The 72,089-nt window shown below is 42.3% G+C and overlaps 1 protein-coding gene and 1 pseudogene across 1 annotated transcript; both read right to left on the reverse strand.

Annotated features, from left to right (window-relative positions):
* Nucleotides 1-3,041: 3,041 nt before the first annotated feature.
* On the reverse strand, nt 3,042-29,814 carry ATIC (5-aminoimidazole-4-carboxamide ribonucleotide formyltransferase/IMP cyclohydrolase). The gene is made up of 16 exons (XM_075829639.1): nt 29,700-29,814; nt 26,069-26,195; nt 23,234-23,310; nt 19,641-19,707; nt 18,168-18,256; nt 15,943-16,094; nt 15,719-15,875; nt 9,904-10,029; nt 9,461-9,568; nt 9,135-9,220; nt 8,688-8,777; nt 5,792-5,920; nt 5,512-5,604; nt 4,751-4,933; nt 4,482-4,634; nt 3,042-3,237 (listed from the first exon to the last, which is right to left on the reverse strand). The coding sequence occupies exons 1-16, from the start codon at nt 29,710-29,712 to the stop codon at nt 3,118-3,120; spliced, it is 1,770 nt and encodes a 589-aa protein (XP_075685754.1). The 5' UTR covers nt 29,713-29,814; the 3' UTR covers nt 3,042-3,117.
* Nucleotides 29,815-53,128: 23,314 nt separating this feature from the next.
* LOC142656581 (uncharacterized) lies at nt 53,129-67,202 on the reverse strand (annotated as a pseudogene).
* Between the last annotated feature and the right edge of the window lie 4,887 nt (nt 67,203-72,089).

The following is a 72,089-nucleotide window of genomic DNA, read 5'->3' on the forward strand; positions in this document are numbered from 1 at the left end:
CTTGTAGATAGCACCACTGTAGCTCCCTGTAGGAGCGTAATCCCCAGCAACCAGACCCTGCTCTGGCTAGATTCCACACATGAAGCCCCCAGCGTCACTATCCATATATGGACAGTGGCTTCAAGGGGTTACTGCTGGAGCAGAATCCCCGGCCCACTCTGGCAGGAGATTCCGCTCTCCTGAATATCTACAGTGGACACCGTTACTACCTACATGGGCACTGTGGCGCTATATTTGGGGGGGGGGGGGGGACTGGCACTTTGTATGTGAGCACTGCTGCACTATCTGCAAGACTAAGTTCTTTGTCCTGGGATTGTCAGGTATTTGATCGTTTTGTGTCACTAAGAGCTGCCATTTGCACTTTCAAAGTACTACGGGAGAGACCCTTACCTATCCCTACTTGTATGAAATGCAGACAAAAGGGGCATCTTAAAAAGGTGTCGTTCACACGAGGCGGGTACGCTGTGTAAAAGCACCCAGCGTATCCGCCCTGTGTGCTGCAGGGAATTCCAGGTGAAAAAACGCACCAAACAGTGGTGCAGTTTTTTGCTCTTAATGTCCACTGCGGAAAACAGCTAGCAGGCCGGCCTCCTGGGGTGACGTCTCATCCCAGGAGACCGCTACAGCCTGTGATTGGCTACAGCGGCAGCCACACGGGTTGAAACGTCACCCAAAGAAGCCAGCCCTCTGACCATCATCCAGGCCAGCCTCGTGGGATAAGGTTTCATCCCATGTGACCACCGCTACAGCCTGCGATTGGCTGCAGCGGTCACATGGGATGAAACGTCATCCAAGGAGGCCATGCTGCAGGGAGGAACACAGACTCCTGGGTAAGTATGAGATATTTTTTTCCCCTTAGTTGCATTTTTTGCTGCGAACCCATTGCAAAAAAAACCACAACTGCTATTTGTTGCTGGATTTTCCTCTCCATTTCATTCAATGGAGAAAACCCACAACAAATCAGCATTTACGCAAATACAATGGACATGCCGCAGAGTGTCAGTGTACTCATGAATGCATTTATTCGTGCATGCGCATTAGATGCCAGCCCATCCACCTCCCGGATGCATGTATCAGCGGTCGGCTCCAGGTCCGGCATACTAGGTAGGTGTTCACACAGGGTGGGGAATGGTTGTGTAACTTATTGCGAGGGGGGCATTCGTGCCACTAAGGGGGGGGTGGGAGTGGCTTTCCACAAGTGTGGGGGGGGGGGGCTAAGTGTGTTACCATGCAGGGGCAACGTGAAATACAAAGTGGCACTATAAAATAGAGGGGGGGGGGTGGAGTCCTCTCACCCACATTTACCAAGCTTGGTTGAGACTATCGTCCTTCTAGATTATCTAGCAACGCCGGGAGCATGCACTAACAGAGCAGCTTGATTGACAGAGCTGCTCACACCCCCTTTTAGAAAAGAACCAGCACTAGCTGCGTTAGCTAGTTGGGAGAAGGAGAAGAAAAAAAAAAAAAAAAAAAAAAAAGGGTAGTTGGGGGACAGAAATTTTTACACCACTTGATTTAGAATTTTATTTTGGTTAAAATACATTTAACAAATAGAAAAAAAAAATAGGACTCAATTTGGGAATAAGCCCTTAAATTACTAGGTCTTAGGCCTCATGCACACGACCGTATTTTTTCCCACCCGTAAATACGGGTCCGGTGTCACACGTATTCCACCCGTATTTACGAGCACGTTTTTGGCGGCAAAATAGCACTGCACTAATCAGCAGCCCCTTCTCTCTATCAGTGCAGGATAGACAGAAGGGACAGCCTTTTCTGTAATAAAAGTTAAAGAAATTCATACTTACCCTGCCGTTGTCTTGGTGACGCGTCCCTCTCTTCACATCCAGCCCGACATCCCTGGATGACGCGGCAGTCCATGTGACCGCTGCAGCCTGTGATTGACCTGTGATTGGCTGCAGCAGTCACATGGCCTGAAACGTCATCCAGGACGTCGGGCCGGATGTCGAGAGAGACGCGTCACCAAGGCAACGGGCGGGAGACCGGACTGGAGGAAGCAGGAAGTTGTCGGTAAGTATGAACGTCTTTTATTTTTTACAGGTTTATACTGATCGGTAGTCACTGTCCAGGGTGCTGAAAGAGTTACTGCCGATCAGTTAACTCTTTCAGCTCCCTGGACAGTGACTATTTACTGACGTCGCTTAGCAACGCTGCCGTAATGACGGGTGCACACATGTAGCCACCCATCATTACGAGAGCTCCATAGACTTCTATGGACTGTCCGTGCCGTTATTACGGCCTGAAATAGGACATGTTCTATCTTTTTCAACGGCACGGGCACCTTCCCGTGAGAAAATGGGAAGGCACCTGTCGCCAATAGAAGTCTATGAGCCCGTTATTAGGGGTCGTAATTACGACCCGTAATAACGGGAGTTTTTACGGTCGTGTGCATGAGGCCTTAATCATTTAAAAAAAAAAAAAAAAAAAAGTATTTAGGAGCACAAGCCTGCTCCTTTTTGGACAATATAGTAGCACCATAATTAGGGTGACTTCCTCTTTCTAAACTTTTTGTAAAGCTTTGGCCTATGCATTCTCTTTTTTTTTTAATTAACTATGAAAACCCCTTTAAGCCTCACAAGCCACTGCTTGGAAAGGATCTTTGCTGAGGAAAGATGCGCTGCAGTTCCTAACTGCAGTCTACAACAGAAGGGAGAACAGCACTGCAGAATGACCATAGCTGCAACAGGTAAATCAAGATTCAGGAGCTCACAGCACCTCTGGGCTGCCTGCCATCGGACAGGGACTGAAGACACTGAAAATGGGGTGAAGTCTTGGGCTTTTGACTTCTCAGGTGTGCGGTCAGAGACTACTTGGGAATTTAGAATGGATCCTTGTCCTATCTTGTTAGAAACATACAGGGGCACAAATGCCCTGTATGTTGTGTAAAGGCAGCCGTATTAAAATGAGTCAAGTAAATTAAAGTATAGACCTTAAATATACCAGACGAGTTAGCTTGTCAAACTGGGAAGAAAATCCTAATACATATACAGACGGTCACCAAAACACAACAAATCACACACTACTGATGCAATACATTGTTTTATTGTAACACTACAAAGTTCCTCTAGGAAAGGCAAATCGGTCTTGGGCTTTGAAAGGTTAGTGGTGGAAGAGTCGCAGGTTGGTGTGTGCCAAGACAATGCCCAATTCATCACACGCTTCAATTATTAATTTGTCAGCTGCAGAACCAGAAGGAGCAGCGATGAACTGAACCCCGCTCTGTAAGGAAAACAGTCATGAGAATAGACATCATACAACCATTGTACAAGTGCACAGACATGTTATAAAAAGCCACAATGTACTACAGGAAATTTGTCATACAGACAACTTGCAGCCTGTTAGTCCAGCCTTCAACAATTTCAACTAGAACATTGTTCTAGCGATCCTTGTGGGTCTCTTTGCAGAATGGGCACTGTGCTCTGCAGGGCATTGCAGCTTCTTTCTTATTAGGGACCTCTGTTCCACCTGTTAGTCTCTCAAAAAAAAAAAAAAAAAAGCGCAAGAACTGTAAAGGCTTGTTTGCATCTCTCCTGACTCTTCAAACAACTAACTGCATGTTTTGGGCAGTATATTTATGAGTCCAGTAGAGACAATTGAATTGCTGCTGTAACAAACAGCATATAGAGTAACATTCTGGCAATGGAATGGGAGACTTTGTGGATTATTAAATATTCTGGAATATTGGCTGGTAAAAAAAATAAAATAATGTATACTTAGTGCCCAGTTTATTATGACCAGTTGGACATTTTAAGCAACGTGATTAATATCAAAGTCAACCATAGTCCACTCTAACCTCACATGATCTGCCTGAACCAGCCACAAGGTGGGAGCAGCACATACCCTAGTGATTAGAAGAGATAAATTATGCAAGCCCACAAACTTAATATGGGAAGATTGTGGGCAAAGCGCTGATGCAAACAGAATCTTCTTTTTTCTTAGAGATTGCAGAAAAAGCAGAACAAAAACAGGGACTGAACACAATTCCTGTGATAAACAGATATTAGATGCTAGAGTTGAGCAAATGTTGGTAGACCAATGACAAAAACAGACGACCAAGTCAGATCCCAGGCTCTCAACATATGTCTTGCATTGAACTGTAACATAAAAAGGACTGGCAAACGAAATATTAACCTACTAGAACTCTAAACGGCTCTTATGCCAGTTACACACGACCGCTGTGCCACTCAGGCAGTTTTTAACGGCATCAGAGTGGCACCCGATAGTCTTCACGGACCCATTCACTTTAGCGGGTGAATTGGGCCAGTGAAAACTGACCCAATTCTCCGATCTGTGGAAGGATAGGACACGTCCTATCTTTCCACGGATCACTGACGGGACTCGGTCGGTGCACACTGTGTGCATGAGGCATTACACATTATATTGCAGTTCAGTGTCGGATGATCACTGTATTAGTAGGTGAGAAAAAATATTTTATATCCAAGGTGGTTACCCCACAATCTCACCTTTCCTGCCCGCTCCACATTGTCTCGGAATGGGAAAAATGCATCAGAACTCAGGGAAACACCAGTTAAAGTAGAGATCCACTGCCTCTTGTCTTCTGGGGTTAGCAGCTCTGGGGGCTGCTCATACAGAGACTTCCACTGCTCTAGCTCCTCCTGAGGACAGGTGTACACAACATGTATACATCGATTATATTTTGGTGGTTAACACCACAAGATATGGAAATCTATTTCGCTCTTAAACAGGTTCCGATTCATTCTAGATTACTTGCCTTTTCTAGGGTCCCACTCACATATTGGTCAATGGCATTGGAAATATCAGCTCTCTTCACTCCAGCTTTAAACTTCATCCCCAAAACACGTGGGTGGTGTCGCAGCCACCAGTTATCAGCTTTGTCTCCGGCCAGCCGGGTACAATGTATGCGAGACTGCTGCCCAGCACCCATGCCCACCACCTGCCAGAAAAGCAAAGAATAATTCTTTAGCTCTATTAAAGTAAATCACATTTTAATAGAATTTTACTTGGGGTGAGATTAAAGCAATGCTGCCAGTTTTTGAACGTCATTTCATACCAGACGTGCTTTATTTAGGACAGCCACGATAGATCTTGTGTGCAGCAGTGCATATTCTGCAATAGGTTCAGTGTTGGACTGCAGTGCATGCCACATTACAGTTTCAGAATGGCAGTCTTAAGGCCCATTTACATGTACAATACCAAGAAATTTAATGTCACTTTGATAATGGTGTCCCTTTAAAGGTATGTGAAGTCCACATCTGTGCTACGTTTTTCCATTCAGTCATAGGAACAGATTGAAAAAAACAAAAACTAAAGTGCTGGAGTCGTTGCATCATGAAGACAAACAGAACCCATTGACTTTAATGGGTTCTGTCGTGATTCAAATCGGAAGAAAAAAAAAATGGCAGAACGTGAAGCTATTTCTACCAGCATTTTTTGTCGGATCTCTGACTAGCATCCCTTGCGGTGCCTCCAAAGCAGATGTGAACAGAGCCTTAGACTGGAGTTTTTTTTTACCTGTCCATCCTTGGCATAGCACACAGAATTAGACTGGGTATATTTCAGGGCAATAGTGGCTACAATCAAATCTCTGATGGCAGACTCCGGGAGCTGAAAGTAAAAGGTCTCGTTAAATACTTTAAAGAGCAATGCAATCATCTAGGTGCAAACACGGCCATAAGCTATAAATGATAAAACTAAACCCCATGAAGCGTTCAATAAACAACCCTTACCCAAAAACACATTCTCTGGTTAGTGGAATTAATCTGGTTTTGGGAAATAGACTGGAAATCTGTACCTCTTTCTGCGCTGTAACCACATTACTGAAAAGAGAACCGTCTACAACTGCATCATTTCTCTTCTGTTCCAGCTGCAGGCCAAAAATGCTTCGAATCTCAGTATTATCCGGTTCATAAGTCGGATCCACCTAAAAAGAGACAGATTAACCCATTTTCTGCTTTACCTTTAACAAGCCTGTGGCTAAAATGACCCTCTCCAAAATTGGGAACAAGCAGTTTTAATAGAAATGATAAAACCCACATAACAATTAAATTCAAGCTATGGTTATAAAAAGCTCCTTTATTTCAGCGCAATGTACAGGGTGGGCCATTTATATGGATACACCCAAATAAAATGGGAATGGTTGGTGATATTAACTTCCTGTTTGTGGCACATTAGTATATGGGAGGGGGGAAACTTTTCAAGCTGGGTGTTGACCATGGCGGCCATTTTGAAGTCGGCCATTTTGTATCCAACTTTATTTTTTTCAATGGGAAGAGGGTCATGTGACACAAACTTATCGAGAATTTCACAAGAAAAACAATGGTGTGCTTGGTTTTAACGTTACTTTATTCTTGAGTTATTTACAAGTTTCTGACCACTTATAAAATGTGTTCAAAGTGCTGCCCATTGTGTTGGATTGTCAATGCAACCCTCTTCTCCCACTCTTCACACACTGATAGCAACACCGCAGAAGAAATGCTAGCACAGGCTTCCAGTATCCGTAGTTTCAGTTGCTGCACATCTCGTATCTTCACAGCATAGGCAATTGCCTTCAGATGACCCCAAAGATAAAAGTCTAAGGGTGTCAGATCGGGAGGCATTTCTTCTGCGGTGTTGCCATCAGTGTGTGAAGAGTGGGAAAAGAGGGTTGCATTGACAATCCAACACAATGGGCAGCACTTTGAACACATTTTATAAGTGGTCAGAAACTTGTAAATAACTCAAGAATAAAGTAACGTTAAAACCAAGCACACCATTGTTTTTCTTGTGAAATTCTCGATAAGTTTGTGTCACATGACCCTCTTCCCATTGAAAAAACTAACTTTGGATACAAAATGGCCGACTTCAAAATGGCCGCCATGGTCAACACCCAGCTTGAAAAGTTTCCCCCCTCCCATATACTAATGTGCCACAAACAGGAAGTTAATATCACCAACCATTCCCATTTTATTTAGGTGTATCCATTTAAGTGGCCCACCCTATAGAATGAAGTTTGTAAAAGTTTTGTATTTTTTTTTTAATAGCTCTTCACAGATAGACATATCCCTTAACACAGATCTTGACACTGCAATACAAGAATCAGTTTTTATGCACGATTAGAGCCTTAGGCTTATGTATAGAAAATTTACATAATGCATTATGCTACAGGTCATGATTTTTTAAACCTCATCCACATGTATTGTACTGTAGATTGCTGAGTATTTTCAGTGCGGAATCAGCATCGAAAATCCACCCTTTTACAGGGCCAGCACAGCTTTCATAGCCATCTATTGGCTGCCTGTGACTAGCAGCTTATTGTCCCACTTCATACCGAATGTCTCTTTATAGCTACTGCTAATGACTAATGCTATTAGCGGTCAAGACTCATGGAAAACTCCTGTGCCTTGTGGTCTTAGGCAATATTCACAGACTAGGAGAGGTTTACGCTCCGAAATAGTGGTCCAAAACATGCCTGCAAAAAGCTTCCTATTAATATCAATGGGAAATACGCTATGTAGTTCATACAAGACTACTATTTTGCAAAGCTTTTTTAATTTCGCAGTCACTTCAAGCATTTTGCAGGCAGATTTTTCCCCATCTACGCTTCTAAAATATACCCCAAAGACGCTTGGATAGATCAAAAACTTTGAAAACTGAATATAAAAGCCGCCTGGATTTCAGAGGTTGTTTTCACTTGAATTCAGCGTGAACATACAGTATGCCGTGTGAACATCGGGCCAATGCAGTTGTCCAGGTAGAATACTGTTGGGAAGTGATTTCTTCTTCTTCACATATACTGTGGCACCAATACAACGCAGGTCGGTAAAAATAAAGCCAACTAAAGATCTACAAGCTGGTTTGACCATCTGTAGTCTTTAGGAACATCAGTATAGTCAGAATAATAAGGGTGATTCACAGCTGCACTTAACATTTTCTATGAAACATTCTGCTGTACAGAGCAAGGCCCGGCAGGTCCACACCATGCCAAGAATGGGAATACACAGGGAGATCTCTGGTAGTTGGTGCCGGAGCCACGTGCCCACTCCCAGACCTTACTAGCAGCACATGAGAAATATCTGGTGAACATTACGTTCAACATGTTCCTCCAACTACCTCAACTGCTTATCATCAAGTTCTAAACCATAGGACCAAGCCTCGTATGGCCAGCTAGCACTAGTGTCGATACTTTTACAAATAAATGCTCTTTCCTGCAATTGATAATCAAAACCAGATGAAATAAGAATTGGGGGAGAATTATTCATCCTATGCCAGTTTTCTGATGAAGAAAATTCACAAATGACTCAAGTCATAATTTGCGCAAATTAAAGAAAAATTTGCATTTAAAAATTCCTACGGGATTGAGGCAGATTTTAAAATGCAAGCATTTGCTTTTATTTAAGCAAATACCAAAGTTGCATCCAATACTGCTCCAAATGAACAGTGGTTTTTTTCCACCTCATATTTATTGGAGTTAGAGGCGGAAATAACTTAATAGGGTAGGATTGTTGTTTTTTTTATTTAAAAAAAAAAAAAAAAAGGCTCTACCTTCCGTTAAAGTGCCGATTCAGATGCAGTTTCCCATCAAAATTGGCACCGAGAAACCCAGTGTGAATTGGGCCTGAATGCAAGTACCTTTATATTTACAGGATTTTTAGAATTTCCTCTCCATTTCCAGAGGCAGCCGTGGGTAAAACATGAATACATTACTGTACCTGCAAGACACAGTAGTTTCCATTCTTCTTTTTTGAGAGGATTTTCAGAGCCTCTTCTCCGTACCCTGGAGCTATAATACCATCGGATACCTATCAGAGCACAAAGATTGAGAAAACAATTAGGATTTGTGACCACAGATTAAATACTTGAATCTCCAAAACACGTGATTAGGTGAAAGCGAGGTTTACTCTGTGGGCTTGATTTTACCGTTTGCCGCCACGATCTGCTATTCACGTGACCGCTGCAGCCAAATCTCCTCGTCAATTGGATTTGTACTCACTACTCCATACAGAGCAAAAATATGAAGAATATGAATGAGGCCTAAAATTATGGCCATGTACAGTACAGCTCGATGGAGGACTGCAGTCTTCATATTTTGACACCCACACACAAAACACCAGTGTAAACTCCCACTGTCACCTACTCCATGCCTGAAATCCTCATACCTCTCTTGAGATTATTTTTGCAGTGGGGACATCACACACATCAGAAATGGCAATGAAGTCCCCAAAAGAGGACATCCTGTCAGAACCTAAGAAATAAATATTTCCGTAAGCAAAAACAGCAGAAAACCATTCCAACATTTCCTGATGTATTCTAAAAACCACGATCAATACAAACTGCTAAACAAGGGGGTGCACACCCACACAACTACAAACAACGGGTAATGCAGAAAACTATTTACAGTTACTTTTTTTTTCACACAAGTTTACCTAGTAATGGTATGTGAAGTTTAGACCATCAAAAACATTGAACAAAATAAAAAGCGTACCTCTAGCTCTTGCATAGGCAGTTGCCAGGGGAGTGAGTGTGGCATAGAGGTCATGTACCATGCACAACTGGGCCTCTTCTTCTGTCAATGGAACTCCAACAGCAGCACCTAGTGGTAGAAGATCTTATTACAAGCCATACACTAAACTGCAGGAGATATGTTTGTAGGAATTGAGAAATTAGAAAGCAGTTAAATATACTGCAAACTTTGTCCTTTAAAACTATATGTAATACATATATACAGTATGTGTATTTTACAGCAAGGTGGTTGGAAATTGTAATCTAGTACCGGGTATTTGCCTTGATCAGGAAACGTTATAAATGCCTACAAGATCTTCGTGTAGATTTTTTTTTATTTTTTATTTTTTTTAAAGGGAGCAGGAAAGGATTTTTACTGGTAAAGCATGTGTTTTACATAAAGCATGAAATCCAATAAATAATTACCTGCAGGGCTCACATGTTTAAAGGAGGTGGCTGCAGGGAGGCCTAAAGCATTTTTCAGATCTCTCACCAGTTGCCAACCATTCAAAGCATCACATAGATTAATAAACCCTGGAGATCCATTCAGCACTGCAGAAAGGAGACAGAGCAATAAGAAATACAGCATTCTGTGAAATAAAACCATATTTAAAGAGATTTTAGTGTTGGCCCCTCCTACAGGCACAGAGTTAGTCAGGCTGTACAGAAGCAGAACACAGATAATAAAAAAATTAATTTTTTTTGTAGAACCATAGGAGAAATCCAACAACCATATGAACTTCATAACTAAACAAGGGGTAAGAGCTGTGTCCCCCAATAAACTGAACGGGTAAAGGATTTTATGGTGGCACACATCATGGGATGTGCCAAAAAGTCCACATGGGTGGGATGGGAGTCGTAACGATACTTATGTCTTTATCTACTCCACAGATGGCCGCAAAACCTTGCCACCAAGAAAAGCATATGGACAACCAGGTAGCCACCTTGCAGAGCTGAAAACCCAAAAGCCTGATGACGCACAGCCCAGGAAACACAAACAGTCTTAGTGGGACGGTCCGTAATCCGGAACAGGGGTTGCAATCGAACAATTGCAGCCTTAGAGTCCACCAGCCTGTAAGGAGTTGGAGGTAAAGAGGAGGAAGTGACCGATAGGTAGACCCACAAGGTGCAGACTGGCAGAAGAATGTCAACCCTATATTCTCATTAAAGGTGGAAGGAGGAGTCCACATTGGGCAAAAGAGGGCACCAAGGGGTGCACCACCATATCTTGATTGAGTCAAATACGGAGGATGACCAGAAACCCTCCAGATGGAGGTTTGTCACAAGGAACACCACTTTCAAGAGGAGCAGGAGAGACTAAAATCGCACAAAGGAGGTTAAAGGGAACCTGTCACCAGCATTTCACCTATTGAACTTTACTTCTCCCTCGCTGGCCGCTGCTACAAAAAGTTCATTGCCGTTATCCCCGCTCCTAAACTCCTCTTCCGACTGTAAGTATCGGTCTGCAAACGTTTTGCGCCTTTTATCGTAATTATGCGGTGTCCCTTTGTGCGCACACACCAGAAGAGGACATCAATGCACAAGCGCAGGATTTTGTGTGCTGGGGGAAGGCGAGGAGCTGTCAATCAAAAGTAAGGAGGCGGAGTAAACTTGGAAAGACTTGAGGAATGAAGATATGACTCTTTCCAAACGAAGATTTGACTCTTTTCAAATGAAGATCTGACTCTTTTCTGCTCATTAGCATATGATGTGGGAACACTAAAAAGCTAAATACTAAAGCTACAGAGCCGACTAAGAAGATAATTATAGGTTATATAGAAATGATTTTTCACCCACTACCACCAGGTATAGTCGGTTTAATAGGTGAAATGCTGGTGACAGGTTCCCTTTAAAAAGGAACTAACGTCATTGCAGAGAATAAGTCAAATCCCAAGACGGAGTCAAGGGACGATAAAGGGGCAAACCACCACGTAGGTAAGATGAACCTCACTACTCCAGATAAGCTGAAAGCCACCAACAGCCCACATTTAACATGGTTTGGATCACCCACTGTGGTAATCCTGAATCTTTTAGTACTACAGCTTCAACTGCCAAGCCTTTAAATGTAACAACTAAACTAGGGTGAAAAAAAGCCAGAGAGCAAATTGTGCAGACAAGGTAAGCGCCTGAAAACATTGGCTAGTAGAGCCACCATATCAGCATAACAACGGCGCAACCAGTCCAGAGCTAAAAAGGATAGGCTTAATCCCCTCAGCCTTCATCCTCCTGAAGGAGCTTGGGAAGAGGCAGTGGTGGGGAAACATGTAAAATCAGGCTTGGGGATCCCATGGTGCCAGAGGCTAAGGGCGTATGCCTTGGTTTGCTGAAAACCTGGATTTTGAGAGGAAAACCTGGCAATGGAGTTGAGAGAACAAGTTAATATCTGAGTGTACTGAAACAAAATGAGTTAGAACACAGGCACACTCCCCTGTGTTGACCTGTTAGTGACTGAGACAATCCGCAATCCAATTGTCGACTCCAGGAAAGTGGACTCCCGAGAGCAGAAATGTGAAGATCTGCCCATTCCAGAATCTTGTTTGCTTTCCGCCATCACCACTAAACTCTGCGTCTGGCATATACTGGACCCAGCCCGAAGTCCGGAATGGAGTTAGGTGATTGCTGTGACATTTTGTATGGACCGTCGGCCAGAAGAGTCGCCCAGTGACAAATATGGGGGGGGGGGGGGGGGGGGGGGAAGAGAGATATTGCCCTCATCTACTGATGGGACCAGAGGACCTGGCCCGTGAGACTCCAGGAGGCACCTCCCCAGCCCTTTAAGCAGGCTTCTGAAGAGGACCTGCCAGCAGTGTGGGAAAAAAAGTAGTGTCTGAGGGATTGCCAGGGAGGAGAGCCACCAGAGAAGAGACCGGTGGACGGCCAAGGGAAAGACGATTCCATGGTCTAGGGAAGCTGGAGAGCGGTACCACCTGGGGGAGGATTACCAATTGGAGCGGACAAGTGTGAAACTGGGCAAAGAAAATGACCTCGATAGAACCCACCATGGTTCTCAGAACGGAGAGGAGGAGAGATTTGGGAGTGCCCAGTCAAAGAACAGATTCCCTACTGCAGGGTGGACAGTCTCTCCAGAGGAAGGGACACCTGAATAGAGCGTTGAACACCATTCCCGGGAAGGCAAGTCTCCGACAGGGAGTCAGGCAGGATTTGGGTTGGCTGACAATCCTTTAGAAACAAGGCAGGGTTTCCAGAGTCATTTAATCGGCTGGTTGAGTTAGCATCAAGTCCCCTTCCTGGGAGGACATTGCCAAGGTAGGGGGAAAGTGACATACCTCCGGCTTGTCAATGGGCCCACGTGTTCTCAAACCTTTTTCATTCCAAACAGGAGGGCCACAAACTTAGCAGTGAGGGAGAACTGCAAATTGCAGAAAGCCCTGGTGGGATGGACAAATGGAGACATGCAGGTGCACATCCCTGATGTCCACTGAGAGGAAATCCCCCTGTTCCATTGACGCGATTACAGAGCGGAGGGACTGCATGAATAAATTACACATATTGACCAAGTTGTTCAGCAGTTTTAGGTCCAGAATGGGACAAACTGAACTGTACCTTTTGTACAGCACGCCAAAAGCAGCTGGTGTGTGGATAGATACTTCTTCCCATACCCAGGCATCAGAGTTGTGAGAACCAAATGTTTTGGAATAGAAGTCTACCCCTTCCCACTTGAGACCAGAGTGGAGGCACACCTTCAGGCGGAACTACTTTTACCCGCTGCAGGCTTAGAAGTCTATGGGCAGAAGCGCCAAGAGGAGTGGGGCGTGAAGGAAGGTCCATTCTGAGTGTCCTGTGAGACTGCTGTCCAAATGCTCATGGACCGAGGTCTTTATGAAAAAAAGGGACAAAAAAAAAAACCAAACCATTTGAGCCATGCCTTCTGGCACACAGCAACCATGGAAGAGGTTCGAGCCAAAATGAAACCTGCATACAGGAAGGCTTCACACAAATATTTAGTAGAAGACCATCAGTGGGCGCCCCAAATAGGAGGCCATAACGGAGTCATTAGAGGCAGAGATTAGCTGCAAAGCTGAGCCAGAAGCCTCAAATAAAGACCTGGACAAAGTCAATACAGCGGCCCAAAAGAAGAGTGGTCTTGGCCAGATGGGAGACTGGAGGATTCACAACCGGAGACTGTTCATTTTGAGGAAATATCCTCTGGAAAAGGAAATTTGCCAAGACCTCTCGCCTGAATCTTAGAAGGATGCTTCCATTCCTTTGAGACCACCTCTTCAAACTCAGAGTGGGAGGGGAAAGGTTTGTGCAATCGTTTGGGGCAGAGGGAGGCAACAGTCTCCACAGCAGGAGATAGATTCGCATCTATACGATATAAGAGGTCTCTGACCGCAGCGATGAGACTATCCACAGTAGAGGCCAACTTGGAAGATTGCGAGTCATTAGCTCTAAATCGGAATCTGAGAGTTCCCTTGAGACAAGGGCTCCTAACGAGGGAAGGGGGGAGGATATTGATGAGGCAGAGCATAATGAGAGCAGGTGAGACCAGAGAGATCTGACCCGTTTAGTAAGCCTGCCATGGGAAGACCTGGATGGGAAGTCCCCAGAAAGTTGGTCTGTAACGCAAACCAAGAACCCATCATGGACCGGGTGACATTGGAGAGGCCACCAACAATCCTAGAGGGAATAAGCAGTTTTCGGTTTGACCTCCGCTTTACACATGGGCATCCACAGATGTTTGGCCTGGGGGCCTGCATGCACAGAGGAGTAGGACGACTACAAATTTTTGCCCATATGTGGAACAGGCAAAGTGTACTACATAACTGGGGAAAAAATCCCTAGAAGGAAGTAATGGCCACTGAAGGTTAGTGTTCTAGGTATATGCTACCATACTATAATTGACTGGTTTAGTGCCCAAGAAGGCTTTAAGAAAGGGGGGCGCCAAGGGCAGATCCTACCCGTTTGGAGAGTGAAAAACACTGTCCCAGCGCAATGGCAGCAGCCCTAAAGGTGTCCCCGCTCAGCTGTGAGAAGCAGAGAGGATGACCCACCCACACTCCATGATGCAATTGGTTGCCTGCGGTCACGCCACAGCCATGTATCAATCTCTAGCCAGGAGCAGGGGTGAAAGTCCCACCCCGATGGAGAGCACGCAAGGGAAATGTCAGCCTGCAAGGGAAAAATGACAGCTATGGGACGCAGGGCATAGAGAACGCATCCCCACCCAAGGAGCCCCCAGGGAAAGAGTTTGATGCCTGGAATAGGCAGGGGGAGTCTGTGGAGAGAAAATACCCACCTGTTCTGAAGTTCAGTTCATTGCCAGAATGTAGTACCAGCACAGAAGTCCCCTCTGTGTGCAGCTGCGGTGAGGTGGTTTACTGGTGGAGAGCAGTGCGCTGAAACACTGAGCGCCTGCTAGATGTTGGGGAAAGGAGGGAGGACAGCGAAGACAAAAATAAAAAAAAAAAGCAAAAGAGCCTGCTGTACCAGCAGGGTATCTACCTCCTACAGACATCAAGGTAAGACTGACTAACTCAGTGCCTGTAGGATGGGTATATACAGTAGGAGGGCTAACACTTTGTATTAAAATCAGGAGGTACAGTAGAGGCCCCCCCGTACCTTGGTGGAAGCCCTATTATAGCTTTGTACATAATGCAGCCGTAATATGGAAGTGTGCATGAGCCTTTAAAAAGGGAGTCCTTTATTTACCCCCTCACCCCAAATCACTAGTTAGGTCTAGGGAAAAGCAGTGGCAACATACCCCTGTTACGTAGCTTTGTTTTTGCATCAGTGTAGACAAGTAATTTTATTTTCTCCATGCAGATTAGCTTCCAAGTGGCTAGTATCCTGAACGCCAACCCCTCCCCATCCCCTCTGCAGTCAACAGACGGCTCTACTGGTCTTCAGCGTCTTACACCGTTTCATCCAGACCTGTCAATCAACTGTAGAGGGGGTGGGAGCTTCTGTTCACCTAAAATTTCAGTCTAATCACAATGTTCTAAGCGAACACAGCAATCATGTGGTCAAATCCTGTAAGGAAGGTGAAGCTATAAACCCAACTTTGACTAACATTTACAACTTGTAATCTTGGACTAAGTACAAAATAACAGAAAGTTATGTATTTATACCACAGGGATTATCAAAGAACTGATCCCTATTCAGTGGTATTGCAGGAATGGGGTAATCAATTGATAACTTTTTCAACCAAGAATTAAATTATTTTTAGAGCAACAGAATGAAAGCCAAACATTTCTCCTTTTCCATTAAAGTGTCCTACCAGTCATTGGAAGCTGTGGTCCACGAGTGAAAATCTGAGCGGGCACCTGGTGCGGATTTATTCCGTATCTCAGTGGTAGCTGGGATACACCCTTACTATACTGCTTACGGAAGTAATCAGAGATCGCGTCATCATACTGTGCCGTGTGAGTAAAAGCCTGCAAAGAAGAGCAGAAGCTGTAGTAACAGAAAAGAACGTAACACAACATTTGTCCCTCTCCTTACCTTGAGAGCCAGTTGGCAGCGTGTCTCAAGGGTAGTATCCTTCTGTTCAGAGTTTTCCATTTCATCTGCAACACTGTTGTATTCGCTGGGGTCACATAGGACAGTAACACGTGCATGGTTTTTGGCAGCTGCACGGAGTAATGTTACACCACCTGAACCAGAAGGAACATTTACCAGATAGGTACCCCAAGATCACAAAATATACATTACAGTAAAAAAATTTGTTATTAGCACTTTAATATGCTTTGATTAAAAAAAAAAAATTTAAAAATCAGTTTTAGTTCTGCAGCTTGTGTGTATGAACTGTACATACAAGCTGCAAAACACCACTGTCAGCCGTATCAGTCAGTGAGCTGCCCGACACCTAATCTAACCCTAAGGCAACTTTCACACAGCAGTATTCTGATCAGTTTTGTGCATTGTAAGCCTAAACCAGGAGTGGAGCAGAAATAGAAAGTATAATGGAAGTTGAGATCCAAATATTGCCGTGTGAAAGTGGCCCAATACTGATAAAACGTAAGTTTATCAACGAAGATTTTATAACTATTCGGGTTAAATGAAGAATAAGAGATGTCAACCAGTCAGTCCAGATCACTGACAAATTCGTCTGACAGCGGTGTTTTGCAGCTTGCATGTACAGTGGACACATAGAAGCTGCAGAACGAAAATAAAAGTAAACTTGATAAAAATTATATTAGAAAGTCGCTCATTTTCACAAAATACCTACCTTATTTATATATACTAAAGTAATGTAATCAGATTTTCATAACCTTCAAACATTATGGCTCTCATGTATTATAACCAGTACACACTAGCAAAAAGTTATGTGCTTGGTTGTAATCCAAAACGGGTCCTCTTTTTGCCAAAGTTGTTTTTTTATGTAGCCATATTGCTGTGAACGTTTTAGGAGTGACCTTAAACTGATCAGCTGTTGTACAAGCTACTTTTTTTATCCAGTCTCTTTACAATCCCTTAGGCCCTATTCACACAAGCATATTTCGCGTCCATGTTACGTGCGTCAAAACAACGGACGTTACAATTCAATGGGTCCATTCAGACATTGTGTTTTTCACGCAGCGGACACGCTGCGTGAAAATCACTGCCTGTCCGTGTGCGTTTTTTGCGCATCACGCACCCATTGAAGTCAATGGGTGCGTGAAAGTCACGGACAGCACATGTCCGTGTGCTGACAGTGTTGTTCACGCACCATTTGCTAAAGAGATGAGGAAGAAATAAAACCCCTCCTTTGGTTTTTCTTGCTGGCGTAAAAAACACGTGACAGATGAAATACGTGTAAAAAACGCAGACGTGCACCGTACACAGATACCGGTTTGTGTGAATACGGCCTCAGGCTGTGCTCACATCAGCGTGGTCTTTCCGTTGAGGGCTTCGGTCTGAGGTTTCCGGCAGAAAAGCCAACAGAAACCTTAGATTCAGTTTGCATCACCATGGATTTCAATGGTGACGGAAACTTTGCTAATGGTTTCTGTTTGTCACTGTCGTGACAGGGTTCTGTTTTGACGGAATCAATAGCGCAGTCAACGGAACCCTGTCAGACTGAAACCATTAGCAAAGTTTCCGTCACCATTGTGATCAACGGTGATGCAAACGGAAGCTTAAGTCTGATGTGAACAGGCCCTTAGAATATTATAGCATGTCCTAGAATTATAATCAGTAGGGGTAAGGAATCTTAGAATTCGGCGCAAACAATCAGCACTAATAGTTATAGATTTTCTCCAATTTCCCTCCTTATGCCCTTACCCAGCACAGCTATGTATGAGAAGTTAGGACAAGTATGTAGACAGACGTTCAAGCTTCTATACATACTAGTGGTAGTTATAGGAGACCCTGTCCATGTTTCCTGGGACAAACGAAAGGAAACCATATTTTTTCGTAACAATAGTGCTTCTGCAAGTTCCATTGCAGATTACTTGCCCCTATTTTATTTAGCAGGGATCAAGATTCACCTATTGTTTTCAGTGTCTGTTCAGTTGTGAAAGACACAAAAGAACCCAGTAGAGTGTTTTTAGATCAATCCTCAGGGTCTGAATTTGGCTGAGGCGTCTAACACCACGGTTCTCATACAAGGACAACTGCAGAAATATACTGCTTGATGTCCTTGGATCCCGCATAGTAAATATAACAAATCTTCAAGGCCACAATTAAACAGTTCATGGGAAACAAAGCTTTTACAAATCAGCACCAAGAGGTGGAGAGACGTTTACCGATATCGATCTGCTCAACAGCTTCCTCCACCGTCACACCAGGAGCAGATACAGTCTTCACAAAAGGGTATAAATTGCAGACAACCAATCTACAAGAAAAGGAGCATAATCTAAATCTGACCAAAACAAGCAGGTTTTCATTGCGCACACACACTAGGTTACTCCTGAAATTAACCCCTTCCCTCCGCAGCCATTTTTCGGATTTTCATCTTTGTTTTTCCTCCCCACCTTCCAAAAGCCATAGCTCTTATTTTTCCATCAATATTGCCGTATGAGGGCTTGTTTTTGCAGGACGCGTTGTAGATTTTCATAGCACCATTTTGTGGGAAACGAGAAAAAATTATCTATATATGTGGGATGGAATAGGAAAAAAAAAACAGCGATTCCTCAACCTTTTGGGTGGTTTTGTTTTTACGGCGTTCACCGTACGGTAAAAACGGCATGTAAACTTTATTCTGCGGGTCAATACGATTACAGAGATACCAAATCTATATGGTTTTCTTTAGGTTTTACTACTTTTACAAGGCAAAAACTGATGGTTAAAAATAAAATTTGAGTGGTCACCACATTCTGAGAGCCATAACGTTTTAATTTTTCTGCCGATTTAGCCGTGCGAGGGCTTATTTTTTGCGGGGCGAGCTGCAGTTTATATTGGTACCATTTTGTGGTACGTGGGACTTTTTGATCACTTTTTACTTCATTTTTTTGTGGGAGAAGGGACCAAAAACAGCAATTCTGATGTTTTAATTATTTACGGCGTTCACTGTGCGGACTAAATGATATATTGTAATAGTTTTTTTTTTACATTGTGCTTGAGGGAAAGTTTTTTTTTTTTTTGAGCTTTTCATTTTTTTCTGTTTAAAAAAAAAAAATAAAAATAAAAAGTTCGTTTTTTTTACTTGTCCCGCTAGGGGACTGTCCAGCGATCGTTAGATTGCTTGCACGATATACTGCCATACTAATGTATTGCAGTGTATCGCGATTCTGACAGCCTGCCGGAGGCATGGCTTCATAGGAGTACAAAGATGGCAGACCTGGGGGTCTTAGTCAGGCAGCCGTGCCATCCAACGACTCTCGTCGCGGGAGGGGCCGTTGGGACGACACAGGGTGTTGCCCAGCTGTTTTTAGTAATTTAAATTCCGCGATAGCTATTGAACGCGGCATTTAACGCGTTGAACAAGTGGGATCTCGCTCAAACGGGATCCCACTCATTACCCGGAAGTGTTGGCTGTAAAACAGCAGACACACTTGCTCTATGGAGCGGTCTCAGCCTGTGAGACCGCTCCATATTCCCCCACCCAGCGTGCGCTATAAAATAAATAAATAAATAAATAAATATATATATATACACACACACACACACACACACACACACACACACACACACACACACACACACACATATATAGCAGATGTTGGGAAGGGGATAACAACAATCTTGCTGCCTCTTGAGTTTACAAACCCTTCGAGTACCTGACATAGCTGAAGCCTAATCTGGTAAGGTCTCCCTGGTCTTCAGCGGTGCTTCTTGCCAAAATACCTGACAAAAGAAACAGATGAAAGACCAATGTAATTGTGCAATACCAAACATTTAAAATACATTTGATATCTAGTGAGCAACTTAAGTGAATGCCAAAAATAAGACTGTCACGGAGCTCCTATTTGTATCAAATTTTCAACCCTTACGAAAGCTGGAAGAGCGAAACTGGTCGGGACATACTGCGCTATGCGGTTTTTGCCTATTCGTTTTAAGATTAAACTTTTTTTTTCCCCATCCCCTGGGCTCTGCTATACTGGGAGTATTTCAGGAAAGATGTGGGGATTGAGTTTTTCCTGGAGGTTCTGTGCACGTGATTTTTTTTTTCCACCGACAGGTGTACTGGCTAGTTACACCAAGAGGTCTATAGGACGTGTGGCTTGAGAGGTGGAGAGCCAGTTTGCAGACCGCAGCGTCTAGAGGGATCCTAAGGAGGAGACACTGAAAGAAAACCGGGAGAAGAAGACTCAAGGAAGTCTGGACTGACACATGGTAACATGTATAGATCCCCCCCCCATCTGAAGGACGGGTGAATAGGAGCTCGAGTACGATCTTATTTTTGTCTTTTACGTGCTTTAACAGCAGTCCTGTAGTCGCTTGGAATCACTGCTTGATGTAACTTAAGTGAACACACTAATTATATATATATATATATATATATATATATATATATATATATATATTAAAAAAGTTGTAGATATATTTTTGTTCTTAAAAATTTCCCCAGGGGATGCCCTATTGGAGACACTTCCTTCCTGTATTATCTGTATAGACCATTTCCAAAAGTGACATCTCAATCACCGTACGTTATTTAGTTAAGCCACTTCCGAATATACCGTTCTGGTAATCCACGTCACCCTGCCACAGTTATCCTCAGTCATGATCAGGGACTAATCATTCTGATCAGGCGACGCTATGCCATGAGCCGCTGGGCCTAGGAAACAATTTGTCTCGGATCATGTGACATTTCCTAGACTAATCTGGCCCCTAACAAAATGCCACGACAAGTGACTTTGCACTGACCACACAAGCAAATGTTATATACTGTGACTTTGCCTTCCAAGACTGAAATGACCACATAATGATACGGCATCCCGGCTCAAAGCAACCCCCCACAATCGTAATGTCACAGGTGGAGTGACCTTAAGCATGAAGGATTGAGGGCTCATAGGAAATGTATTTTTCAGGGGAAGCTCAAATAGAGACCGTTCTATTTAGAGAAGCGGCAGGTGGAAGCAACAGCGGATAGAGGCAGTGTGAAAGATTGTTTGGTCTTCCTCCTGACAAAACAGTCAGAAGGAAGACAAAGGTAAGATTTAGGAGAAAGATAAAAATGTTATTTTTTTTTAAAACTGGATAACACCTGGTCTCATGAAGACAGCCATTTTTCAAAAAGAAGCCCGCTGTTCACCTCTAGTCTGGCTTCTCTACCCCCAGCAATCACCTGTAGTGGCAGGGGGAGGCCACGGTCAATGCAGCATTACATGCCAACCATTATGAGCAGCAACCCTATGACATCCATATACCCCAATAGGACATATAGCCCGGGTCGACAGGGTTAGACCACCCCTTTCACAAACAAAAAAAAAAAATAATCAGATGGTTAGGGTTTCTATACAGCAAACATAAGTGAGCAGCTAGATAAAAAAAAAGTAAACAAGAGTGCATAAACCTAAAGTACAGGCAAAAAATGTCAATGGATTTAGAATGAAATATGGTCAATTCTAATTTCATTAGATGTGTATTCAATGTTATGATCAAGTTATAATTAAGACAGTTAAATAAAGCGCACACTGACAGCTGCGTGGTAAGAGCCGTTGTCATAAGTTTAGTAAATTTCAGAAACTTACTAGTTACTGTACATTTGTTATCTTTTTAACTTAGTGCAATTACCCTCTTCATGTACACATTCTACATAGTTACGTCCAGCATTACTACGACAGCAACAAGTTGTCATTTTCGCGGTTTACCAAAACATATTGAATATACAGTTATATAATCAATATGGGCTTAAAGTGCAGACTCTCTCAAATTAGGATGTGAATACCCTCAAATTAAAGCGAAGGGCTTAGGAATTACAGCTCTTTAATATGTAGCTGCCTCTTTTTCAAGGGACCAAAGGTAATTGGACAATTATCTAAAAAGCTATTTAATGGGCTGCATGGCCTATTCCCTCATTAATCCATCATCAATTAAGCAGGTAAAAGGTCTGGAGTGGATACCAGGTGTGGTATTTGGAAGCTGTTGCTGTGAACCCACAACATGAGGTCAAAGGAGCTCTCAATGTAAGTGAAACAGACCATCGTTAGGCTGAAAAAAAAAAAAAATGAAGCAATCCATCAGAGAGTTCGCACAAATGTTAGGAGTGGCCAAAGCAACAGTTTGGTACATTCTTGGAAAAACAAAAAAAAAAAAAAAAAAAAAAAAAAAAAAAAAAAAAAAAAAAAGCGCACTGGTGATCTCGTGAACTCCAAAGTGCCTGGACGTCCACGGAAGACAACAGTAGTGGATGAACGCAACCTTTTCATGGTGAAGAAAAACCCCATCACAACATCTACCCAAGTGAAGAACACTCCTGTAAGAAAGTGTATCAGTATCTAAGTCTACTTTGCCAAACATCTAAAGAAACCACCCAGTTCTGGAACAGCATGAAACTAAGATCAACCTGTACCAGAATGATGGGAAGAAGAAAGTATGGAGAAGGCTTGGAACGGCTCCTGATCCACAGCACACCACATACTCTGTAAAACATGGCGGAGGCAGTGCGATGGCATGGGCATGCATGGCTGCCAAAGGCACTGGGTCACTAGTGTTTATTGATGTGACTGAACACAGAAGCAGCCGGATGAATTCTGAAGTGTTCAGGGATTTACTTTCTGCTCAGATTCAACCAAATGCAGCAAGGTTGATTGGACGTCGCTTCACAGTACAGATGGATAATGACCCAAAACATACTGCGAAAGCAACCCAGATTTTTTTTCAAGTCAAAGAAGTGGAATATTCTGCAATGGCCAAGTCAATCACCAGATCTCAACACGATCGAGCATGCATTTCACTTGCTTAAGACAAAACTTAAGGCAGAAAGATCCACAAACAAGCAACAACTGAGGACAGCGGCAGTAAAGGCCTGGCAAAGCATCACAAAGGAGGAAACCCAGCGTTTGGTGATGTCCATGGGTTCCAGACTTCAGGCAGTCATTGCCTGCAAAGGATTCTCTACAAAGTATTAACTTTTTTTTATTTATGGTAATGTTAATTTGTCCAATTACTTTTGAGCCCCTGAAATGAGGAGGCTGCGTAGAAAAATAGTTGCAATTCCTAAACGTTTCACAGGATATTTTTGTTCAACCTCTTCAATTAAACCTGAAAGTCTTCACTACAATTGCATCAGTTATTTCATTTCAAATCCAATGTGGTGGCAGCAGAGCCCAAATCATGAAGATTGTGTCACTGTCCAAATAATTCTGGACCCAACTATCTTTTAATCTCACCTCCATGTACACAGATTCTACATATATTATAATCTCACCTCCATGTACTGCGGGATGGAGGGTTTTCACACGTCCCCCCAGCATCTCTGGAAAGCCAGTGAGTTCAGACACATCTCTGAAAAACAAAAAAACGCAAAGACTCACACACAGCCTTTTCATGGTTGTGTTTTTTTTAGCAGAATTTCTCATGCTGTCAGATATTACATTAGTCTAGTGTTAAATATAAAACACACTTCACATAATTCCGTTTTGGTTTGTGGCGTTTTAGACGCAAATTTGTGGTCAGCGACACTTTCTTTCCAGACGCAGCATGCTCTGGTTATGGTGTTTTTCCAGGCATGTGTCTATAGGACTTAAAAACCACCATAAAAAAACCCAGAAGACATATGTACAAAATTACACCAAAGAACCAAAAATGCATGTTCCATTTTAAATTACATGATCGTTTTTAGATGCAGTTTAAGTTGCCAAGAAAATGTCTGTGCGTGAAGGAGGCCGTACACGTTTTATTTGGAGAGAGATATCCATCTATATTTTAAAAATCGTACTTCTATAGCTTTTTTGCAAACAGCTTGTTTTACCACTTGTGGTTTTTTTTTTTTTTAAAGATAACCTTTCACCTCCCCATACATGTGCAGCTGAGTGCAGCATGTCATGGGGAGGGCTGCACAAACCCTGGTGCACTTTTTTTTTTTCAACCTCCCTCCGTTAAGATATCGGTGCCATTATATTTGGCGCTCGATATTTAAATAACCCCCTGAACAGTCAACGGAGCATGTACTGTCAAGGGGGTGTGTTACTATGGCTGTGATACTGTCCAATCAGATATGGACAGTGTTTGAGCGAGGAGAGTGTGCGCGCTCGTGCACACTATCTTGCTGTAACACTGTCCATATCTGATTGGACAGAGGAGAGTGCACGAGCGCGCACACGCTCTTTCAGCTTTCAAGATTAGTCTTCTTGCCAAAATGGAAGGGGGCCGTGTCACTGCTACAGACCGTGTAAGAGCTGGGGAGCGCTTGCACTGTCCGTAGCAGTGACACGCCACCTTGCCAGAAGACTAATCTTGAAAGTTGGAGTGAGAGCACGCACGCGCACACTCTCTCCTTGCTCTAACACTGTCCATATCTGATTAGACAGTGTCACAGCCATAGTAACACGCCCCATTGACTGTTCAGGGGGTTATTTAAATATTGGGAGCCAAATATAACAGCACCGATATCTAAATAACGAAGGGAGGTAGAAAAAAAATAAAAATATTTAAAGTGCCCCAGAGTTTGTGCAGCCCTCCCCATTACATGCTGCACATATATGGAGGTGAAAGGTTATCTTTAACAATGCAAATCATGAAATTCAAAAGAACATGTGATACAAAGATTCCTCTTTGCAATGACATGATAAATTCAGAACACTTTTTGAAAATAAAAGCTAAATAAATAAATCCTAAGGATGTCTATTGCAGCAAACCAACCCTGAGCCGGAAACCAACACCAAAACAAAGGCACCTAAGCTAAAAAGATGCAATGTTTGTAGTGTGCTCTATATTGCAACATTGACTTCCAGCTAAGATCTGGGTGCACCGTTTTTTTTCCCCACAATAAGGGCCAGCTCACACGTTGCGTAAATACTGTGGTTTTTCCGCAATGGAATTCGTTGCGGAAAATCCGCAGCAAATACAGTAGCAGCAAAGTGGATGAGGTTAAACAAACCTCATCCACACTGCGTAAATATGGAGTGGGTAAATACTACTCAGAAGTTGACCTGCGATGCAGAAATTCATTCCGCAGCATGTCAATCGTCTTTATGTAAACGCTGCTTATTTGTTGTGAAATTTCCCCATTGAATTCAATGAGAGATGTAAATCCTGCTTCAAACAACCATTGTGTTTTTTGCAGTGGAATTGCAGCGATCCTGCCGCAAAAAATGGAACGCAGAAAAAAAAAAAAAAATCATTAAACTTACTTAGGAGTCAGTTTCATCCTCCGGGGATGACACTTCCCATGTGACCGCCGCTGTAGCCAATCACAGGCTGTAGCGGTTGTCACATGGATGAATCATCATCCCAGGAGGCTGGCCTGGATGACGTCAGAAGGCCGGCCTCCTGGTATGACTCTTCATCCCATGTGACCGCCGCTGCAGCGAAAGGAGGCCGGCCAACCAGGCCGGCTTTAGTGCTGCAGTTTTTCACAGCGGACATGCCGGGTAAAAAACACTGCACCAGTTTGGTGCGAATTTTCGCCCGGAATTCCCTGCGGCAGATGGGGCGCATACGCTGCATGACATCACGCAGTGTATCCACCCCTAAAAGTGTCATTCCTACTTTAAAATGCTGCATGTGAAGCCACCCTCACAGATATTGAAGTTTTTGTCCCGATCAGATTTCTGGCACTGTGGCTGAGGGAGTTAATATTTTCATAGAACCACATTTGGATTTGATTATTTATCTCGATCTACATTTTAAATGAACAAATATATGATCTGGATTATATGGCTGTCTCCAGAGAGCACAAGATTACTGAGAACTACATGCGTCCAATTCCTCAGACTCGCTTGCAATACATCGATACACTTGCCCACTGGTGAGGGATGAGCAGTACAGGAGCGCCCATCATTCACAATGAATGCCCGTGGTTCCAATTGACCATCACTGTACTAGTTTCTCATACCCTGCTAGGACGGACATATAAAAAGTAAAACTTCCACAAGCAATTTTAGAGTTTTAGGATTGCATCTACTAGAGTTGGTACAAATAATATATATATATATATATATATATATATATTTATTTCACATTTAAGTTTATCATAAGAAAGCATTTCCCATTGACCATAAATACCTTGCACCATTCGTATGCATTTTGCGCTCGTTATTACCTGACAGTGAGACCGGCATCACGCAAGCATTTCGCAGTTCCACCAGAGGCCACCAAGGAAAGACCAAGAGAGCTGACACGCTGGGCAAACTCCACAAGCCCAGTCTTATCCGATACACTAAAGAGAGCTGCAAAACAAAACCATCTGTTATGTACACCATAAAGGTAATGTTCATATCCTTATAATTACACATGTAAGATGTGCGGATGCAGGAGTAATGATCAGCCGCCATATAACGCACAAGTGTTTCGAGAAGAAGCAAAGGAGCACTTAGTATTTATATCAACTATTGATTCTAGTTGCTCAGTACCGCAAACTGATGTACTAAATAAGCCAGCTACACACAAGAGTTGTGGGACGTCTGCTGGATTGTAACATACCCAAACCTTTGTTGGTCTGAAAGATAAGCGGTGCCAGATACGTATTAAAGCTGCTTATCTCTCCACAGTAGTAACTATGCATGCTCAGTTGATCCAAGTGTCATATTTAAGAGTGAAGTCAGGGGAGATGCTTAAATCAGAGAAAGTAGATTTGCCAGATCCACCCATTCTGCATCTACTATTGCAGCGGTTCTCCTGGAGTAACTCAATACAGTTTTATTAGGTGGACAGACTGCTCTAGTTTTCTAGGATTGGTCTCTGCGCGATGATTTTGTAAAAATGGCACATAGAGACCGCTAAAATATCATTATCCCAATGATGAGCACTCGTTGCCCTAATGAAGAACAGGGATAATGGGGGATGCTGCATTAAGAAAGCAAAAAACGAAAAAAAAAAACCTGTAAATTAGAGAATACGTTTTTCCTGTCAGGTGTGTATTAAAAAAATAAAAATATATTACCCTATGTAGCGCAACATGAGTTTTTTTCCCCCTCTATCTGCGGTTTCTTAGAACACCACATCTTGTGCCACAATAATGATCTATATGGATGAAGAAGAGGATCATCAACCCCCCCCCCCCCATTTATGTCGCGGTATCTTGTTAGTGGGGGTTTAGTCGCCCAGTTTATGGGTGGACAAGGTCATGACTTATTGGTATAATATAGGGATGTCACGATACCAGAATTTGGACTTCGATACCGATACTTCGTTTAGTATTGCGATTTCGATACCAATTTCGATACTTTGCCAACAGTAATAAAAAAAATTCTTCAGTTTTCTGATGTGAGGCGAGACGTGTGATGAATTTTGAACGCGCCTCACATTAATAGTAATTAATGCCATCATGTTTCTCAGTCATAATGGGTTAATGTGCGAAGTACATGATGGGGCTAATTACTATTAATGTGAGGAACATGGAGGGTAAATTCATCGCACCTCGTACCTCACATTAATAAGTAATAGAAAGCAATGTTTATTTCATTTTTTTACAGCGTACACATCAGAAATGATGCAAATAAGTTGTGCGCGCCATTACTGAATGTGTGAATATTTTATGTATTGAGACTTATTTTAATGTTTATTGTAAAAAAGGTGAATGTGTATTTTTTTTTAAATTTAACAATACTTTGTTTTTAAACTTTAATATACTGGCATATATCAGATATGTGCCAGTACATTAGCCTGTGTACTGATCGTACACAGGCAGTTAGGACATACTTGGGTATGTCCTAACAACATGAAATATGTTAAGACAGCCCTGGGGTCCGTCAATAGACCCTGGGCTGTCTGCCCATATATGGTATGGCCCTCGATCGCGTCACAGGAATTCCCTGTGACGCATCCAGGGGCATCCCCCTTCTCATTTTCCCCTGAATGCTGCAGTCAGCTGTGATCGCATCATTCAGGGGGAATAACGGCGGAGATGAGAGGTTTCTCTGATCTCCGCCGTTATAGAGCGGGGCTGCGGCTGTGTAATACAGCCATTGCCCCGCTCCTGACAGGAAGTGCGCGCACGGTCAGCATGAGGAGATGCGGCCGGCGCTGCACTAATGAGCGGCAGTTCAGGCACTGGAGACAGAACATGGGGGCGTTTTGTGGTGCGCCCGCCGCATCTCATCATCCTGACCCCGCAAACTTATCATGACTCAGGAGCGGAGCTGTGGCTGAATTACACAGCCGCAGCCACGCTCCCATACATTCATGTATTACTATACTGAGCTCTGCAGCGAAGTATCGAAATACAGGAAATAGCGGTATCGAACCGTTTAGGGATGCACAGTATCGAAGTTTCGATGCACCGTGCATCCCTAGTATAATATTTATTGGTTTTTAATATTTATTAAAATGTTTGGTATTACAAGTTTAAATATTTATTATGTAACCCCTTAATAAATACAGTGGCCATTTTATTCCATCTGAATGGTCTCTTGGTCTTTATTTATTAGTTACGGTTTTAGTATGTGCGTTTTGAAGGTTGGGTGGCGCTTGTGTTACCATGTGCTGAAGTTCAGATCAATAAAATAAAAATCTTAACTCTATTGTGGAAGCATTCAGATGTCCCAAACTGACCCCCAGATCCTCAACTTTCTCACACAATACTTGTTCTGTAGGGTCACATGGAGCGGTAATAATTCATTTACAACCGGAAGATCATGGGATCCTTCACATGGATAATAGGGTAAAGGGGGAACGGGGAAGCACGATGTAATGTAACATACAACAAAGTAGTCAAATGCTGAAGAAAAAAACAAAAAAAAAAACTTCATAAAATAAACGTTGGGTGAACTTTCAAGTAACTTCACCCATTATCCAAATGACTTGTAATTCAGGATGTCCAGACAAGAGGAGAATTATTAGAGGAAATCTGTTCACATGATATCAGCAGAAAAACAAACCCAAAAACATACGACTCCAATTCCCAGATAAAAGAAACAAAACCTGGGAGACAATAAATCAATAATGAGAACCTCCATGTGTAAACGATGCGGAGGTTGATTTCTTACTCACATTTTCAGTATTTTAGTTTATGAACATATTAAAGTGAAAACTTCTGTTAATAAAATACATTGCACTAAGCTGCCCAGAAGTCAAAACAGTCTAAACAGAAAGAGCTGGCACAAAGATGGGCAATACGAAGTGTAATTCATGGGGTTAAATGACTTTGGGCCACTGATCTCACACTGGCCACATACAAAGAGGGATGCCCTGCATCAAAGTCAGTTGAGATCAGCCTGGCCCTACCAGGTTAACCCTTTAAAAACATCAGTTACTTATTCAAATCTAGAAAAAGTGTCAGTCTACCCACTTTGATGCCAGCTTTCATGCCCAGAATCTGTTAATGCCAGGCTGATCTTGACTATTTTGATGCAGAGCATTCCTCCCTGTATGTTGGCAGTGTGAGATCAGTGGCCCAAAATCATTTAACCCTATAAAATCACACTTTGTATTGCCCACTTTGATGGCCACCTTTGTGCCAGCTCTTTCTGTTTTTAGGCGGTTTTAAAGGGTTTTCACTTCTGGGCAGCTTAGTGTAGCGTATTTTATTATTAACATAAGCTTTCAAAACAAAAAGAAACCAACTCCAGCATCGTCATGTGTAACGCATCAGTATCAGAGGAGGGATGAATGAATGGCCCTGTGTTGGGCCTGTTACACATGTATCAGATCTCAGAGACTAAAAAGAGAGGAAAAGTGCGCAGCATCCTGAACACAAGAAGGACATGAGAGCAACACGGACATCAGTATCTTACCCAGCTCTGCCATGATCGTCTGCTGCGCTGCAACCGCTACTGCACGTGGGAACAGTCAGTGAGGGCCTGTACGTGGTGGGCGGGGCTTAGAGATGTCAGACGAAAACGGCAGGCGCGGACCTAATGTAGCGCTCCGAGCACGTAGGCGGGGCTATGGGTGGGGTCTGGCGGTGACAGGTCTGTCAGTCAGCGGTGTGGGCGGGGCATCCGCTGCAGTGATGCGGGCGGCCGGGTGGACAGTGACGCAGCTGCATATTCTTCATGTAATGTCGGGTAGCTCAATCTGTTCTCGTTTTACTGCTAGAGCTACAGTTTTCATGTCTTTACATCAATATATAATAGAGCAAAGAAAAACGGATGTAGTTTCCGATAGCATCTGATGAGGTCATAGCGTTTTATTTTCTGAGGTTGGAAATAAATCGAGAACAGTGACTTTTTGTAATAGAAAACTTTCTGTCTCCCTTATTATACCCGTCCTCCTTACCTCATGGCGGCAATGTATTACCCCCTGCGCTACTAACATTTATATGTCTCTGTACACACCACGTTCAGTGTGTTCATATTCCAGGAAAATGCATAGCCCAGACATTTGCAATCACTCCATTGTTTTTTGGTCTCTGTTTTTGCAGCGTTCGCGAGGGCTTGTTTTTAGCGGTACAAGCTGTCGTTTTTATTGGTATTATTTGGGGTTTATAGGACTTTTCATCACTATTTTTTTTTTAGGAGGTGACGTGACCGAAGAAGCATCTTTTTTTTTTTTTATTTTTTCTTTTTTATTTTTTTATTTTTTACACATTTTATCCTGGACGAATAACATTATATTGTAATAGTTAAAATCTTTATGAACACAATGATATTGTTTTACTGTTTACATTATTTTACACAAAAAATAGGATAACCTTTTTTTTTTAACTTCTAATGTTTATATATATACAGTGAAGGAAATAAGTATTTGATCCCTTGCTGATTTTGTAAGTTTGCCCACTGTCAAAGACATGAACAGTCTAGAATTTTTAGGCTAGGTTAATTTTACCAGTGAGAGATAGATTATATAAAAAATAAAAAAAAACAGAAAATCACATTGTCAAAATTATATATATTTATTTGCATTGTGCACAGAGAAATAAGTATTTGATCCCCTACCAACCATTAAGAGTTCAGCCTCCTCCAGACCAGTTACACCCTCCAAATCAACTTGGTGCCTGCATTAAAGACAGCTGTCTTACATGGTCACCTGTATAAAAGACTCCTGTCCACAGACTCAATTAATCAGTCTGACTCTAACCTCTACAACATGGGCAAGACCAAAGAGCTTTCTAAGGATGTCAGGGACAAGATTATAGACCTGCACAAGGCTGGAATGGGCTACAAAACCATAAGTAAGACGCTGGGTGAGAAGGAGACAACTGTTGGTGCAATAGTAAGAAAATGGAAGACATACAATATGACTGTCAATCGACATCGATCTGGGGCTCCATGCAAAATCTCACCTCGTGAGGTATCCTTGATCATGAGGAAGGTGAGAGCTCAGCCGAAAACTACACGGGGGAAACTTGTTAATGATCTCAAGGCAGCTGGGACCACAGTCACCAAGAAAACCATTGGTAACACATTACGCCGTAATGGATTAAAATCCTGCAGTGCCCGCAAGGTCCCCCTGCTCAAGAAGGCACATGTACAGGCCCGTCTGAAGTTTGCAAATGAACATCTGGATGATTCTGAGAGTGATTGGGAGAAGGTGCTTTGGTCAGATGAGACTAAAATTGAGCTCTTTGGCATTAACTCAACTCGCCGTGTTTGGAGGAAGAGAAATGCTGCCTATGACCCAAAGAACACCGTCCCCACTGTCAAGCATGGAGGTGGAAACATTATGTTTTGGGGGTGTTTCTCTGCTAAGGGCACAGGACTACTTCACCGCATCAATGGGAGAATGCATGGAGCCATGTACCGTCAAATCCTGAGTGACAACCTCCTTCCCTACACCAGGACATTAAAAATGGCTCGTGGCTGGGTCTTCCAGCACGACAATGACCCGAAACATACAGCCAAGGCAACAAAGGAGTGGCTCAAAAAGAAGCGCATTAAGGTAATGGAGTGGCCTAGCCAGTCTCCAGACCTTAATCCCATTGAAAACTTATGGAGGGAGCTGAAGATCCGAGTTGCCAAGCGACAGCCTCGAAATCTTAATGATTTACAGATGATCTGCAAAGAGGAGTGGGCCAAAATTCCATCTAACATGTGTGCAAACCTCATCATCAACTACTAAAAATGTCTGACTGCTGTGCTTGCCAACAAGGGTTTTGCCACCAAGTATTAAGTCTTGTTTGCCAAAGGGATCTAATACTTATTTCTCTGTGCACAATGCAAATAAATATATATAATTTTGACAATGTGATTTTTTTATATAATCTATCTCTCACTGGTAAAATTAACCAGAGGTAGCTGAGAGCAGGGAGCAGCCCTGCTCGAACGGGCGAGATCGATATCAGTATCAATCTCACCCGTTTAACCCCTAAGATGCGGCGTGCAATAGCGAGCTCCGCATCTGAGTGATTTTGGAGAGAGGGAGGGAGCTGGGTTACTAATAAAGGCCCCCAGGTCTGCCTCTAGTTTTAAACGGACGGGCAGTAATACACTGCAATACAGAAGTATCGCAATACGGACGATCGCATAGTGAAGTCCCCTAGTGGGACTTGTAAAAACATTTTTTAATAAAGTTAATAATAAATAAAAAGGTGGAAAAAAACATGAAAAAGACACTTTTTCCCCTTACAAACTGCTTTATTATTACACATATTTGGTATCGCCGCATCCGTAACGACCCCAACTATAAAGTTATTACATTATTTAACCTGCTTGGCGAACGTGGTAAAAAAAAAAAAAAAACAATGCAAAAATTGCTGTTTTCTGTGAATCCAACCTTAAAAAAAATGTGATGAAAAGTGATCAGAAAGTCTACTCCAAAATGGCACCATGAAAAACTACAAGTCGTCCCTCATAAAAAAAATCCCCCATACAGCTGCATCGGCTGAAAAATAAAAAAGTTATGTCTCTTCAAATCTAGAGACACAAAAACAAATAATTTTGAAAAAAAAGTGTTTTTACTGTGCAAATGTAACTCCCATTACTCACCTCCTGACGGCCGCAGCCATGGATCTGTGAGTGCTGGCCTGCATTTCCTCCTCAGGAGATGCCAGCGCTCACTTCCGCTTCACTCTGCGGTATCCCATAGGGTGCGCGCGCACGCTTGTGCCCAGCCTAAGGACCAGCACGTGCACCTGAAAAGTATGTAGAAATAGCCCATGATCACCCTGGACTATAAGAAGGGTCCTGCCCCTTCCTTCATTGCCTGAGCGTTGTTGTGTTTACCCATGTTAGTCTTAGCAAATGGTCCCTTAGTGTTTTCCAGTTCCCAGTGTTCCCGAACCTGTATCCCGTACTACCTTGTTCCTGTGCCATAGAGAGTTGGAGTCGTGTTGTGCTGTATACTACGTCTTCCGTTTTACACCGTGCCTGGCATTTGCCTGCTGCCAAGGTCCCATCTGAGCCTAACTATCGCTACTGTCTGAATTACCACAGGTACCATTATTTGAACTCTAGACATTGACTTGGTATCCTGTTGGCCAGCTGCTATCCCGCTACGACGGTACGGCCCAGTGGGTCCATATACCCACAGATCGTGACAGTAAAAGTAGTAAAACTATAAATTTGGTATTGTTGCAATCGTAACAAACCGCTGAATAAAGTTATTGTGTTATTTATACCACACGGTAAATGGCGTAAATTTAGGACGCAAAAAAGTGTGGCGAAATTGCTTTTTTATTTTTATTCCCCCCAAAAAAGTTTATAAAAGTTAATCAATAAATGATATGTACCCCAAAATGGTGATATATTAAAATATACAACCTGTCCCCGAAAAAATAAGACCTTATACAGCTATGTCGATGCAAAAATAAAAAAAGTTATAGTTCTTTGAATGTCTCGATGGAAAAACTTAAAAAATAGCTTGGTCATTAATCCCCAAAAAATTGTTACGCAATTTAAGGAAATATCCCACATGTGGTTGTAAACTGCTATTTGGTCTCACGACTAGGCTCTAAAGGGAAAGATTGCAATTTAGTTTTTGGAGTAAAGATTTTACAAAATAGTTTTATACCAACTCCCACTGCATCAACAATCATGCTGCACAGCAGCCGTACAGCTGGGTCACTCACAAGCATGGTTGATAGTTAACCCCAGTGGCGTAACTACCGCCGTAGCAGCAGTAGCGGCTGCTACGGGGCCCGCAGCATGGGGGGGACCCGTGTCGCCCGCCGGCACGGGCCCCCACCATGGCCGGAGGCTCCGCTAGCAGCCGCTATGGCTGCTACAGCGGGACGCCACTGAACACTACGGCAGAGCAGGGAGGTATCTCCCCGCTCTGCCATTAAACAAAACACATGTATCCCCTATCCACATGTGTGATCGCTGGCAGCGAAAAGGAGAACGGGGGACTGAAAGTCCCCTGAAGTTCTCCATCACAAACCTCGGACTTCCGGGGTCTGTGTCGGCAGCTCCGTAGAAATGAATGGAGTGCTGGTCGCGCTTGTGCGCATGCGTGACCAGCGCTCCTTTCATTTTTAGTGAGCTGCGCAGACGCCGGAAGTCAGAGGTTAGTCTTGGAGAACTTCAGGGGACTTTCGGTCCCCCGTTCTCCCTATCGCTGCAAGCGATCACACATGTATCCCCTATCCTGTGGAGAGGGGATACATGTCTTTTGTCGGACACGCTGTAGGTCGCATTTTTTTGGGAGGGGGGACACAGTACGGCGTTCCCTACAGGGGGGGGCTCTGCAAGGCGTTCCCTACAGGGGGGGGCGCTGTATGGCGTTCCCTACAGGGGGGGGGGCGCTGTGTGGCTTTCCCTACAGGGGGGGGCTCTGCATGGCGTTCACTACAGGGAGGGGGGCGCTGTATGGCGTTCCCTACAGGGGGGGCTGTATGGCGTTCCCTACAGGGGGGGCGCTGTATGGCGTTCCCTACAGGGGGGGGGGCTGTATGGCGTTCCCTACAGGGGGGAGGCTGTATGGCGTTCCCTACAGGGGGGGCTGTATGGCGTTCCCTACAGGGGGGGGGGCGCTGTATGGCATTCCCTACAGGGGGGGCTCTGTATGGCGTTCCCTACAGGGGGGGGCTATATGGCGTTCCCTACAGGGGGGGGGCTCTGTATGGTGTTCTCTACAGGGGGGGGGGCTGTATGGCGTTACCTACAGGGGGGGGGCTGTATGCCATACATCCCCCCCTGTAGGGAACGCCATACAGCCCCCCCTGTAGGGAACGCCATACAGCGCCCCCCTGTAGGGAACGCCATACAGCCCCCCCTCTAGGGAACGCCATACTGCCCCCCCTGTAGGGAACGCCATACAGACCCCCCCTGTAGATAACGCCATACAGTCTCCCCTGTAGATAACGCCATACAGCCCCCTGTAGATAACGACATACAGCCCCCCTGTAGATAACGCCATACAGCCCCCTGTAGATAACGCCATACAGCCCCCTGTAGATAACGCCATACATCCCCCTGTAGAGAACGCCATACAGACCCCCTTGTAGATAACGCCATACAGCCCCCTCTGTAGATAACGCCATACAGCCCCTGTAGATAACGCCATACAGCCCCCTGTAGAGAACGCCATACAGACCCCCTTGTAGATAACGCCATACAGCCCCCCTGTAGGGAACGCCATACAGCCCCCCCTGTAGGGAACGCCATACAGCCCCCCCTGTAGGGAACGCCATACAGCCCCCCCATGTAGGGAACGCCATACAGCCCCCCCCTGTAGATAACGCCATACAGTCCCCCCTGTAGATAACGCCATACAGCCCCCTGTAGATAACGCCATACAGCCCCCCCTGTAGATAACGCCATACAGCCCCCCCCCCTGTAGATAACGCCATACAGCCCCCTGTAGATAACGCCATACAGACCCCCCTGTAGATAACGCCATACTGTCCCCCCTGTAGATAACGCCATACAGCCCCCCTGTAGATAACGCCATACAGACCCCTGTAGATAACGCCATACAGCCCCCTGTAGAGAACGCCATACAGACCCCCTTGTAGATAACGCCATACAGCCCCCTCTGTAGATAACGCCATACAGCCCCCTGTAGATAACGCCATACAGCCCCCTGTAGAGAAACGCCATACAGACCCCCTTGTAGATAACGCCATACAGTCTCCCCTGTAGATAACGCCATACAGCCCCCCTGTAGATAACGCCATACATCCCCCTCTAGATAACGCCATACAGCCTCCTGTAGATAATGCAATACAGCCCCCTCTGTAGGTAACGCCATACAGCCCCCTCTGTAGATAACGCCCTACAGCCCCCTGTAGATAACGCCATACAGCCCCGTGTAGAGAACGCCATACAGACCCCCTTGTAGATAACGCCATACAGTCCCCCCTGTAGATAACGCCATACAGCCCCCCTGTAGATAACGCCATACAGCCCCCTCTGTAGATAACGCCATACAGCCCCCTGTAGATAACGCCATACAGCCCCCTGTAGAGAATGCCATACAGACCCCCTTGTAGATAACGCCATACAGCCCCCTCTGTAGATATCTACAAAGGGGGCTGTATGGCGTTATCTACAGGGGACTGTATGGCGTTCTCTACAGGGGGGGATGTATGGCGTTCTCTACAGGGGGGTCTGTATGGCGTTATCTACAGGAGGGACTGTATGGCGTTATCTACAGGGGGGTCTGTATGGCGTTATCTACAGGGGGGGGTTGTATGGCGTTATCTACAGGGGGGGCTGTATAGCGTTACCTACAGGGGGGGCTGTATGGCGTTATCTACAGGGGGGCTGTAAAAATGGCACTATCTACAAGGGGGGGGGTTGTGTGACACCCCGGGGGGGGGGGGGGCCCAGTCAAAAGTTTGCTATGGGGCCCAGTCTTTCCTAGTTACGCCCCTGGTTAACCCTTTGGTGACATCTTCCGTACATGTACGGTGGATGTTGCAGAGGTATGTATGGAGCTGGCTCAGGAGCTGTACACAGCCAGTTTTGGCTTTATATTACAGCTGACACTCTGCTCTAATGACTGGGATCCCGGCCATCTAACCAGTGAGACTGAAAAGACAGTAAACAAAAGTTTAAGAACATCTTCAAGAATATGTTTAAAAAAAACAAACATTAAATGTAAAAAAAACAACCTTTTGATATTTTTTATGTAACATAATGTAAACAATAAAAAGTTAAACATACGCTAATTTGTATATTGAAATATAGCGTTATTTATCACACATGATGAACGCCATAACGGCGAACGATGTAAGAAATAAGAAAAACAAAAGTTTTTCTCACCTCCTAAAAAAATAAATACAACTGGTCAAAAAATCGAATGGTATCAATAAAAACGACAGCTCGCCCAAAAAAAAAAAAAAACACGCCTTCACACAGCTCCTTCGAGGGACAAATAGGTCATAAATATGGCGACACAAAGCAAACTTTTATTTTTTAACAAATTGTTTTTATTTAGTTAAAGTACTAAAACAGAAAAAAAAACAACTAAATTTCATATCACCGTAATCGTACTAAACCGCATGCAAAAGTTGACATGTTAATTTTACCACCGAGTGAATGCAGTAAAGTCAATACCCAAACAACAATGGCGTAATTGCAGTTTTGTTTTTTTATTCCAACCCACATAAACTTTTTTCAAAGTTTTTCAGTACATTATACGCGACATTAAATGAAGTTATTAAAAAATACAATTTGTCCCACAAAAAAAGCCCTCATACGGCAATGTCGCTGGATAAGTTATGGCTCTCGGAAGTGGGGATAACAAAATGAAAAAACTGGCTGCAGCACTAAGAGGTTAAATTTCATAGCACATAAATCAATGCTATTTATATAACTCAACCAATAAATCTTATTATTAAGACCAAGCAGTTCTTATAACTAACCTATGAAGATATTTACATACAAAGATGCATTACTTATATTCTGTCCATAGGTGGCACTGTTATAAATGAAATAGTGTTAAACACACAAATCCATCCATTGCCACTACATCTGTATTAAATTAAGTCTTGGCCTAACAACCCATCCACACGCTCAGGTTGATAGATAAATAGATCTGCAGGTGTTTCAGGTCTAAAAACGTTTTCCAATATATACTGATATAAAAAAATAATCTGGAAATACGAATAAGAACATAAACTAAACTGGAACCTATACTCGCAGACTTGAGTTTTTTATGTAGAGCTAGATGGTGATCTCCTTCCATCTCTGGAGCCCGGTGAAAATGGAATGTGTGTCTTATTTCAGGACCCTTGAAGGACACGTGACTTCATAATTGCTAAAGTTTCTGTTTTATTTGTGGAAACAATAGCGTATTCGAAAAAAAAGGAAACTTTATGTAATGGGAACAAACTGCAATGGTAGCATTACCATTGAAATCAATGGTAATGCAAACGGAAGCTATAGTTTCCATTCAGCTTTCCGTTCATCGGTTCCTCCAACGGAACTCATGAACGGAAGTTCAACGCTGATGTGAAAAGGCCCTTAGTAAAGGGAATCATTTCTTGTAGGAACCATATTTAATCCATAAGGCCGAATTTACACGAGCGTGTGCATTTTGCACGCACAAAAAACGCGGCGTTTTGCCCATGCAATAGGTACTTAACAGCTCCGTGTCTCAGCCGCGTATGATGCGTGGCTGCGTGATTTTCACGCAGCCGCCATCATTATGACACTCTGTTTGTATGTTTGTAAACAGAAAAGCACGTGGCGCTTTTCTGTTTTCATTCATACTTTTTACTGCTGTTGCGCAAATCACGCGCATCACACATAAGTGCTTCCGTGTGCTGCGTGTGATTTTCACGCACTCATTGACTTCAATGGGTGCGTGATGCGCGAACAATGCACAAATATCGGACATGTCGTGAGTTTTACGCAGCGGACACACACTGCGTGAAACTCACGGACAGTCTGCACGGCCTTCATAGACTAACATAGGTCTGTGCAAGGCGCGTGAAAATCACGCGCGTTGCGCGGACGTATATCACGTTCGTCTGAATAAGCCCTAACTGTGATATGCTCTGTTCACACTGCACGTGCAGTGTGTATTATGATAATAATAATATGTAACACTTGTCATATGTTGGAGTAATGGGGCCCTAAGGGTACATTTAGCACATGCGCTGGCAGCTTTCCTATTGATTACGCTGAATGTACACTGCAGTGTGAACCAAGTCTTTTCCATTTTGCCCTTCTACTGTTCTACTGTAGTTTATCAACAAGTGGGGCAGATGAAAGAGAGAAACTCATGACTGCAGGATCAGACAACAAGAAATAAAATTAATGCTTATAGGGGTTGTCCACGATAGGACAACTGATGACCTATTCACAGGATAGGTCATCAGTATATGATTGGTGCGGGTCCGACACCCGGACCCCTCACCGATAAGCAGCCGGGGCTGCCTCCGGGCGCCGGATGTATTGAACGGTATTCAGTAGTTGGAGCCGGAAGCAGATGGCTCCGACCACTGCATAGCGGCCGTTTTGCAGAACTGCAGCTCTGCTCCTATTCACTTGAATAGGAGCAGAGCTGCAGTACTGTGTGAACATACCCTGAGTGCCACAGTAGCCTCTGTAGATGCTGCCACAGTGTCCTCTGTAGATGCTGCCACAGTTCCCTCTGTAGATGCTGCCACAGTTCCCTCTGTGGATGCTGCCACAGTGCCCTCCGTAGATGCTGCCCCAGTGCCCTCCGCAGATGCTGCCACAGTGCCCTCCGCAGATGCTGCCACAGTGATGTCAGGGGCTTGCCAAGAGCTGGAGTCCAGGAGCAGAGCCGCTTCTAGCACCCTGCCTGGGATTCCAGCTCTGCTCCTGACATCACTGTCCATATATGCCACATTGTCCTCTGTACATACTGCCACAGTGCCCTCTGTAGACGCTGCCACAGTGACCTCTGTAGATGCTGCCACAGTATCCTCTGTAGATGCTGCCACAGTTCCCTCTCTAGATGCTGCCACAGTGCCCTCTGTAGATGCTGCCACAGTGCCCTCCGCAGATGCTGCCACAGTGCCCTCCGTAGATGCTGCCACAGTGCCCTCCACAGATGCTGCCACAGTGCCCTCCGCAGATGCTGCCACAGAGATGTCAGGGGCAACCCCAGAGCTGGAGTCCCGGGCAGAGCGCTAGTAGGCTCTTCCTGGGACTCCAGCTGTGCTCCTGACATCACTGGAACTCCTGCTCTGGTCATTGTCGATGTATGGACACCGATGTCAGTGAATTCCACAGAGTCCCGGAGCAGAGCCGATACTAGCACTCTGCCCGGGTCTCCGGCTCTGGGGAAGCCCCAGACATCACTGTTCATATGTGGATAGCGATGTCAGGGAATTCCAGAGTCTCGGAGCAGAGCCTATACTAGCGGCTCTGCGTCCCGCAGGCCGCAGATGACAGCGCCAGGGGCTTCATGCGGCCCGCGGGCCGCGTGCTTGAGACCCCTGGATTATAGGTTGGTGGGTGGGTTTGAGTTAGGAATTGTTGCTAGGGGGTTGTGAGCATTGGGGGTGGGGTTAAGGGGATGTATATATAGTGGGATAAGCAGGGGAGCCATTTTATGGCTTGAAAATTTTTGTCAGGAATAGGTGTGTGCAGCCAGTGTCAGTGTAGCAGTTTTCTTGCTAGTCTTAGGTCCTAGAGTGATGGAGGGTTTAGAGCAGTTAATTGCTAGGGTTAGAGAGCAGGCAGCTGATAAGGGGCTGGAGTGGGTCCAAGTGCAGCTAGGGGCTTTAGCAGGATCCCCGGCAGGGTGTCCCCCCAGGGCCCTGCGTTTCCGGCCACCTGAACGCATGAGCCCCTCTACTTGCCCGATCCCACGGCGCAGACGGAGGAGTGTGTCTCCCCCTTACCTGTTCCTGCGGTGGTGGTCCCTGGTGTGGCAGATCCGGTGGCTGGCGGCAGTGACATTGTTCCGGTGTCAGCGGCTGGATCCATGGTGGTGTCGGGAGCAGCGGCAGCGGTGGAGAAATCTGGAGTGAGAGGCCGAGGTGCGGTTTGCCAGGTGTCCAGTCGGCGTCAGCTCAGCAAGGCCCGTGTGCCTGTGGAGCGACGTGGAGATGGACGTCGGGAACAGCGGTCTTCATCGATGGTGCAGCGGCTGGGAGCGGTCCCCCCCCTTTCCAGTGCGGCAGGCTCATTCAGGGAGCCGGTCAGGAGTTCTTCCGTGGGACCGGAGGCAAGCCAGGACCTTGTGGTAAGTGCCTTTGGCTCTGCTAGAGCACCATCTGCTGGGTCAGGGGCCGGTGAGCATAGTACACCCTTTAGCATGGGTGACCTGGCGCCATCTGGTGGCCGTTCTGAACATTGCAGTGGCAGGCCGGCGCCACCTGCTGTTCAGGAAATTTATTACATCGGTGGCCTGCGCCACCTCCTGGCCATTTTCGGTATAGCAGTAGAAGTGGTAGGTTTGCACCAACTGCTGAATATGAACAAAATTTGCATCATCCAGCGCCTCCTGAGTGTGACGTTCGCCAGGTGGCAGGTTTTTCGTCTTTCTATTTGCCGTTCCAGGTGTCGTCGGGACAGGAGTCCGGTGTGGAAGCGGCCGATACTTTACGGCGGGCACTCAGGGTGCCCAGGATGCTCGGTCAGGAGACGGCTTCGGTGGATTCAGGACGGACAATTCCCGTTAGTGTCTGGCGACGGGCAGCCTTCTGGTGAGTCACAATGTTTACACACCATACACGTGGGAAATATTTTTAGTGGGGAGAGTAGTCTATTGGGGCAAGTACCTATAGGTAGTGGTTCTACGGGGGATTTGTCAGTCACGAGTGGAGTTTTGGGAAATTTGTTAGATGGGTTACGTAAATTGTTAGCTTCTGTTGATAATTCTCAGCTAGCAGGTCCCGTTGGAGCTTGGTCAGCGCAGGGACAGTTAGATGGGGGGGGTCTCGTAGGGAGAGTACTGCGCGTGTTGAGGCAGGCCCTTCGTCTTTTAACGCCTTAGATGCCGGGGTCCAGACAGAGAAGGTAGACGGGGCTAATAAGCCCTTGCCAGTTTCGGATACTGCAAAGTGGAGCATGTACATTTGCTTTGAAGGGCCATTAGGTGCCCACTTAAAGCCAGAACTACGTGAAAAGATTTGGAAAAGGGAAAATTTGGATATTTTTACTTTATTGCCATTGGGGCGTTTTAGTGTAGAACGGTGGGAAAAGGGCAAGGAACATCGTAAGGAGGAGGATGAGGAGAGAAGACGGTATAGGCTGATTCCGCGCACATTTGGGAATTGGCTACAAGCCTTTTCCATCATGGCTAGTGTTATAGGGGAAAAATGTCCGGAACATTGTTCCGGTTTATTTTGTTACCTGGATTCTATTTGGGAGGCTTATATAACGTATGGGGGAACTGCTCGGCTTAAATATGACGAGCAGTTTCGTCAGCGTATGGCGGTTCAGTCATCCCTACGGTGGGATCATAAGGACATAAGCCTTTGGATGCGCCTTATGACTACACCAAAGGGGGCTGGTCATGGGGGTCGTGTTGAAGTCGCAGGTTTGCATATCCCCTTTCAGTCTTCATCCGGCGGGTCTAGATCAGCGGGTTCGTCGGGGAGTTTTAAAAAAAGGGGTCTGCTGGCTCTACAAAGAGAGCACCTGTAAATGGGGAACTAATTGTGTCTATAGACACGAATGTGCCGGGTGTGGGGGTGGTAACCACCCCGTCTTCAAGTGTTTTAAGCGGGCACGAGGAGGCACGATGAAGCCAGGGGATGGTTCTGCTAAAGGGGATGAGTCCAGTGGACCTCGACGCTATGACGCCTTGGCTAAAGAGGTACCCCGACAGTGAGAAGGCGCAGCTGTTATTGAAAGGTTTTTGGGGACGGATTTAGGATTCCATTTTCCCCGGGGGTGGGTGTCTCCCCGCTGGGGGTTGTCCCAAAGAAGGAGGTGGGCAAATTTTGGCTTATACATAATTTCTCTTATCCGAAGGTTTCTTCGGTAAATTATGATATTGATGAGTCTTTGACGCAGGTTTCCTATACGTCATTCGAAGAGGCAGTTCATTTGGTTAGGACTGCGGGGCAAGGGGCGCTTATGGCTAAGGTGGATGTGGAGTCTGCATTTCGCCTTTTGCCAGTGCATCCAGAATCCATGCACTTGCTAGGGTGCTCGTTTGATGGCCTTTTTTATACTGATAGGTGCCTCCCTATGGAGTGCTCTATTTCTTGTGCCTATTTCGAAGCCTTCAGCACGTTTTTGGAGTGGGTGGTCCGTGAACGAGCTGGCTCTAAAGCAGTTATTCATTATTTGGATGACTTCTTTTGTGTGGGCCCTGCGGCTCGGCCATTGTGTGCAATATTGTTACAGTCAGTGATAGATGTTTTTGATGACTTTGGGGTTCCGTTGGCGTTTGAAAAAACAGAGGGACCAATCACAACGCTCTGTTTCTTGGGAATTTAAATTGATTCCCAGGCAATGGAATGTAGGTTGCCGGAGGCGAAACTTGTTGATCTGCGGGCAACGGTGCAGGAGGCTCTGGTGAAAACAAAAATCACCCTGCGGCTCCTGCAATCTTTGTTGGGGAAGCTCAATTTCGCCTGTAGAATTATGCCCATGGGCCGTGTTTTCTGTAGGCGTTTAGCGCAAGCAACTGCTGGTGTTAGATGTCCCCACCATTTTATTCGCCTTGGCAAGGAGCATAAGGCGGATTTGAGGGTTTGGGATTCTTTTTTGGTGGAATATAACGACAAATCATTATGGATTGCAACTGGAGTTTCGAATGTGGAGATGCAATTGTGTACGGATGCTTCCGGTTCTATCGGTTTCGGGGCGTATTTTCAGGGAAAATGGTGTGTTGGTACTTAGCCACTAGGTTGGAGGGAGTGTGGTTTGACGGGTAATCTTTGTTTTCTGGAGTTGTTTCCCACTCTAGTTGCGGTGGAAATTTGGGGAAAACTTTTGTCCAATCGGTCAGTGTTTTTTTACTGTGATAACATGGCAGTCGTGTGCGCTATTAATAGTTTGGAGGAGGGATACAAGTAGTTTATTTAATCTGTATATGCACTTGTTTTGCAGATTCTGGACTATTGGGTCTTACTTTGGTTTTTGGTCTAGGCGGGTCCTTGGCAACGCTATTTATGTTTTTATAAATTCCTGTCTTTGACACAATATATTGATTTTATTTTAAAGCGATGGATTTGGGCTTCTCTAAGGGGCGGACCCTGGGAAGCGTGGTGCTTTAGCATACCCGTGGTAACACCACTGTAGCTTATATGGTCACGGCTAGTGGTTTAAGGGTATTGCTTTATTTATGTTTTGGAGGTTGTCAAGGACTTAGCCACATAATGTTAATATGTTAATTATGTTTATAATATGTTTATACTTGTTTTTATATATTCTCAGGTTCTGTAAAAGAAAACATTTAATAAAGCTGTGACAAGCACCTTCCAATTTTAATTGTGTCGTTGTATATTTATTAGATAGGAGGGTGTTTGTGTGGCCCCTTGTCGCCCTTGCACCGTCATGTAAATTTTGCTTGTGTCAGACCTGTATACCTCAGTAAAAAAAAAGGTATGGATTAGCATAGTAGACTATGTTACTCCATACAATGGAATCCCATAAAAACGTGTACTGCATGGTATAAGTTTTTTTTTTTTTAAATGGGAGCCAAAAAGTGAAGGCTGCCACTATATGGAATCTGTTGCAGGCATCCGTTTAACATATCTATCATGAGCTTTTCATGACGTATACGTTAAATGGATCCTATAATAGCCTATGAATGGCAGATGCTGGCCTCATTCACATGAGCATATCCGATTCACACGCGTGAAAAACTTGCGTGAATCGGGTCCGTGTGTGTTGCGTTATACATCTTTTAAAAAAAAATAATTTTCAACTGAATTGATACACTAATCACACACCATACACACATGTACATGCGTGTGCGGTGCGTGGCTTTCATGCACCCATTGACTTCAATGGGCGCGTAGGTGTGTGATAACGACAGAACGTCAGAACGGGACCCCAACGCTGATGTGAACGAAGCCTAAGATAGTTTTTTTTTTTATGACCGGTCTGGCTTTACTTCCTCCTTTAACACTGTGGGCTCTACATTGTAACAAGATAAAGGAGAGCAGAAGAGGGTTCAAAGATGGGTGACTAGATTATTAAATGAGATGAAAGTTCTCTCTTACAATGAGAAGCTAGAAAAAATGGGCTTGTTCAGCTTGGTAAAAAGACACCTTAATCCAAAAGGTAGTAATGGAAAACAATAGCAACATTCAAAAATAACTAGATGCTTATCCATTGACAAATGGCATTGAGGGTATAAAAATAATTTAGCAATCCCTTTTTTTTTTCTAATATTAATCTTGCTAAAAAAAGCAACCTACCAATCAGGAGTTTAAGAGCTCTAAATGCCGAAATCTCAGTAAGTATTTTAGTCTTCATGGCCTCATAATGTTTGACAACACTCCTTGCCAGTATTGTTCCAATTTGAAACATGTCCAGAACATGTGGACTATACAGTACCAGCTTCTTCATAATTACATCTGGGGCAATGTGAGTTCCCTTTACCCATCTTTTTTATTCTACATAGAAGAGAATTTTTTTTTTATTATATATAAAAATTTGTATATCTCGAAGATGTGATCAAAACTAACTAGGATACTGTGAAAATAAAGCGTATACCCATCTTACTGATTAGGGAATCACTGAACCACTGCATGAATTGAAAATAACTTGTGAATGAATGATGTAATCATTAAATATTGATCCAAAAAAAGGATTAATATATTGTATTGTTGTGTGCTCTCCAAAATAGTTGTCATATATTATAAAGTGATTTTGATACATATATATATACACATATATATATATATATATATATATATATATATATATATATATATATATATATATATATATATATGTATATATATATATATATATATATATATATATATATATATATATACATATGCAAGCAGAAGTGAAAAACATACAGAAACCTAGCGAAAGCAACTGAAAAAAAAAGAATTACCATTTAAATCAATGGTAATATTAACGGAACCGTTGCTTTTAATTTAATCTTTTGATTCTCTCTTCTTCTGACGGAAGAAGCCTTAGTGACTTCTTTTCACAATAAAATATAAATCCAAAGCAATTTTGGTCCCTGGATAATCCCTTTAACTGTCATGGACCCAGGAAGATACGTATGTATGATAATTGTTTTGCTGTTTTTTTACAGGTTCGGTTGTTGGACTACTTTGGATTCAAGGACTACTTAGATGACGGCATTTTTATTTTCAATAAACTGGTTAACGAGGGTTGTGAGGGGGTTTTTATTTCAATAAATAATTTTTTAAGTGTTGGTGCTGTTTTTTAAAATTATTACTACTGCCTTAGTAATGGCCGCTGTCTGATAGACGGCGTCCATTACTAAGACAGTACCCACCGCCACCAGGGGAACCGGGAAGAGAAGGGTACGATCCAGTACCCTGAATTGATGGTCAGGTGGTGGGGCGGCCGCATACTGGTATTATTAGACTGGTAAAGCCAAAAAAAGTGGCCAAACTGGGGTAAATACTTAGATAAATCTGCCTCAGCATGTTCTGAGAATATTGATTTCCATTAACTTCCCAGGATCAAGCACAACTTACAGGCCATGTGTGGACCGCTGGTTATGTCAGCCACTATTAGTATCGCAGGATGTGTGTCTCTGCTGGGAAATTGCTACTACACTGGGATAAAGCAATATGCTCAGAATTTATTCCTGTGTCCTGGGAGAACAAAGCTCTGTATATTAACCCGTTAGTGACCGGCCCATCGTGTTTCTACGTCGGTCACTAACGGGCCTTATTCCGATGCCATAGTCTTTTTACGTCGCGGCATCGGAATAAGTAAACAGAGCAGAGAGCTGTCAAATCTCCCTGCTCTCAGCTGCTAGAGGCAGCTGAGGGCTGGGGGCATCCCTGCTCTGCCGGGTGAGATCGATATCAGTATCGATCTCACCCGTTTAACCCCTCAGATGCGATGCTCAATAGCGAGCACCGCATCTGAGTGGTTTTGGAGAGAGGGAGGGAGCTCCCTCTCTCCCCACCGACACCCGGCGATAAGATCGCCGAGCGTCTGTGTCTCTAATGGCAGCCGGGGGCCTAATAATGGCCCCCAGGTCTGCCAGTAATGAATGCCTGCTAGATCTTGCCGCAGGCATGAAAAAAAGGGGTATGAGACTTTCTGGCAGGACTTTGATAGACATACAAACTATGCATTGTTTTGCAGGTTATGAATACAATTAAAATGGACGTGTAAGGTTAGAAAAAAGGTCTGCTTTTACCCATGGACAAGAGTGGTGCCCTATGTAGAAAATATATTTTCTTCTAATCTCGCACACCCCTTTTAAGTTCCTCTGGATGCATTCAGAGCAATTCCAATTGAATTACATTGTTCAGGAAATTAGATGGGACTGCAGAAATCATCATGTGCCATTTGCTGTAGTCATGAGTCATTTACACCCTACAGTTGCATAAGTCACTTTTGACACTAGTTTCATTGCATAATCAGAACGTCATGTGTTTACTGTAGGTGTCAGTGAAACAATGTAAAATAAAAGTAGCTTAGCAAAAAGGATGTCATTGTACTTTGAATTTTGGTACAATAAATCCTGAGTATCTCAACCAGGAAGTTAATTAAATTTACCTCATCCTTTGCTATAAAAAAAAAAACTATACTACTTTACTATAAAAAAAAACAAAAACATTCCAACAGTATCTTGTCCAAACTGAGACTAGTGACAGATTTAATTTCAGCGTCAATTCAATTTTGCAAACAAAATGAAAACACATCGTTAGGCCGGATTCATGGACGTTTTTATGTCCGAGGTGCATTCGTGCTCTGCGGGACACGATATCACACATCCCCCATAGACTAGAGTCTATGGAGAGATGCGTGAAGCGTGAAAAAATAGGACATGTCCTATTTTCTCACTGACCCTTCACACGGTCCGTTGAAACAACGGCCGTGTGAATGGCCACATTGAATTATATAGGTCCATGTGACGGCCGTTGTTTTGACAGCCGTCACACGGACGTATAACACGTTCGTGTGAATAAGGCCTTAAAGAAAAGGAAAATGTGTCCACCGGGTAAAAATTGCATCAGGGGATTAATGACAGTCCATGTGATAAATGGGTGGGCAGGGTCCACAGAAAAAGCGCCACTCTGCTCTGGCTAATAGGGCACATGGAAAAGGTCTGTCTAGATGAGACTTTAATAGAAAAATAAACTTTAATTTAAAAAAAAGCAAAAACAATAATAAAATTTGTTAATCAGTTTATAATAGAGAATGTAGTGTTGTATAGCAGTATCAGATACATACGGCTTACGTACCTCTTATCAATCCTGGAAATGATTAAGTAAGGCTTTGTGCTACAATACTGCTGTGGAAAGATATACAGATAATATGTGCAGGAATTAAAGGCTATGTAAACCTTTGAACCCTCTTTTTTTTCTTAACAAAACAATGCTTTATGGTGTTTAATGCAATTTTTTAATTGGTTTTTATTAAAACATATTTTTGGGATGCAGCTTCTATGTACGCTGAAACCCGAATCTGTCAGGGACTAACCACTTCTGTGACCGCGGATCCTGCGTGTCTCTGATATGTTATAAACTTAGATGTGATCAATAACAGCTGGATCCTGTTTGTCAGAGACATGCAGGACCCGCCGTCACTGAAGCCGTCAGTCCCGCTGAGTTGACGGATTTGGGTTAAAGCACACCATCCTGATTTTATGTATCCAGGATACATAGAAGCTGTATCTCAAAAAGTTATAAATTTACATTGTTTTATATTTTAAAAAAAGTGTTCAAATTTTTACAAAGCCTTTAAAGTGAGCAAGTGTGAGAACATCCTAATGTGACAGTTTAAAGTTTATCAATAAAATAAAGAGAAGTTATGGAAGTAATTTCACAGGAATATAGGCTTGGGTGTAAGAACCGATAATACTCCTGTGTGAAGCGCGTTACATAAGGATCACAGAGTGTTATTCTCAACAGCATATCAATACTGTATGTATTAAGGTTTAAAGTGTAGCTAAACGTTTGACAAACTTCTGACATGTCATAGTGACATGTCAGAAGATTGGATTGGTGTGGGGTCCGAGCACTGAGACCCCCACCAATCGCTAAAACTATGCTGCAGAAGCGCTCGTGTGAGTGCTCAGCCGCTTTGTTTCTGTTAGGCTTTTTCCGGAAAGCCGATGTATCGGAGTACAGGCTCATAGCTATTCTATTGAGCCCGTTCTCCGATACATTGATTTCCTGAAAAAGCCGAACAGACACGAAGCGGCTGAGCACTCACATGAGTGCTTCTGCCGCTTCGTTTTACCGATGGATACCACTGTTAGGCATCTGTCATTCATAGGCTATTATAGGATCCATTTAACGTATACATTATGAAAAGCTCATGACATATATATTAAACGGATGCCTGCAACAGATGCCATACAGAGGCAGCCTTCACTTTTTGGCTCCCATTTAAAAAAAACTTATACCATGCAGTACACGTTTTTATGGGATTCCATTGTATAGAGTAACATAGTCTACTATGCTAATCCATACCTTTTTTTTACTGAGGTATACAGGTCTGACACAAGCCAAATTGACACTCTTTTTTGTTCTACGTCGGGCTAATGTAACCCTATGGACATGTATAATGTGTATCCCAGGATATTTCCTCGAGTACACGTTAAACGTATATCACAAACATGATGTGAACAGGGCCTAGCTGTTTCTTTCCCTTCTTAAAAAGTGACAACAGGAAATGGCAGCCATTACAGCATTTATAGTGGTTGTTACAGATTCTTTCTAGCCTTCTGAAGGACTAATTTGCCAAGAAATGCAGTGATATAGTCGCAGACTAGTTGTCAATGCATAATTACGTGAAGAAACAGCTGAAGGGAAAAGAATAACTCAAGGGTTTATATTTACTGGTGAGATTTTCTAGTAAGAAATGGTCTTAGTAATAATAGTTCACATCACAAACCACAAACACACCTTCTCTAATGTTTGCACTCTACACCCATGTACAGTGGATTATCATTACTATGTGTGAATGCTTTTTATCCTATGTTACCAGAGTGAATATGCATATAAAGGATTATCACAAATAAATTTTATCAGCGTTAAAGTGTAGTTAAACATTTGACAAACTTCTGACATGACATAGTGACATGTCAGAAGTTTTGATTGGTGGGGGTCTGAGCACTGAGACCCCCACCAATCGCTAGAACAAAGCAGCTGAAGCGCTCGTGTGAGCACTCAGCCACTTCGTGTCTGTTCGGCTTTTTATGTAAATAAATGTATCTGTGTACGGACTCAATAGAAAGTCAATGAGCCCGTACACCGATACATCGGCTTTCCGGAAAAAGCCGAACAGACACGAAGCGGCTGAGCGTTCACACGAGTGCTTCAGCTGCTTCGTTCTAGCGATTGGTAGGGGTCTCAGTGCTCGGACCCTCACCAATCAAAATTTATGACATGTCACTATGATATGTCAGAAGTTTGTCAAACATTTAGTTACCTTTTAACTCAAAGCTCACAATCTGAACCTTCACGTGGGATCCCAGTTAGTTCCAAATCTCGCTGCCTACCATGTCACACTCACAGGGTCCAGGAAGTTAAAGGGGTATTCCAAGACTGTAATATTAATGACCTATCCAATATCCAATTACTTATCTCAGCACCCCTACTGATCAGCTGAATGAAGGGTCAGCAGCGCATCTTCGAACACCATGCCCCCTTCATTTTTCCGCCATACGTACAATTGTGGCTGTGCCTGGTACTGCAGCTTATAGCATCTTTGTCCCATTTAAGTGAATGGGATGGCTGCTTCAGTTCCAGGCACAGCTACAACTGTATGTACGGATATATGTTGGATCCGTTTTTAAAAATATACTGACAAATCATGATGAATCCCCTTTGAATTAAGGTTTCCGTTGGAGCTCCGGTATTTTTGATAGCAGGAATAGCACTGCAGTCTACAATATTCTTACAAGTAATCAGCAGAGAAATTATACGTAATGAAGCCATTATTTTAATTTCATATAGGATGAAAAAAAAAGCGTGCATGTATTCCAATCAATTGATTTATTTCAAAGATCATTAGATCCTGATATAGCAAGCAATGTTTCGGTCCATCCCGGACTTTTGTCAGGTTGTATCTGTATATAAAGTAATAATGTGTATAGACTACAGCTGGGATCAGTATAGTTCATGATCTTATTTTCCTTATCTACCTGACTCTATACCATTTTGAGACACACTGATTATATCTCCATACCGGAGAAAAAAGAGCTACAACGTCTAAGTATAAGAATATATAAATCAAAGATAGCGAAACGCGCGTTGGGGTTGTACCGTGGACCTTACAGCACGGACATATCGTGAGACCTCCACTTTTTAATGGGTAAGACAACATCACTATAACTGATTACCACATAAGTACTGAGTCTCTCTATGTCACTATATTTTGGCTAGGCACTGATTCACTTATGCCATATAAACACTAGGACATTGAGAACTAGCAGTACATGACCCACTTGCTTGTGATATTATATATACTTTATTGTATGGGTAGTGAATGTGGGTCTGCCCTAACATACTACTTTTTTGTCGAATTAGTCCTGTGCTGTATTGTATACCACGGTATTAGTACTAGAGTCTTCTTATGATGTGTTTTTAAATGTATGTCATTTTTCTATTAATAAAATTTATATATTCTTATACTTAGACGTTGTAGCTCTTTTTTCTCCGGTATGGTTATGTAATTATGGAGCAGTCTACTTGATATAATATGGGGGGAAGTTGGTTTTTCAAACTTTACCTAGCCTGTAACCAACATATGCTTAGAGTTTATCTATCTACACTGATTATATCTGAATTATTTCCCTGCTGCCGTTCATTAAGGACATTTCTTGTTGTAGATATTATATATATGTATGTATTTTAGTTTTGGTTTCTCTGCATGTGATAACTTGCATTGTAAGGCTGGGTTCACACGAGCACATTAACGTCCGTAATGGACGGACGTATTTCGGCCGGAAGTCCCGGACCGAACTCAGTGCAGGGAGCCGGACTCCTAGCATCGTAGTTATGTACGACGCAAGGAGTTTTACGCCTCGAATTACACCTGAAAAGACAGCTCCATTACGTCTGCATACATCTGCCCATTTCTTGCAATGGGTTTTACGATGTTCTGTTCAGACGAGGTGTAATTTTCCGCGTCACTGTCAAAAGACGGCGCGTAAAAAGACGCCCGCGTCAAAGAAGTGCATGTCACTTCTTGCAACGTTTTTGCCATTATTCATTGACTCCATTGAAAAACAGCTCCAACGTCCGTAAAAAACGCAGCGAAAAACGCGAGTACTTGCAAAAACGTCTGAAATTTAGGAGCTGTTTTCGCCTGAAAACAGCTCCGCATTTTCAGATGTTTTTGGTCACTACGTGTGAACATACCCTAATAGGTGCTGTGTAATGCCCAATGCTGGAATGGAAATTAAGAATTCTTGGGAGATATCTTTAATAAAAAAAAAATTGAAAAGCATTTTAAGCTAAGGGTCTCCATGCTGGAGATTTTTTTCGCTAGCTCCTTAGGGCTGAGCAGTCGAGAAAATAGAATATTTGGATCGTGCGGAACTTTTGGTTTATTCGTTTGGAAAATAAAGTCACATAGGAGTACTGATAACCATCAGGTCTCTAGTGGGAACCCCCCTCCACACAACCACACAACCACTGTGGGTATGACATGGAAAAAGTGGGATACTGGGTCAATGGCAATCACTACAATTGTATGAACTCCCACGTTATGAATGAATGGAGGTATTTTCTTAATGGTAAGCAGTTTTGTTTTACCCTATGGTGTGCTCACTATGGTAACGTATTTTATAAAGAACTATTCAAAGACACAAAAAAAAAAATTGTCAAATAAATGGTGCCTGAACCGTTAGGCATAAAGTAATTTAAAACCTCAATAAACTTCTGTACTTGTGTGAATAGGTAGTTTACCTGTGGGCAATATATGAGTCAATGATATGTGAATGGAAATCTTCTCACATGATTTATTACGACATACAGCATAAGTCACATGCAAGTTTATGAATGCCGGGCCAAAGCTCCACAGTTCAAAGCAGGTGGGATAGTTTGTTTAAGTGAATAGCATGTGAGGGCGTCCCTGCTCACTTTTGTGTAGTTACAGGTAGCTTGACCTCTGTGAACCGAACCAACAAAGACTCCCACTCCCCAACCTGCAGCATGTACATTCCCGTGATCAGCACCCCTGTACAGATTGCATAGTCATCAGGTGTGGCTGCTCTATTACTTGTTGTTCCACCTACATCACTGCAATGAGTGGCTATTTGTGGCTATTCATAATTTTGAGGATGGGCTACTGGGGGAAGATATGGAAAACGTGTTTCTAGCAATGCCTAAGGGAATAAAGCAGGTTGGTTAACTGTGACATGTATTAAACTAAATATTGCATACTCACATGGAGTAATGACTGTGTTATTAAAACCTAATGCTTTTTAATATAGATATATAAAAGACAAATCCTAATTAAAAGGGATGTCCTGCAACAGAAATAAGGGTCTGCTTATTCTAAATAAGGATGAGCTGCAATATTAGACACAGCCCATGGACAAAAGTGGCACTTTTTCTAAAAAAAAAGCCTTTAAAGTTTAGTCCTTCATTGGTCAGTATGTTTTTTTTATTTAGGTAACATAACTTTTGCAACACCCTGCTCATAGACATTAGATGTATTCGGGGCACCCTCTTATTTACAATCTAAAAATGTCTATGACTTCTGCCGAACTCTCTGCTCAGACATTAAAACTGTGCCTGTGGATCCTGCCAATTCTTGCAATTTACAACGATCTCTAGGAAGAACCCATTTTGAAGAATGACAGGGCTTTGTTTTGGTAATCCAGTAACAATTTAGTTTAGAATCATATTTCAGACAGCTATCTGAAACGTTCCTCTGAAAGTATGCTCCAGATGTATGCAACTGTATGCCTGTACAGTTACTCACGTCTGCCATTGACTACATTTAAAGAAAAAAGTATACTGTGCACTATACTTTTTTTTTTAATGTATGCAGTTATATTGAAAAGTGAAGTTCACCACAATTTTCAATACAGTTGAGGCAAATGTATACAAACAGCTAAACTGGCTAAATGTAGCTAATTATACAGTATGGGCATGTTAGGGTGCGCTCACATATATCAGTTGCATCAGCATCAGTTTTTTTGTCTCTCAAGTGATTACAACTGATTAAAAAACTGATACAAAAATGTATCAGTTGCCATCAGGCTTTTTCACGATTTTTACTACAAAACCACCAGTTGTCGTTAGTTGTCATCAGTTTTTACCATCCGTTTTTAACATCTGTTTTTATCACAATGGTCCACCAAAAAGAAAATCTAGGGTCTGAAAATGTGCCAATTTTATCAGAGTGGCGCATAGCTTTTGATCGATTGGATATATGATAGATTAGATACTTGTGTACCATGTCAGGGCTCTCCTCTGCTAAGGCTTCAGCGCTGCACTGTCGGACACACACATTGTAATGTCACGTGTTATATTCAGTGCGGCGCAAAGGCTGGCGCCAAGAGAGCGAGCCCAGAAGGCAGCTGCTGTCCACTGACCTCAGATCTTCGACGCAGTCTTGTGAGCATGCAAAGATGCCAAACACTAGCCCTAACTTCAGGAAGTAGTTAATTTTTGGTGCCTTTACAGCCACGGAGTGCCCACTGTAGATTGGTCCACAGCTGAGTTTTTTCAAGCCAAAGACAGTATATTTGCTGTCATCTTCTTTGGTTTTATGGTCTGTCTTTATGTAGGGATATAAAATCTTTGTCTAGGGGGTCTGGTCTAGACTCAATATAATGCTTTTTAGTTCAGTTTGGGCCTTGTTTTTTATGTGTTCTGTTTCGTAGGGTTGTAGCCTACCTCTATGGTCTGCATAGGCGATCAGGTCTTGTCTCTGATAGCATGTATCAGGGGTCTGATTTAGGAGCCTCATAATTTTTATCAATAGGCAATCCAAACATATAATTAGTATATACGTCAGAGGATATGATCACTGGCTAGTATGCTGAGTTTATTTTTCATGTTTCCGATTTTTGTTTTTTTTGTGCCTGTGATGGCAGTTTTTTTGTTTTTTAAAGTCAATGTACTCCGACAGCTGACACTCCACTGTTGCTGGCCAGCGGTCCTTTGCCGCTGATTTTGGCAATTAACCCCTTAAATGAGGCGATCGATTGCGATCGCCACATTTTAGTGGTTTCTAGCACATCGGCAGATCCCACGATGGTTGGCATGGTCCTGATGGGCTTCCTGTCAGAGTGACAGGAAGTAACTGAGTCGTTCTCGATGCACACACTCGCATTGGGAACCAGTAGGTCAGCTTTCCCTGATAGCTTCACACTCCACTGTTGCGGTTTATCTACGCTGATTTCGGCAATTAACCCCTTAAATGCGGCGGTCGATTGCGATCGCCGCATTTAGGGGTTTGTAGCACATTGGCTGCCCCCCATGCAACCGGAGGCCAGAGAACGGCCTCCGGGTCTGCCATGCACGGAAGCTTATGAGGACCAGCCTTTGGCTTACTGTCAGAGTGACTGTGACGTCACACTGACAGTTGGAATACATTACACTACGTAGGTAGTGTAATGTATTCTAGAAGCGATCAGTCCTGCAGGTCAAAATAAAAAGCGTGACAAGTAAAAAAAAATGTAATAAAAATGTTTTATAAAAGTGTCAATATAAGGGTATGTTCACACGACAGCGTCCGTAACGGCTGAAATTACGGGGATGTTTCCGCCTGAAAACATCCCCGTAATTTCAGCCGTAACGGCATGTGCAGGCACTTGAACGGCGCGTCAGTTACGGACGTAATTTGGCGCTGCTATTCATTGGAGTCAATGAATAACGGCTCCAATTACGGCCAAAGAAGTGACAGGTCACTTCTTTGACGCAGGCGTCTATTTACGCGCCGTCATTTGACAGCGGCGCGTAAATATATGCCTCGTGTGAACAGACAAACGTCTGCCCATTGCTTTCAATGGGCAGATGTTTGTCAACGCTATTGAGGCGCTATTTTCGGACGTAATTCGGGGCAAAAACGCTCGAATTACATCCGTAATTAGTGCGTGTGAACATACCCTAAAAGTTATAAGTTAAAAAAAACAAACACTGCTTTTGTTCCTATAATAAGTACAGTGAAGGAAATAAGTATTTGATCCCTTGCTGATTTTGTAAGTTCGCCCACTGTCAAAGACATGAACAGTCTAGAATTTTTAGGCTAGGTTAATTTTACCAGTGAGAGATAGATTATATAAAAAAAAACCTGAAAATCACATTGTCAAAATTATATATATTTATTTGCATTGTGCACACAGAAATAAGTATTTGATCCCCTACCAACCATTAAGAGTTCAGCCTCCTCCAGACCAGTTACACGCTCCAAATCAACTTGGTGCCTGCATTAAAGACAGCTGTCTTAAATGGTCACCTGTATAAAAGACTCCTGTCAACAGACTCAATTAATCAGTCTGACTCTAACCTCTACAACATGGGCAAGACCAAAGAGCTTTCTAAGGATGTCAGGGACAAGATCATAGACCTGCACAAGGCTGGAATCGGCTACAAAACCATAAGTAAGACGCTGGGTGAGAAGGAGACCACTGTTGGTGCAATAGTAAGAAAATGGAAGACATACAAAATGACTGTCAATCGACATCGATCTGGGGCTCCATGCAAAATCTCACCTCGTAGGGTATCCTTGATCCTGAGGAAGGTGAGAGCTCAGCCGAAAACTACATGGGGGGAACTTGTTAATGATCTCAAGGCAGCTGGGACCACAGTCACCAAGAAAACCATTGGTAACACATTACGCCGTAATGGATTAAAATCCTGCAGTGCCCGCAAGGTCCCCCTGCTCAAGAAGGCACATGTACAGGCCCGTCTGAAGTTTGCAAATGAACATCTGGATGATTCTGAGAGAGATTGGGAGAAGGTGCTGTGGTCAGATGAGACTAAAATTGAGCTCTTTGGCATTAACTCAACTCGCCGTGTTTGGAGGAAGAGAAATGCTGCCTATGACCCAAAGAACACCGTCCCCACTGTCAAGCATGGAGGTGGAAACATTATGGTTTGGGGGTGTTTCTCTGCTAAGGGCACATGACTACTTCACTGCATCAATGGGAGAATGGATGGAGCCATGTACCGTCAAATCCTAAGTGACAACCTCCTTCCTTCCACCAGGACATTAAAAATGGCTCGTGGCTGGGTCTTCCAGCACGACAATGACCTGAAACATACAGCCAAGGCAACAAAGGAGTGGCTCAAAAAGAAGCACATTAAGGTCATGGAGTGGCCTAGCCAGTCTCCAGACCTTAATCCCATCGAAAACTTATGGAGGGAGCTGAAGATCCGAGTTGCCAAGCGACAGCCTCGAAATCTTAATGATTTACAGATGATCTGCAAAGAGGAGTGGGCCAAAATTCCATCTAACATGTGTGCAAACCTCATCATCAACTACAAAAAAAACGTCTGACTGCTGTGCTTGCCAACAAGGGTTTTGCCACCAAGTATTAAGTCTTGTTTGCCAAAGGGATCAAATACTTATTTCTCTGTGCACAATGCAAATAAATATATATAATTTTGACTATGTGATTTTCTTTTTTTTATTTTCAAAATAAAAAGTGATTAAAAAGTTGCATTTACCCCAAAATAGTACCAATAAAAACTACAACCCGTTCCACAAAAAAACAAGACTTCCCACAACTTTTTTGACTGAAAAATAAAAACATTATGGCTCTCAGAATATGGTGACACAAAAAATAAATTATTTTATAAAAATTTGATTTTATTGTGCAAACGCTGCAAAACATAAAAAAAACTATATACATATGATTTTGCCGTAATCATACCAACTTGCAGAATAAAGTAAAATGTCATTTATTGCGCATGGTGAACGCCGTAAGAAATAAAGAATTTAAAACACCAAAATCGCTGTTTTTAGAAAATTTAATAAAAACTGATCAAAAAGTTGTATCTACCAAAAAATGGTATGAATAAAAACGACCGCTCATCCCGCCAAAAATAAGCCGTGACACCGCTCAATCAACTAAAAAATAAAAAAGTTATGGCTCTCAGAATGTGGTGATAGAATTTTTTTTTTTAACAAGTAGTTTTTTCTTTGTACAAGTAGTAAAATATAAAAAAACCTATATAAATTTGGTATTACCGTAGTGGTATTGAGATGTAGAATTAAGTTAAGTTGTCATTTTTACTGCACGGTGAAAGCCGTAAAAGCAAAACCCAAAAAACCATGGAGAAATCGCAGTTTTTTCCAATTTCAGCCCACGAATAATTTTATTTTCAGTTTCCTAGTACATTATATGGTACTTTAAATTATGTCAATAGAAACTACAACTCCTCCCGCAAAAAAATAAGCCCACACACCACTCTATTGACGGAAAAATAAAAAAGTTATGGCTCTTGGAAGTGAAAGACGAAAATGAAAAAGCAGAAAAGGATCAGTCCTGAAAGGGTTAATTCATTTCTAATAATAAAAAAAACCAAACATTTATTACCACATGTGAGGTATTACTGTACTCGCAGAAATTGATTTACAAATGTTGGGTGGCTTTTCTCCTTTATCCTTTGTGAAAATGAAAAAATGCAACATTTTAGTGGACAAAAATGTTGATATTCATTTTAACTGCTTAACTCCACTAAATTCTGCAAAAATCTGTGGGGTCAAATTGCTCACTATACCCCTAGAAAAATTCCTTGAGGGATGTAGTTTCCAAAATGGGGTCACTTTTGGAGGGTTTCCACTATTTTGGCACCACAAAACCACTTCAAACCTGACATGGTGCCTAAAATATATTCTAAAAAAAAAGGAGGACCCAAAATCCTCTAGGTGCTTCTTTGCTTCTGATGCCTGTGCTTCAGTCCATTAGGGCCACATGTGGGATATTTCTAAAAACTGCAGAACCTGGACAATAAATATTGAGTTGCGTTTCTCTGGTAAAAGCTTCTGTGTTACACAAAAAATTGTATTACATATACATTTTGGCAAAAAAAAATGAAATGTTTAAATTTCCCAACTACATTGCTTTATTTCCTGTGAAACGCATAAAGGGTTAAGAAACTTTTTGAATGCTGTTTTAAATACTATGATGTTTGCAGTTTTTAATATGGGGTGATTTGTCTGCACTTTCTAATATATAAGGCTCTCATAGCCACTTCAGAACTGAACTGGTCTCTGAGAAAATAGTCTTTTGAAATGTTCTTGAAAATGTGAGAAATTGCAGCTAAAGTTCTTGTAACGGCCTAGAAAAATAAAAAGGACGTACAAAAAACGATGCAAACATAAAGTAGACATTTGGGAAATGTTAACTAGTAACTATTTTGTGTGGTATTACAATCTGTTTTACAAGCAGATACTTTTAAATGAAAAATAATGCAATTTTCTAAAAATGTTGGTGTTTTCACAAATAAACATTGATTTTATTGACCAAATTTTTCCACTAACATAAAGTACAATATGTCATGAGAAAACAGTCTCAGTCTCTTGAATAGGTAAAAGCATTCCCAAGTTATTACCACATAAAGTAACACATGTCAGATTTAAAAAAATTGTCTGTGTCCTGAAGGCCAAAACAGGTTGCATCCTAAAGGGGTTAAAAAAAAGAACAAAAAAAACAAACATTTGAATGAATCTTAATGAATTTGTTTTACAGGTACCACCCCAAGAAATGGTGCGTTAGTCAGGTTCTACCAGGACCACCTCAATGCAGCATTGAGGAGCATGTGGTGGTCGCAGACGTGTACGTTTTATCCATTATAATATATAAATGTATCATTTAATAATTTTTTTGATCAGCATTCACCAATACTAATCGCCCCCCAAACAGAATTCCAAACATTTCAGTGCTTAAACTTCTACTGAGCATTAGTGCTGTTGTAATCACACCCTTTTGGACCCTAGACCAAAAGACAGTTACCCCTTTATTACCCCTTTATTTCATTAACCTTTCCGCGTCAGGCATTAACTTTTATGTTGTAAAATAGTTTTTCTTTTACTATGGCTAATGTTATTAAGGAAACCAAGTCAAGTATGCAGTATTCGCATTGGTCGCTGCCAAATTATTTAATGCTATAAAAAAAAAAACATTCTCTGGGGTTCCACACGCTTTATCAGGGCAAATGAGGAGGAGGAGGATTATAGAATCCATATCAATAATGACCTCCTCATCCAATTGATGGAGGCTCGTCCGCCGCTGTGGGAACAGTCTGACAGATTACATGCAGACCATCACGCAGTCCAGCGTCTCTGGGAGGAGGTCTACTCCAGCATTGATCCTGGGAGGACCTCATCACCTCACAGAAGAGGAAGTGTGGTAAGTATGAGCTATTGAGAATGTTTATTAGCCGCTAATAAAGAGCACTTCGTATCCAGGCCACATTTGCTGTGTTAGAATTTTCATCAAAGATATTTTATATATACAGTCCATCATATTTGAAGGCATCATCCATTTCAAAAACGTTCAACAAAAGGGACTGTCTAGGTACAGGGATGTATTTTATACTGATGACCTATCCACATAATTGGTTACTGCAGTGCATTTCTTTTTCTGATGTTTATTTTTTAAACAAAATATTAGAATCACAGAAACCATTGTAGAATACTTCAACAACAATGCTCTCTATGTACAGAAATAGAACTACTATAAGGCCCCATGCACACGACTGTGTTCGGCCCGTGATATACGGTCCGCATGTTGGCCAAATTTCCCGGACCGAACACAGTGCAGGGAGCTGGGTTCCTAGCATCACAGTTATCTATGACGCTAGGTGTTACTGCCTCTACGTGGAACTACTGTCCCGTACTGAAAACATGATTACAGTACGGGACAGTTGTCCTGCAGCAAGGCAGTGACACCTAGACTGACAGATAACTATGATGCTAGGAGCCCAGCTCCCTGCACTGTGTTCGGTCCGGGACATGCGGCCGACATGCGGACCGTATATCACGGACCGAATATGGTTGTGTGCATGGGGCCTTATACTGTCCACTATGTACAAGAATATAACTACTATAATACTGCCTCCTATATACAAGATTATAACTACTATAATACTGCTCCTATGTAATTGAATATAACTACTGGAATACTGCCTCCTATGTAGAAGTATAAAATCAACTATATTTATACTGCCAACTATATACAAGAATTAAACTATTATAATACAGCCCGCTATATACAAGAATTGAACTACTATAATACTGCTTCCTATGTACTAGAATATAACTATACTTCCCTTATGTAGTGCCCCCTATATTTAAAAATCTAACTTCTATAATAATAACATAAACTATATTATCCCGATGTTGCTGAATCTACATACAGCCTCTATTTGCATATATATGGATGCGATTGTAAGGAATATAATATTATACGGCCTCATAGGTAAAGGAATATAAGTCCATTATTGACTGTCACTATTCTGACTAATATAATAACATCTCTATACCTTTTATACCGATCAAAGAAATAGGTGCCCCTATTAAGTACACGTTGTATACCAAACTTGATTAACACCTATAAATGTATACCACAATCCTTATAGTAATCCAACGCATGTTAATGAAATATATCTCTAGTAGATGAAATAGACAAAATATAAACAGCTGTCTCAATAAAAACTATTAAAAATACATAAAACAGACTGAGGTAGTTGTCTAAGTATGTACAATTTAAAAAAGTTACAATGTGCAAATAAGTAAATCCAGGATACACATACTATAAGACAAAAAATCTCAATAAACTGGCAAAATTCCCTAGTGGGTCAATATAAATAAATTGCCAATTGAATTTTATATATATTTATTATTCTTTTTTCTGTCACTATATACACATATTTATTCATTTATGTATATATACTTTTTAAAGTATTATACTATGTACATATATATGCACTTTTTTGACATTTATTATTCACTATAGTTATGCATTTACTTTGTGAATATAATATTTATTATATATTTTTATTCACTTAAGATTATAGTTTTTTTTTAGTATTTTTGTATTATGTGGCATTCAATTATATACTTTTGGATTATACATGCACAATATGGGATATTTGCCCTTTTTAAAGATGGCTGCACTTCACTTATTTTCATAAGAGCATGTGAATTACGTCAGGCGTGGCGCCTAGCGCCAGGCCGGGCAGACGTGATGATTGGATGGCGCATGACAAGCGCACTCCGTGTCTTCCGGACACATGGGTTTGGCACTTGGTAGCATGGCGCTGTGGGTCCCTTATGCGTCATGTACTGTACGTAGCATGGATGACTACGTTATTTATCAATTATCAGCAAGGACTTATATCCAGCTGGCCATATATCCAGTAATGAGTTATTTGCTATATACTATCTTATTGCCCATTTATTTTGGTCCTCTTACCGAGTCTGTTACTATAAAGCTCCCCCCTCCACCTCAGAACTCTTTGAGAAAGCTGACAGCAAAACGCATGTCAGGGTCCTGAGGTGGCGTTCTATTGAGGTGTTTTTGGAACGTGTCCTAACATGGGTCAATAGTTCAATTGGCCATATTATGAACGCGTTCATGTACTACGTTGTATACATATTGTGTTTGCTATCTATTTAGCTTATATTGTAGGTAGTTCATATTTGTGCTTGAGTGATCTCCCTATGCCTTATGTTAGGGTGAAGCTTTTATTTATATTGACCCACAAGGGAATTTTGGTACTTTATTGAGATTTTTTGTCTTATAGTATGTGTATCCTGGATTTGTTTATTTGCACATTGTAACTTTTTTTAAATTGTACATACTTTCACTTTTGACCACCACCTCAGTCTGTTTTATGAATATTTAATTGTGTTTATTGAGACAGCTGTTTATATTTTGTATATTTGATCTAATAAAGATATATTGCATTAACATGTGTTGGATTACTATAAGGCCCTGTTCACACAGAGATTTTTTTAAGTCAATGGGAGGCGGTTTCGGAAGTTTTTTGCCGCTGATTCCGATGTGGTTTCCGCGTCAAAATCAGCGTAAAAAAACTCTGTGAACTGGGCCTAAGGATTGTGGTATACATTTATAGGTGAACATCTCTATATAGTTCCCTATGTTAGAATATCCTGGTAGGCAGCATAAGCTAACGATTAATGATTGGACACACATGCATCGATCAATCAGTTAGGATAAGAAAACTTGGAGTTGTTGGGTCTTGATTAACTTTATTATTTCCTTCTTTTTTTTTTTTTTTTTAGGACAACATCAATTACTCGGGAGACTGCATGAAGTCCCTCATGAAGCGGTCACCCAGGAAGACACTTCTGCTGGCCCCTCTATCTCTCAAATGTCTGTTCAGGATACTGCAGCTCCCCTACCAGAAAACTCTTCCTCAACAGCAAGGGCATCTATTCATGCAAACTTTTGAAAATCTGTTAAAGAGGCTCTGTCACCACATTATATATACTAAAATATAACTTTTATTGAGTATTATTAAATAAACAAGAAAAAAATAAAACATCACACTTGTTAAAAATTAGCCAATTCTCACTGACAGTGAGATGTTTCAATACTTATATAGTACCGTACTGACCGAGTGTATCTCTGGCAACTTGCCATGCAAACTTCTCACTGTCAGTGAGCATTGGCTAATTTTTAACAAGTGTGATTTTTTGTGTTTGTTCTTGTTTATTTAATAATACTCAATAAAAGTTATATTTTAGTTTATACTTTAGCAGCTAGCTGGAATCTTTTTGCTTAATTGCAAATTAGTTAATCTTTGTGCCATCCCAGTCCTATTCCCCAACCCAGTCCTATTCCCTATCCCAGTCCTTTTCCCTATCCCCCATCCTACTCTTATTCACCATCAAACTCCTATCCCCGAACCCAAGCCCGTTCCTCCTCACAGTCCCATCCCTCCACTCATTCCCGAGCCTACTCCCAAACTTTTGCAACATCACACTAAATTCCACCTTCTCACTCCAAATCTACTCTTTCTCACTACTTTTCCTCTGCTCATTCTTCTTCTCCTCCTTAGGGTATGTGCACATGATAGCAGGCATTTACGTGTGAAAAGACAGACTGTTTTCAAGAGAAAACAGCTGCCTCGTTTCACACGTAAATTCTCCTCATCGTAATATACGAGGCATCTGCGATGCTCGTAAATCTTGAGCTGCTCTTCATTGAGTTCAATGAAGAACGGCTCAAATTACGTTGCAAAGAAGTGTCCTGCACTTCTTTGCCGAGGCAGTCAATTTACGCGTCGTGTAAATTACTGGTCGTCTGCACAGTACGTTGGCAAACCCATTCAAATGAATGGGCAGATGTTTGCCGACGTATTGTAGCCCTATTTTCAGGCGTAAAACGAGGCATAATACGCCTCGTTTACGCCTGAAAATAGGTTGTGTGAACCCAGCCTTACTTTCCTCTCCCTATCTCTTTTCCTGCACCTTGTACTCAGCTATTTCCTTCTTTTTCTAATCTTACTCTTTTCACACTCCTCATCCAAGTTCTCCTGTAGGATTTCCCAGACAGCCTGACACTTTGGAGAGTGCCATTATGGAAGAAAGATCTGTAGATAGAGGGGTAAGCAGACATAGGCCTATGTCTTCCTCCCCACAGCCCCAATATAGGCACTTGCCTTAGTGTATTTATAAAATAAAAAGGTAATGTAAAAACACTTACTTTGATGTAAAATTTATTGTTACTATTTTTATTTTTCATAAAAAGTTTAAATAATTTGAAAACAAACAGAAAATTTATTTGAAAACATAAAGTTTATTTTCTTTGAAAATGAATTTTTGGTTCATGTAATTACTGAATAAAAGTACATAACAAAAAAATGTATTACGTTTCATTGTCTTTTAATAATTTAGGCCTGGCTCATGGCAGGAGGGAAAGAGACCAAGATTTAGGATCAGTGTGATCTCTTGCTGCATGCCAGTGTTGTCTATTTGCCTGCTGCGCTGAGCCAGGCCTCTCAAGTTGCCCAAGTGTGCTGATATTCAGCACACTTGGCCAACTTGAGAGGCCTGGCTCACGGCAGCAGTGAAAAAAGGCCAAGGTTTAGGATCAGCAAGGGATCACGCTACCCGTTGCTGGCAATTGGAAAATTCCTAAGGAAAATAAAAATTCAAGGCAAAACAATTTCACGGAATGTCAGGAATCTTTCAGTATGGTATGTGTCCTATATAACTTTTCTTACAAACTACAGAAAAGTATAAAGAAATATACTACATACATTTTATTTTTAAAAAAAAAGTGAAAAAATCAAATCCTGCGTTCTTGCTAGTCGAGAGGGAATATTCTAAAAAATAGTCATGCATCTGGTTGATAAAGTTATAGAGGACGACGTACGCCTTTATCACATCATCAACCACATCAGGTTTTAACTGAATGGGGCTAGTGAATATCTTCCATTTCCCAGTCATCATTCCAAAGGCACATTCCACAAGTCGCCTTGCTCTTGTAAGTTTGTATTTGAAAATTTTCCTTCTATAGTCGAGCGCACGGCTGGCATGTGGTTTAAGCACATTGCCACACATCTGAAAGGACTCATCACCAACAAAAACAAAGGGCATTGGACAGAGGTGTAGCTACGTTCTCCAGCACCAGGGACAAAGACCTCTTTCCCGACATTTCCTTTCCCCTCGCCAATTTTTCACCTTTTTTTTATGTAACTCGAGCATAAAAGCATTTGTATATTTTACAAGCGATATACAGTTAGATCCAGAATTATTTGGACAGTGACACAATCTTCATGATTTGAGCTCTGCTGCCACCACATTGGATTTGAAATGAAACCACTGAGATGCAATTGAAGTGAAGACTTTCACATTTAATTCAAGGGGTTGAACAAAAATATCCTGTGAAACGTTTAGGAATTGCAACCATTTTTCTACACAGCCTCCTCATTTCAGGGGCTCAAAAGTAACTTGACAAATTAACATAACCATAAATAAAATGTTTTTTTTTAATACTTTGTAGAGAATCCTTTGCAGGCAATGACTGCCCGAAGTCTGGAACCCATGGACATCACCAAACGCTGGGTTTCCTCCTTTGTGATGCTTTGCCCGGCCTTTACTGCAGCTGTCCTCAGTTGTTGCTTGTTTGTGGGTCTTTCTGCCTCAAGTTTTGTCTTAAGCAAGTGGAATGCATGCTCGATCGGTTTGAGATCTGGTGATTGACTTGGCCATTGCAGGATATTCCACTTCTTTGCCTTAAAAAACTCCTGGGTTGCTTTCACAGTAGGTTTTGGGTCATTGTCCATCTGTACTGTGAAGCGACGTCCAATCAACCTTGCTGCATTTGGTTGAATCTGCCTGGGACGGTTGGGAGGTATGATCCTCTCCTGGTGGAGGAGCCCCTGACGTCGCGGTCCATCTATGGATAGTGACGTTGGGGATTCCACTCCAGATGGAGTATTTAATTGTATCTGCACCCGGCCTGGCACCCCCCCTTACCTTCTCTCCCAGTTGCGCCCCCCCCCCTAGCTATGCCCCTGCATTGGAGGTCCATCACTCCCAGATAATTACATTGGGGAAGGTAATCCAAAATCTCCTGAGTGGATTTTCTGGCCCATGTCAGACTTCTTTAATACCCTGGAGCCATTTGTGCGATCGAATGACCAAATACCCACAGCAACAAATCGATACTCGGCATCCGCAAGGGCCATAAAAATTATGTAAAATTACTTCTTGTAATTAAAGTACTCAGAGACAGTCCCTGTAGGCTTCTGTATACGAATATGCTTACCATCCACAGCACCAACGCAGTTTGGGAATTGGATGACCTAAAAAAACTTGTCCGCTATTTGTTTCCATTGCTGGTTATGCGGAATGCAGAATATAGTCATCACTTAGTAAATCTCACAAGGCTTTGCATGTGTCCCTCACTATGTATGAAATTGTTGATTTCCCAAGTCTGAATTGAAAATGAAGTGATGAGAAGCTTTCTCCTGTCGCCAGAAACCTAAAAATAAAAATAAATCATGAAAAAAATAAAAAGTTATAATGGATTATAAAATAAAAAAACCACAAATGAAGCGTACGTTAAATTACTAGCAATCTAGTCTTTATCAGTGATATTACATTAAATTACCTGCTTGCTCTAATTTCTTTTTGAACATCAACAGAAACATCAGTGCTGCACATCAATTTAAAATAAATTTATAATAAAAAACATTCAAAAAAAGTAAACTTACCGCAGGGTGACCATTCGCCGCTCATCTGGTGGAATGCTCCTCCTGAAATGGGTGTCATCTCTCTGTACGAAACACGCTGCAGGAGATGGTCGAAACTTGAAACATTCATATGCATGTAGTCGTTAAACTTGTCTGGGGGTTCGCAGAGGTCACGGTATAAGGTGGAATAAACACAGCGAGTCATCCTGGCCGAAGTGATGGGGTGGATCTAATGTCACCATCTCTTTCTCTTCAGCCTTCTCCTCATCCTCAGCACATCAAAACTGAAAACAAGATGTGCAGGCAACATGGTGTTAGAAATAAATTACTGAAGAACAGTAAAATCTCGAGCAGAAAATATAACTCTCCTCAGTTAGGATTTTCCCCAGACTGAAGTCAAATCAGATTTTCCCCAGACTGAAGTCAAATCAGATATTCCCCAGACTGAAGTCAAATCAGATTTTCGTCTGGTTTTTATATAACACCCTGCAACCAAGATAACAAAAAATAAATTAATTAAAAGTTAAAAACGGAGTATGACTGATGCCAAGCTGAAGCAAATGCGTCAGGATTTTACCAGAGACAATAGTGCAACATACTGCAATATTGGGTCCGGTAAAATCAACGGACACCCCGACGGAGCCTATTAAAGTCAACGGATTCCGTTGGCAACCGGCGGTGTCCATTGTTGGTTCCGTTATACGGAACAGCACAACGTGAGTGTGAACATAGCCTTTGTCCGTTTTTTTTAAAAAGTTCGACGAATCAGCTAAAACGGAATCCACAACGCAGATTTGAGCAAAGCCTAACAAATCCAACATTTCATATATTAGAATTGATTGGAATAATGTACACTATTGTATACTATTTTGGTAATAAAATAGATTTAAAAAAATTTAAGTTTGCTTTTTTCTAGAAGTCTTGTCATAGCGTACTATAAAATATATTAACCCCTTCCCGCTTCTTGAAGTACTATTCTGTCATGAGCGCATCGTTCGTCACGGGATGAACCGCCATTCTGGCCCCCCTCCCGGCACACACAGGAGCTGTGACAACTGCTGTCTCGTACAGCGGTTGCTGTAGCTCCTTCAGCAGGGACCGATCGCGGTGGTCCCTGCGGATAAACCCCTTAGAAAACGCATTCAATAGCAATTGCGGCTTCTTAGGGGTTAAAGCACCATTGACGTCCTGCGACATGATCGTGGGCACCGATGGTTGCTATGGCAACCGGAGGCCTAACAATAGCCTCTGGCTATGCCATATACGGAAGCCTAGTAGGTCCTGACAAAGTCAGGACCCACTATGCTTGCTGTCAGTGAGTAGCTGACAGCTGTAATACACCGCACCAAAAAAAAGTAAAATAATAAAGTAAAAAAATAAAAGTTTTAAAGTAATAAAAGTACAAATCCTTTTCCATTAGCAGTCCTTTATTGTTAAAAATATAAAAAAAATAAACTATACATAATTGGTATTGCTGCATCAGTAATGGCCTGAACTACAAAAGTATTTTGTTATTTATCCCGTGCGGTTAACGTCATAAAAGAAAATAATAATAAACCATACCATAATCACAATTTATTGGTCACTTCACCTCCCAAAAAATGGAATAAAACGAGATCGAAAAGTCAAATGTACCCAAAAATGGTACTGATCGAAACTACAGTTCGTTACGCAAAAAACAAGCCCACACACAGCTATCCTGATAGAAAAGTTAAAAAGTTATGGTTCCAAGAATAAGGCAACACAAAAAGTAAATGATTTTTCAAAAAAGTATTTTATTGTGCAAACGCCATAAGCCATAAAAAAACTATGAACATATGGTATCGCCATAATCGTATCGCCACGAAGAATAAAGTAAATTTGTCATTTATAGTGCACAGTGAATGCTGTAAAAAAAAAGGAATAACAAACAATAGTAGGATTGCTGTTTTTTAGTCACCACGCCTCTTAAAAAAATAGAATAAAAACTGATCAAAAACCAATCCAGCCAAATAGCGCTCCTGCCTTTCTGAGCCCTCCTGTTTGTCCAACCAGCAGTTTATGACCACATATGGGGTATTGGCGTAATTGGGAGAAATTGCTTTTCTAATGTTGAGGTGGTTTTTCTCCTTTTTTTCCTATTAAAAATTAAATTTTTGTACCTGAAATATAGGATTTTCAATTTCACAGCCTAATTCCACAAAATGCAGCAAAAAACCCTGTGGGGTCTAAATGCTCACTATACTCCTTGACAAATTTCTTGTGGGGTGTAGTTTGCCGAATGGGGTCACTTTTGGGGGGTTTCCACTGTTGTGGCACCACAAAACCTCTTTAAACCTGACATAGTGCCTAAAATATATTCTAATAAAAAGGAGGCCCCAAAATTCACTAGGTGCTCCTTTACTTCTGTATCCTGTGTTTCAGTACATTAGCACACTAGGGCCACATGTGGGATATTTCTAAAAACGGCAGAATCTGGGCAATAAATATTGAGTTGCGTTTCTCTGGTAAAACCTTCTGTGTTACTGAAAAAAATGGAATAAAAAGGATTATAAGACATTTTCTAAATGCTGTTTTGAATACTTTTAGGGGTCTAGTTTTTAAATTGGGGTGTTTATGGGGGTTTCTAATATATGGGCTCCCTCAAAGCCACTTCAAAACTGAACTAGTACCTAAAAAAAAAGGCTTTTGAAATTTTCTTCAAAATATGAGAAATTGCTGCTTATGTTCTAAGCCTTGTAACGTCCTAGAAAAATAAAAGAATGTTCAAAAAATGATGCCAACATATAGTAGACATATGGGAAATGTGAACTAGTAACTATTTTGTGTGGTATTACCATAGGTCTTACAAGCCGATACATTTAAATTTAGAAAAAAATTATTTTTTTAACATTTTCTATAAATTTTGCCATTTTTCACAAATAAACACTGAATATATCGACCAAATTTTACCACTAACCTAAAGTCCAATGTGTCACGACAAAACTATTTCAGAATCGCTTGGACAGGTATAAGCATTCCGAAGTTATTACCACATTAAGTGACACATGTCAGATTTGAAAAATGGTCTCTGAGCCTTTAGATTCAAACTCGGTTGCATCATTAAGGGGTTAAAAGGAATGTATCAGGTCTATTAGTTTTAGCTTTATTAATTAGATGTTTGAAGAGTAAAGAAATAACGAGTTTGTTAATTTTTTTTAAATGTTAGCTATTTATTTATTTTATTTTCAAAACGGGGCCCTGAACACACACAGTAGTCGACTACGCTATTGCTTCCGGCAAAACGACCGGTCCGGTGCACAACAGAGACAAACGGAAACCATGGGCACCGGATCCGTCACCATTGAAATCAATGATGATGAAAAGGAAACCTCTGGTTTCCATTTGTGTCAGTTTGTGTCTGTTCAGGGTCCCGTTCTGACGGAAAGCTCTGACGGAACGTGAGAACGGGACCCCAACGCAGAAGTGAACGAAGCTTAAAATAGTAGATGCATACACAGCCTTATCTGTGTGTATAGTGTTGCTATGCTGCCTTATCCAGGCCTTCAGCAGTACAATAGAGCTGTGATTAACTTGCACACCTTCTAATAATAATGAGATGATTCATCAGCATAGTGGCCAATGTGAAAACTGGAATATGTAAAAAAAAATAAAAAATGATTATTATAAACATAGTTATTTTGATTTTCCAATTTGTCCGTAATAAATGTTGGCTGTCTGTGATATTTGGCTAAGTTGTCGAGAAAGAGAAAAAAAAATCAAATAGGTCATCCCGGGCGAAGGTGAAATGTTACATATATTTGTATTGCTCTTGCCCTAACTATTTTCTGAGGTGTGTCTAACTCTCAATGAGTCTAAAGGCTAGAGCATGGGCTTTGACCAATCGTGTTCACTGTTGCTCAGCATTGAATGCGAAGTTACATGACAAACCAATCACCTGTCATCATGTAGGGGAAGCTGTTAAATGATACACTACCGATCAAAAGTTTAGGGTCACTTAGAAATTTCCTTATTTTTGAAAGAAAAGCACAGTTTTTTTTCAATGAAGATAACATTAAATGAATCAGAAATACCCTCTATACATTGCTAATGTGGTAAATGACTATTCTAGCTGCAAACGTCTGGTTTATAATGCAATATCTACATAGGTGTATAGAGGCCCATTTCCAGCAGCCATCACTCCAGTGTTCTAATGGTACATTGTGTTTGCTAACTGTGTTAGAAGGCTAATGGATGATTAGAAAACCCTTGAAAACCCTTGTGCAATTATGTTAGCACCTCTGTAAACAGTTTTGCTGTTTAGAGGAGCTATAAAACTGACCTTCCTTTGAGCTAGCTGAGAATCTGGAGCATTACATTTGTGGGTTAGATTAAACTCTTCAAATGGCTAGAAAAAGAGAGCTTTCATGTGAAACTCGACAGTCTATTCTTGTTCTTAGAAATGAAGGCTATTCCATGCGAGAAATTGCCAAGAAACTGAAGATTTCCTACAACGGTGTGTACTACTCCCTTCAGAGGACAGCACAAACAGGCCCTAACCAGAGTAGAAAGAGAAGTGGGAGGCCCCGCTGCACAACTGAGCAACAAGACAAGTACATTAGAGTATCTAGTTTGAAAAATAGACGCCTCACAGGTCCTCAACTGGCAGCTTCATTAAATAGTACCCGCAAAATGCCAGTGTCAATGTCTACAGTGAAGAAGCGACTCCGGGATGCTGGCCTTGAGGGCAGAGTGGCAAAGAAAAAGCCATATCTGAGACTGGCTAATAAAAGTAAAAGATTAATATGGGCAAAAGCACACAGACATTGGACAGAGGAAGATTGGAAAAAAGTGTTATGGACAGACGAATCGCAGTTTGAGGTGTTTGGATCACACAGAAGAACATTTGTGAGTCGCAGAACAACTGAAAAGATGCTGGAAGAGTGCCTGACGCCATCTGTCAAGCATGGTGGAGGTAATGTGATGGTCTGGGGTTGCTTTGGTTCTGGTAAAGTGGGAGATTTGTACAAGGTAAAAGGGATTTTGAATAAGGAAGGCTATCACTCCATTTTGCAACGCCATGCCATACCCTGTGGACAGCGCTTGATTGGAGCCAATTTCATCCTACAACAGG

The sequence above is a fragment of the Rhinoderma darwinii genome, chromosome 6, assembly GCF_050947455.1.
Source record: "Rhinoderma darwinii isolate aRhiDar2 chromosome 6, aRhiDar2.hap1, whole genome shotgun sequence".
NCBI lineage: Eukaryota > Metazoa > Chordata > Amphibia > Anura > Rhinodermatidae > Rhinoderma > Rhinoderma darwinii.

Bases quoted from the DNA above. Each gene is read 5' to 3' on its own strand.
- ATIC (XM_075829639.1), bottom strand. The intron at 23,311-26,068 runs GTAATAACGAGC...TTTGTTTTTCAG, and splicing joins GATGCCGGTCTCACTGTCAG to AGATGTGTCTGAACTCACTG. The intron at 5,921-8,687 runs GTACAGTAATGT...GTCTCTTTTTAG, and splicing joins GAAACTACTGTGTCTTGCAG to GTGGATCCGACTTATGAACC.